General features: G+C 38.5%; 1 protein-coding gene across 2 annotated transcripts; it reads right to left on the reverse strand.

The window, feature by feature from the left end:
* Positions 1 to 19,461: 19,461 nt before the first annotated feature.
* Positions 19,462 to 49,861, reverse strand: C4H21orf91 (chromosome 4 C21orf91 homolog). 2 transcript variants are annotated; one of them, XM_032631236.1, is made up of 5 exons: positions 49,778 to 49,861; positions 48,427 to 48,560; positions 25,428 to 25,964; positions 24,340 to 24,402; positions 19,462 to 22,556 (listed from the first exon to the last, which is right to left on the reverse strand). In XM_032631236.1, exons 2-5 carry the CDS (start codon positions 48,551 to 48,553, stop codon positions 22,390 to 22,392), a joined length of 894 nt encoding a protein of 297 aa, XP_032487127.1. In that variant the 5' UTR covers positions 48,554 to 48,560; positions 49,778 to 49,861; the 3' UTR covers positions 19,462 to 22,389. The 2 variants fall into 2 exon arrangements, with proteins under 2 accessions (XP_032487127.1, XP_032487126.1); XM_032631235.1 differs by lacking the exon at positions 49,778 to 49,861 and adding an exon at positions 49,499 to 49,584 and having other exon boundaries at positions 22,215 to 22,556.
* Between the last annotated feature and the right edge of the window lie 22,228 nt (positions 49,862 to 72,089).

The following is a 72,089-nucleotide window of genomic DNA, read 5'->3' on the forward strand; positions in this document are numbered from 1 at the left end:
TGCGCGTCTGGAGCCTGTGCTCCGCAACAAGAGAGGCCGCGATAGTGAGAGGCGCTGCGCACTGCAATGAAGAGTGGCCCCTGCTCGCTGCAACTAGAGAAAGCCCTCGCACAGAAACAAAGACCCAACACAGCTAAAAAAAAATAAATAAATTTATTAAAAAAAAAAAAACTTTGATCTCCGTGAGCAAAATATGTTGCTGCCAACACTCAGCAGTTCAAGGAAAGCTGAGAAGGTTGAAATATTTGAGTTTGATCTTCTCCCGTGTGTTTGTCCACAGATTCAAAAGCAAAATCCTAAGAGTTGCTGAAACAGGGTTACTTAGAAACCGTCAAAACTGCTAGGGCACCAGTATCCTCTCAGCTCACCTTCACCCATGTGGAAACTGTTTCTTTCAAATATTGCTTCTGTTGCTAAAGACAAAATAAGGATGGAGTATGATAACAAATTCCTAAGAAACGTTGTACTATTTGCTCATTCAGACTAAGGTAAATTCGTCCACTTAAAAAACAAACAAAAAAACCCATCCTGCTCGGCAGAATTTGCTTTTGTTTTCCTCCCTGTAATTTACTGCCTGGTTATGGTTTAATAACACAATATAGTCTATTTCACTGCCCCCATAAAACTGGCGGGCTGAGAAACAGCCATGGTCAGATATGTTCCTGCTCTGGGTAAAGAAATAAAATCCTGAAGTTTAATCTTGGTGGAAGTGGAGTTGGGAAATTATAAGGCAAGTTGAGTTTATCAGACATTTTTGCTGAGATCAGGTTGCTAGCCACTCAAGCACTGCAGACCTCCCAGGTGCCTATCTCATCCAGGACACTCAAATGCTCTCACTTGGTTTAATTTCTGAACACTAATTGGTGTTGTTAGTATCAGGTGATACAATATTGCCAGAGTTAGTATTGAGTTGAATAGTGCTTCTAGAGGTTTTCCAGAGAAAACACTCTTGGGTACCAGAAGGGTTAAATCTACAGTGATTTCGATGTGGTTTTTACTTTCTGTTTTTTAAAAGAAGCATTTTTGTCTTTGTGGGATTGAAGTGGATGCAGGAGGTGATGGGGTATAAAATCACTGAATTATAGGAGGCGTCTGTTTATGTGCCTGTTACAAAATGGGAGTTTTTACGACCTAAGGATAAATTTATGAATAGGCAGGTGAATGATGGCTGAAGAAGCAGCATCCTTTATTAGTTGTCTCCTACTTTGTAAACTAAAAGGTCACCTATGATATAGTCCATTTAATTAATATTGCATGACTATTTGAATGTATAATTTCTCCTCTCATATAGATACTCTTTAGCATAAGGGCTGTTTGGAGACAAATCTCCCGATGCTTAGAAACCCAAACAAGTGGGAAAACTCATGAGTGATAAGAGCAGTATATTTTGTAAATAGATACTAGAATGTTGGAGCTAGTGGCTACAAGCCCAGACACAGTTAACCAGAGTGCCTGCTCTCATATCCCAGCATCACTATGTACAACTGTATGATGTGGCCAGCTAAATCTTGTTGTGCCTCAGTTTCCTACCTGTAAAGTAAAAGTCCCCTCCTCTTAGGTTTATTAAGAGGACTAACTCATTTAATATATGGAAATCATTAGTGATTATTATATCACTTTTTGTGATCATTATTTGTTATTATCATTTATTCCAAGTTCCTCTGGTCAGATATCCTGATTTTTAGTCTAGTGTTCTTTCTTTTATACTACTGCTACCCAGAAAAGAGTATAATCTGTAGGTTCAAACGTGCTGGTAAACACAGACACTGAAAGTGTGTGTGCGCATGTGTGTCTCTAGATATGGCAGTCTATACTTCAAATAATAGTACATCAGAGTACTTCAAAGAAATGTCTTTGTCTCCTTCCATCTAGGCTATTGCAGGTGCCTCCTAAGTGATCTCTCCTTAGCCATCCATCTCACCACCCTACCCCAGAATGACCTTTCATGTAAATGTTAGGCCTTTCCTTCCAGTGGAAGTTTTAAGGTCACCAGTGATAGTTAGCAGTTAAAAGGTTTTGGCTGAATAGCTTGTTACAGGCTCTGTTTGCACAAGTCATCTGTGCGGGACTTTGGAATTTGGTAGCTCATCAGTGTTGATAATGGTCACAAATACCAGCTCAAGACCAGGAACGTGCCTCCAAAAAACTATATTTTTATAAGTGGTTTTCATTGCTAGCCACAATCAGCACTGAATTTACTGTTTTAGGCTTCAAGACTCTTCCTCTGTTCAGAAAACAGAAAAGTGCTTTTACCTTAAGGCCAAAATATAAATGTGTGACGTGTACTTTTCCCCAGGCAAGTGACTCACTGCAGATGTAATGACAAGCTATCCTTCAGTTTGATAGTTGATCAGTGAACTGGATGTGGAACTGCAGGAAATTTGCAATGTTAGGAAATTAGATAAGCAAGATTATCTCTAACCTTAACCTCTACTTGTTAAAATTATCTACTATTCTGGCCAAAGTTAATGGCCATCAAAATTTGGAAGGAGTATACTCTTAGATTCAATTCATTCCCTCAACATTAATTTAATGAGAGTCTACTAAGGGATGAGGATACAAAGACAAGGAGATTCTGTCCTTGCCCATAGGGCATTTTCAGTCTTTGGTGGAGACCGACCCTAAATAAATGCTTGCCAAAATAGAGCTATAAGCAAAGTATTATGGGAGCACAGAGATTTGGAGAAATCTTTTCAGAAGATTGGACTCTTAGAGTGTATCTTAAAAGGTAAAAAGAAGTCTCTGGAGAGAGAATAGGGGCACGGCATTCCAGAAACGGCCAGAGAGCATATATAAAGGCAGAGAGATATAGGATGTATATCCAAACATTTGTTTGGATGTGTTTGGGGAACTGGCTGGAGGGAACATTTCATAGAAAAGTGTAGTGAGAAATAAAGTTAGTAAAAGTATATGTCAATCCCAATCTCCCAATTGACATATATACACTAATATGTATAAAATGGATAACTAATAAGAACCTGCTGTATAAAAAACTAAATAAAATAAAATTCAAAAATAAATAAAAATTTAAAAAAGAAAAAAGTTAGTAAAACTAACTGAGTCCAATGGTACAAAGCTTCGAATACCCTCCTGATGGATTTGAACCCTCCCTCAGGCACCATACCCTCACATATTTTTAAGTAGGAGTGTGACATGGATAAATCTGTCTTTGAAAGCTTACTTGGGGGATAGCCTTGAGTATGGACCAGTATGGAGACAGTCTGTATAGCAGTATGTATAGGGAGAGTATATTAGCTCGGGCTGCTATAACAAATACTATAGACTGGGTGGCTTAAACAACAGATATTTATTTCTCATAGTGCTGGAGGCTGGAAAGGCCAAAAGCAGTTGCTGGCCATTCAGTTCCTGGTGAGGGCTCTCTTCCTGGCTTACAGACGACTGCTTTCTCCCTGTGTCCTCACAAGGCAGAGAGAGAGAGAGAGAGAGAGAGAGAGAGAGAGAATCCCATCATGGGCCCCACCCTCTTGACCTTATACAAAACCTAAGTACATCTCAAAGGCCCCACACCATCACATTGAGGGCTAGAGCCTCAACATGTGACATTTGGGCGGACACAAACATTCAGTGCATAACAGTGAGGAATTAGAAGTCTTCTTAGTAATCAAGGAATTAAATAGCAGGGTTAGAATTAAGGTTGAGATAGTCATGGTGGCAGAGATAGCTCTTAGAGATGTTTTGAGGGGCAACATTACTAGATCTTAGCTGACTGATTAAACTTGAGGAGGAATAGAACTAAAGAATTAAAACTGTCAGTGTAATGATTAAATACATAGGCGCTAGAGTGACACTCTCTGAGTTCACCCCTCTGTGTGATGTGGGGCTAGGTTCTTAAAGTCTCTGTACATCAGTTTCCTCATCTGTAGAATGGGAATATTAACTGTACCTACATCATAGAGAAATTGTGAAAGTTAAACATGATAACGGGTATAAAGCACTAAGAACGGTTGTTGCCCTTCAGTAAGACTCTACAAATGTTAGCTAGAGAGTATTTATTACCAACCATAACTCACAATAGTATTCACTAAACTTTTTGAATTGCTTCATTCAACTTGGTAACATTTCAAACCCTAAAGATCAGGATTTGTGTTAAAAGACATTAAATGATTTTCTCCTTTGTGAAAACTTTTTCATGTATTTTTTTATTTCACATACTATGTTATCATTGAATAGTCTTAATTTATAATATTTGTTGTTTATCTTCTAGGCTTCAGTGAATAAGACCTAAGAATAACAGATACGAATTTTTATTAAATTTTTTCCAATTTAATATTTTTATCATAGTTACACATTTATATTATTAAAAAAGGTCAATTGTATTTTCTTATAAGAAATAGCAGTCTCATGCCTCTTCCCACCCCATCCTTACCCTCACTCCCTGATACAACTTTTTTTTTTTTTAACATCTTTATTGGAGTATAATTGCTTTACTGTGTTGTGTTCATTTCTGCTGTATAACAAAGTGGATCAGCCATATGTATACATATATCCCCATACCCCCTCCCTCTTAAGCCTCCCTCCCACCATCCCTATCCCACCCCTCTAGGTGGTCACAGAGCACTGAGTTGATCTCCCTGTGCTATGCGGCTGCTTCCCACTAGCTATCTATTTTACTTTTGGTAGTGTATATATGTCCATGCCACTCTCTCACTTCGTCCCAGCTTCCCCTTCCCCCCCCGCCCCCGCCCCTGTGTCCTCAAGTCCATTCTCTATGTCTGTGTCTTTATTCCTGTCCTGCCACTAGATTCATCAAAACGTTTTTTTTTTTTTTTTTTTTTTTTTTTGCGGTACATGGGCCTCTCACTGTTGTGGCCTCTCCCGTTGCGGAGCACAGGCTGCAGACGCGCAGGCTCAGCGGCCATGGCTCACGGGCCCAGCCGCTCCACGGCATGCGGGATCCTCCCAGACTGGGGCACGAACCTGTGTCCCCTGCATTGGCAGGCGGACTCTCAACCACTGCACCACCAGGGAAGTCCCAAAACGATTTTTTTTTTAGATTCCATATATATGTGTTAGCATATGGTATTTGTTTTTCTTTTTCTGACTTACTTCACTCTGTATGACAGACTCTAGGTCCATCCACCTCACTATAAATAACTCAAATTTGTTTCTTTTTATGGCTGAGTAATATTCCATTGTATATATGTGCCACATCTTTATCTATTCATCTGTTGATGGACATTTAGGTTGCTTCCATGTCCTGGCTGTTGTAAATGAGCTGCAATGAACATTGTGGTACATGTCTCTTTTTAAATTATGGTTTTCTCAGGGCATATGCCCAGTAGTGGGATTGCTGGGTCATATGGTAGCTCTATTTCTAGTTTTTTAAGGAACCTCCATACTGTTCTCCATAGTGGCTGTATCAATTTACATTTCCACCAATAGTGCAAGAGGGTTCCCTTTTCTCCACACCCTCTCCAGCATTTATTGTTTTGTAGATTTCTTGATGATGACAATTCTGACTGGTGGGAGGTGGTACCTCATTGTGGTTTTGATTTGCATTTCTCTAATGATTAATGATGTTGAGCATTCTTTCATGTGTTTGTTGGCAATCTGTGTATCTTCTTCGGAGAAATGTGTATTTAGGTCTTCCACCTGTTTTTGGATTGTGTTGTTTGTGTTTTTGATATTGAGCTGCTTGTATATTTTGGAGATTAATCCTTTGTCAGTTGCTTCATCTGCAAATATTTTCTCCCATTCTGAGGGCTGTCTTTTCATCTTGTTGACGGTTTCCTTTGTAGTGCAAAAGCTTTTAAATTTCATTAGGTCCCATTTGTTTAATTTTGTTTTTATTTCCATTTCTCTAGGAGGTGGGTCAAAAAGGATCTTGCTGTGACTTATGTCATAAAGTGTTCTGCCTATGTTTTCCTCTAAGAGTTTAATAGTGCCTGGCCTTACATTTAGGTCTTTAATGCATTTTGAGTTTACTTTTGTGTGTGGTGTTAGGGAGTGTTCTAATTTCATTCTTTTACGTGTAGCTGTCCAGTTTACCCAGCACCACTTATTGAAGAAGCTGTCTTTTCTCCATTGTGTGTTCTTGCCTCCTTTCCTGACATTGCTTTATCACTTGATTAAGGTGGAGCCTTAAAGTTTTTCTTCTTTGTAAATAATAATTATTTAGAGGGAGATTATTTATTTATTTTTTCTGTGTTGGGTCTTCGTTTCTGTGTGAGGGCTTTCTCTAGTTGTGGCAAGCAGGGGCCACTCTTCATCACGGTGCGTGGGCCTCTCACTATCGTGGCCTCTCTTGTTGGCGGAGCACAAGCTCCAGACGCGCAGGCTCAGTAGTTGTGGCTCACGGGCCCAGTTGCTCTGCGGCATGTGGGATCTTCCCAGACCAGGACTCAAACCAGTGTACCCTGCACTGGCAGGCGGATTCCCAACCACTGCGCCACCAGGGAAGCCCCCTAGGAGGAGATAATTTGAGATGAGGTAATGAAACTGAGCAGGACACTGTGGGGCTCCGGGGCACAGAAACCTTTCTCTGTCCTCCATTCTTTGTTTGTAGGGAACAGACTCTAGCCTCCGTGACCTTCCCTGAGTCCCAAAGGGCAGGTTCGAACAGTTGCTAATCAGGGAAGGGAGGGGGATGCAAGACAAGGGAGGAGCAGCAAACAAACAATAGTGCATTCTTGGGGCAAGTTCCTGGTTCTGCCTCAAGGTATACACATAACAATATCTTTGAGCTCTTTACAGAACTAAAACTCCCCAGCAAATGGAGTTAGCATTCTTCATTCCAGAGAAGACCACCTGAGGCCAGATTAAAGGAACCAGAGAAGCTCATCAAGAGATTACCTGAGGGCTTCCCTGGTGGCACAGTGGTTGAGAGTCCACCTGCCGATGCAGGGGACACAGGTTCGTGCCTGGTCCGGGAAGATCCCACATGCTGCAGAGTGGCTGGGCCCGTGAGCCATGGCCGCTGAGCCTGCGCATCCGGAGCCTGTGCTCCGCAACGGGAGAGGCCGCAACAGTGAGGCCCGCTTACAGCAAAAAAAAAAAAAAAAAAAATAGAGATTACCTGAGACCAGATTAAAGGCGTACAGGCCCTGCACACACTCAAATCTTATCAGCAACCCTGCCCTTGAACCATTGCTATAAAACTCCTCACCAAATCCTCCCAGGTTGGGACATGCAGTTTTCCAGTCATGAGCCCTCTGTGCCCCGCTTTGCCTGGCAAAGCAATAAAGCTATTCTTTTCTACTTCACCCAAAACTCTGTCTCCGAGATTCAATTTGGCACTGGTTCACAGGAGCTGAGATTTTGGCATTAATAACTCTCCCACCTCTCATGACAAACTCTCCATTTATTCATTTTTAAAAATCAGTATGGACACATATTTTAAAATTTTATTCAACTAATTCACTATTTTGATACTTAAATTGTCTCCCATTTGGTCAATGGAGCCCCTTCAACATAGCTTCTGTGTTCTTTTGACATGTCCACATCATGTTTTGAGGACTTTTTGGGGACAAAAAGACTCATATTCTTCTTTCCCTGCCTTAGCACTAAAATCAATCATTTCCCTAAAGGGTGCTGATGTAGTGGAGAATGGTTTTAGAAACTAAGATTTGAGTTCTATGTGTACCCACTGCTTTTGTTGGAGGTCACTCTCCCAGACTCTCTCAGTGGACAAGCACACATGGTATGTTTGATTGTGCATGTATGTATATATATATATATATATGTATGCATCTATCTATTTGAAAATGATGAGTTTACCTCATTATCTTCAATTCTAGTCAAACCCACAGGGATCCTTCTAGTTTTTTCCCTTTCCAACTTGTAACTCCTTCAGGAATGAGAAACCAGGCTCCCATTATCCTTTATATATATATATATATATATATATATATATATATATATATTTTTTTTTTTTTTCGGTACGTGGGCCTCTCACTGTTGTGGCCTCTCCCGTCACGGAGCACAGGCTCCAGACGCGCAGGCTCAGCGGCCATGGCTCACGGGCCCAGCCACTCTGTGGCATGTGGGATCCTCCCGGACCAGGGCACAAACCCGTGTCCCCTGCATCAGCAGGCGGACTCTCAACCACTGCACCACCAGGGAAGCCCTATCCATAATATATTTACTTATCTGATCAATCTCTGTGTGTGTTACCAATTTTCCATTGCCACTCTTCCCCCTGCAGGTGCCGTCTTCAGCCCACTGGGGCTCCGACACCCCACATCCAGGCTCTTATCTCTGCTGATGCCCCCATGGGTGCCCTCCTCACCCCTCTGGCGGCCTGAGAGCCTGCACGAGCACCCCCCCACCTGCTCCAACTCTAACACCCCATACCAGTGGCCCTACCCCTCTACACCCCTGTGGACACCACCCTTGTTTGTCCCATCTAATAGCTCTTAGACTGAATTGTTCCAGAAGGAAAGGAAAAAGGGCAACATAAACTTTGTGCATTTTCTTAGGTCATTTTGCTGGTGCTACTTCTAGTATCTCCAGTCATGAGATTTTACCTAAGTTGACTGGTCAGAAGAACTTGGCGGCACACCCAGACGTGTGGCCAAGCTGCAGGCTGCAGCAGACAGGGATTCTTGCTTTCCAGCAGTCCCGGGCAGTGAGTAATTGGATAGGTCCTCTTTTTACTTCTAATGAGCAGTAAGTTACTGGTAATGAGTAAGAAGAAGGTTATTTAACTAACAGTTTCAGATCTTGTTCTAAAGTTTCTTTGTAGCTAACTAGGTTTCCATTTCAAATTCACTTAGGTATGAGATTGGAATTAGGCTTCATAATGAGCTTCCTTGCTGGTCCCATGTTAGCCTTCTTCTCAATGGTTCTAGGGTATGGTACAGAAATATGTCATTTCTACAAGAGATTAATATAATGTAATGTAATGTAATGTAATATATAATGTAATGTAATGTAATATAATGTAATGTAATATACTATAATATAATAAAATTAATATAGGACATTTGGGGTTTTGCACACACTATTGCTATTTCCTTCTGTTGACAGAGGAAATTCCATCCACACTGTGCACAGTCCCTTGAATATATATGACTGTGATCATATTTGACTTTTTCACCTCTGTTTTGAAGAAACAGTCAGGAGCTGTGGAGTATGTTTTTCCCTTTATTTTCTAGGTAAAGCAGTGGGCATTTATAAGCTTTGACATTTCATAGCAATGTTTGCTAAAACTGCCTTTTTGATATAAGAAAGGTACTTGCTGTCTTCAGGTTCTGATGGGAACTATTCTTGTAGCCTATCCTGGTTGCCTTCCAGAATGAGGACAGATAAGGCACCCTCTGGATTCACTAGCAGTTGTCCCGGTTCAGACTAAATCTTGCATTGCCTAGCAGGAGAAACTTACCCTGGCTTTTCTTTTCCCTCTGTTTTCCTCTCCTGGCTGTTTCTGTGTTCCCTCAGAGTATGGATAAATGTCCTACAATTCCTTTAGACAGAGAAATAAAAACTAGGAGTCCAGACAGAGGTGGTATCATATCATGGGAGCTCTGGAAATGAAATCAGGAGATTTGCGGTTCAGTCTGCCTCTGTGGCTAAAAAGTTCTGTAGAGGGTCTCCCTGGTGGCACAGTGGTTGAGAGCCTGCCGATGCAGGGGACATGGGTTCGTGCCCCGGTCCAGGAAGATCCCACATGCCACGGAGCGGCTGGGCCTGTGAGCCATGGCTGCTGAGCCTGCGCGTCCAGAGCCTGTGCTCCGCAACGGGAGAGGCCACAACAGTGAGAGGCCCGCGTACCACAAAAATAAAAGTTCTGTAGAATGTTTGGAAGCTTCTTAAGCAATTTAGGCCAGCTAAGGGGATGAGACTAGATCAGCAGTTTCTAATTGGCACTTTGTAGATACCCAGGGCCTGTAGGTCACTCAGAGCTGCTTTCAGGGTTCATGGTAGCAGTTTTGGGGAACTGGGGTGATAGTCATTGAGAAGGATGTAAAGTGGGCTGTGCTGTGATAATCTCCATTGTCTTTCACTTAGAGCAGCAGCAGCTCAACTTTCATATATATTACACCTTAGTTGTACTTGAAGGATTTTTTTTTTTTGAAGAAAGCATTCTCGTAAAATAAAACAAGAGCAAATCAAATAAAACTTATGAGACTCTTAAAGTCCCCTTTAGCACCACATATTTAGTGGTCTCCTATGACGTTTATGTATCTTACATGCTGGTTCACTTGTTCTCCGAGATGAGCCCCATCTGTATCGATCTGGGAGAGAAATTCCATCTGTACTCTGATGAAGGGCAGCAGAGCCCTGCAGGACATGAAATCTGCTGGCTTGGACTTTGTTCGAACAGGTATGAGGATGAGAAGAGGTGGAAGAAGCAAAGGAAATGGGGTTTTGCATGTCACTAGTTCAACTCCTCCAGCCTTTTCTGTTAAGTGAGGGAAGCTCCCTGATCTCTGTAGGGCAGCAGCAGTGCCCAGGACCCCACATTTTTTGGGGTGCGTTTGTGAGAAGTAGTGTGGCAGCAACAGTGGGGAGAAACTCAGCAGGGGGCCCAGATGCTGCCCTTCCTAGTCTCTGAGCTATCTGATCAGGACAAAGGGAGCCAACTCCCCGAAACGAGCTAGCCAGCAATTTAGTTATTTACCTGGTTAGTCGTGGGGCACTCCTGAGCTCTTCTCCCACCCAGCACTGTGTACATTTACCTCAAGAATGTGCTCTTTGGGCTGGTGGTGGTTGAGACTGAGTGATATCTTTCTCTGATGCAGAATAACTGTCTGGAGAGTTATTTGTAGGGTGGAGGTAGGAGAGAGCAAGGAGAATAAGAGCGGTACACCAAACATTCAATGTTATAAAACCTTCAGTGATTTATCTAAAATTACTGCGTATTGAATCTACTCGGGGCCATATACATCTTTTACTTTTTGTATAAAACTCGGTCTTCAAATAATTTAAGACCAACACCATGTTAAGAGAAAAAAAGAGAATTAGATAACTGTCTTTCTTACACAAAGGATTATTTAAAAAATAATGAAAAGCTGTTCCTCTAAGCCCTCTTAGAACACATGGAAAAATTCAGAATAGTATAAGAACCTCTCGAGTACACTTCCTTCTCTGGAAATCAGAGACCTGAGCTGAGGGGTTTGAGGTAGTGCTGCTTAGAGGCAGCTGCCTGGATGAGGTAACGCCGGATCCATGGTTTCCAGACTTATTAAATTCATGGAATATTAAAAGAAACATGTGAATCAATTGTGATGATTAATTTTATGTGCTAACTGGCCTTGGCTTTTGTGCCCAGTTGTTTCAACACCAGTCTAGATGTTGCTGTGAAAATATTTTTTAGATATGACTAATATTTGAGTCAGTAGACTTTGTACAAAGCAGATTATGCTCCATAACTCCCTAATGTGGGTGGGCCTCATCCAATCAATTGAAGGCCTTAAGAAAAAAGACTAAGTTTCCCTGAAGGGGAAGGGATTCTGCCTCCAGAATGCTTTTAGGTCCAAGACTGCAACATCAACTCTTGCCAGAGTTTCCAGCCTGCAGCACCCACAACTGAGTAAGCCGATTCCCTAAAATCAATCAACCCCTTCCCCACCCCATCTCTCTGTCCACCTACCTACCTACCAACCTACCTATCTACCTATCCGTATTGGTTTTGTTTCTTTGCAGAGCTCTGAATAATGCACCAACATAAGATTGTGGTTTTAATTTTTACCAATAAGGACTCAAAACCAAATAAATGAAAATGAAAACCAATCATCTACTGTTATCACTTCATGAAGGAAAGAACAATTTTCTGCTCCCATAATAGGAAAGAAGTAATCTCAGAATAAAGGAGTTCTATTAATTGAAGAAATCATGTCCTACCAAACAGCTTACTGCACCGACTTTACATTTTTCATTTTCCATTCACAGGTGGAAATGTCTGAGCCAGTCTTTAGGAGTTGTGCTCGGGGTGACCCAGCTTCTGATTGTGTGGGAGAACAGCCCCACTGTCACTCCTAAGAGAACAGTCTCCCCAACTACTTCTCCCTGATAAGAGAATGTGGGAAAGTGATGAGGTGTCAAGACTTACTGTCCTTTTTTCCGTTCCACAAACAGTACCTAGAGAATTGTAGAGTTGTTTATGAGCCATGTTCATTCTGCCGTCTCTTCTCTTTTTTTTCAGATGGTCATAGAAATATCTTGTTGTAAAAGCACCTCACTGTTTCTTCTTAATGAAACCACACTTCCTTTATGTCCTTTCAGCTCAGTTCTGCTGTTCATGCAGAGACTGAGGAAATTTTCCCTTGCAAGTTTCTTAAAATTCATTATCCTTACAGAGTGTAAGAGCTGGAAGTTCCCCTAAAGATCACAATGTTCAAGTCTACTTTTGACAGGCGAGATAACAGAGGCTAAGAGAGGTGGAGTGGAGACCAGGAGTAGCAGAGGAGGGTTAGACCCCAAGTTCCCGACTCTCAGTAGAGCAATGGCCTTGCTCATTAAAACTTCCTCTTCTGCCGTCATCACTTTCATTTTAGTTGACTCTTTCCCCCAGAAGAGCCCTTCTCCTTTTACCTCTCCTTTTCTTTGCTTTGAAGTTACAGATCTGAAACTCAGTGTTTAGCTATGCCCTGGCTTTCTTCCACGTTCTGTGTACGGATGGCCTCTCATAAACCTCCTTTTATCTAGGTTTCGCATTTCCCCACCTTCCTCTGCTGAAGCTTGATACCAACTGACCTATAAGGGCTTGCCCTTCAAAACAGCCTTAGTCAACTCTTGCCTGTAAGACCAATTACCGAGAGGACAAGTGAAAATAATTGCTTGGAAATTATTGCTTAAATTAAAGCTACAGAATTCATTTTGTTTCCTACATGCTATTTATAGGATCTTTTCAAATTTCTCATTTTCCACACACTTGAAATTTTATCTATTGGGTAGGGTTTTGTGAATTTTTTTTTTTGGTACGCGGGCCTCTCACTGTTGTGGCCTCTCCCGTTGCGGAGCACAGGCTCTGGACGCACAGGCTCAGCGGCCATGGCCCACGGGCCCAGCCGCTCTGCGGCACGTGGGATCCTCCCAGACCGGGGCACGAACCCGTGTCCCCTGAATCGGCAGGCAGACTCTCAACCATTGCGCCACCAGGGAAGCCCAGTTTTGTGAATTTTTGAGCCACAAATTTATCTGAGTTTCAGATTCTGATTTATTTTCAGTAGTGCTCTCAGTTTAGTTTACTCCAATTGCAAAAATACTCCATCTCTGTAGGTATTTACAGTTAACAAAATCTGAATGCAAATTTAGAGAAATTCAATCAATGGTGAGTCATGGGTGCCAATCTCCACCTCATTTAAACAGTCTGGCAACCCTTCCAGTTGTAGCCAAGACTTTTCTCATTCCTCAAGAAGTAGCTATTCACCCCTTCCCTTGAGCTTCTGACCCCATCATCTTTTCCTTTTCTTTCATAGAGAATAGAAACAGCCAGGTAGGCACTTTCTCAACTTAGCCTCCAACGAATCTCCTTCAAATACTTTCATCTGCAGTTTTACCTTCTGTCCAATATCAAAGCCTGAGATGATCCTTGGCCTCTTCAAAGACAATTCATTCTAGGTGTGCCACATTGTTCTGCCTCTTCAGTACTTTACTCCTTTGATTACTGCAGCCTCTCCATCTTTAGCCTTTCCACTAGATCTGTCTTCTCAGTATTTACTCATGTTTAAGTATTGATACTCCCCAACTTGAAACAAAACAAAAACCTTGGACCCACCATCGTGACTTCCTCAACTTTATTTTATGGTTAGACTTTTTAGAGCTCATACCCCAAATCCACTATCCTACTTGCCCACACACACTTCAAATCATTATGATCTACTTTTGCTCCCATAGTTCCCGTAAAACTATTCTCATTGAATTCCTAGTTGCTAAATCCAGTGGACCTTTTTCAATCCTTATTTAATTGCTGGGCAGAATCCTTTTCAGTTGGCCAATATAGCTCTGTTGGCTTTTATATCTCTTAGACCCAAAGCCTACAGGGTTTGTTAAGAGTTCCTGCAACACAATCTCAATTTGATGAAATAATTAAAATGGAAAATAGGTGGGAACCCAATGGTGAAGTCTTTTAATGCTGAGCTGTGAGGATTGATTTTTATTCTCTAGGCAGTGGTAATCTATAAAAGGCTGAGGAAGGAAGTACAATAGTAATATCACATCTTTTGGGAAGTAAACTCTGGGGCAGCGGATGGTTTGGAGCAGTGGTTTGCAAAGTGCTGTGTAAAACAGCAGGATCAGTGGCACCTGGGACTTCGTTAGATGAAATTCTTGGGTCCCACCCTGATCTAGTGATTCAGAAACTCTGGATGTGCAGCCACGTGACGTATGTTTCATGAAGCTCAAAGTTAGAGAACTACTGGTTTGGAGGAGAAACAGAGACAGAATAAGTACTAGTCATCAAAGGCCTAAAATAGAGTCACAATGTTGTGGAGAGTGGGGTATGTGAAAAGAATGTGCAGTATTCAGTCACTGGATGAGGGCCTTAGACATTTTTTTTTTGTAACTACTGACATAGAGAACACGCAATCCTGGTGCTGCCTCTGAAGTCTTGTTCACTCCTTCATTCAACATATGCTTACTGTGCTGGGGTCATTTCATATGACCAGGGAGAACACAGGCCAAGCTCAGAGCTAAAGTTATAATCATCACTGGTTTGTATTAGATCACTTCCTGCAAGATCCTGGTAGATACAAACTGTGAGCACTTACAGTAATTCGTGGAGGACAGAGAGAAGTGCTCCAAAGTCACCCCACCTATGAACAATGAACACTTTTAACAGGAAAACAGGGCTTCCCTGGTGGCGCAGTGCTTGAGAATCTGCCTGCCGATGCAGGGGACATGGGTTCGAGCCCTGGTCTGGGAAGATCCCACATGCCGTGGAGCAACTAGCCCCGTGAGCCACGATTACTGAGCCTGCGCGTCTGGAGCCTGTGCTCCACAACAAGAGAGGCCGCGATAGTGAGAGGCCCGCGCACCGCGATGAAGAGTGGCCCCCGCTTGCCGCAACTAGAGAAAGCCCTCGCACAGAGACAGAGACCCAGCACAGCCAAAAATAAAATAAATAAATTAAAAAAAAAAAAAAGAATCCACCCGCCAATGCAGGGGACACGGATTTGAGCCCTGGTCCAGGAAGATCCCACATGCCGCGGAGCAACTAAGCCCGTGCGCCACAACTACTGAACCTGTGCTCTAGAGGCTGCGAGCCACAACCACTGAAGCCCACGCGCCTAGAGCCTGTGATCCGCAACAAGAGAAGCCACTGCAATGAGAAGCCCGTGCACCACACAACGAAGAGTAGCCCCCACTTGCCGCAACTAGAGAAAGCCCTCGCACAGAAACGAAGAGCCAACACAGCCATAAATAAATAAATAAATAAATAAAAGGCAAAATTCCTTTAAAAAAAACAAAACAGGAAAACAGACATCTACATTACCAAAAGATTTAATTTCTCTTTAGAACCTTCGCATCAGTTTCAGCTGACCCAAGGCAGACCATGTGGTCCTGAGGGATAGTTCAGCTATGTGGTGGCTCTCAGCAGTTCACTTTTATAAACCAATTCTGTAAGATCTCAGAGCGGGAGAGCACTGAAATGAGGTGTAACAGGGTTCTCAGTTGCAAGCCAGAGAAGGCAACTGGTTGATTTAGGCTGAAAAGGAATTTATTCAATGGGTAGAGATTGCCCAGGAAGCTTGGAAACCAGGCAGCAACAAAGGTGATTCATCAGCTACTAGGTTCATGGCCAAATTCTCAGAGCAATGGCTACTCAACACCAGATGCTAGGAGCTTACTGTTGTCCCCATTGGATATACCAGATGTTTCCCCTAGTGATAGACGCTGCTGCTCTCAGCGTGGATCCTCTCCTACCCAGTTTCTTTGCTTCGCCAATTAGGGTGCGGTGTCCCAGTTGCAAGGGAGGTTGGGTGAAGTTTTTGCTTCCACAGGTAAAAGTCGTCTGTGCCATTTGAACACTGGAATGGGATTCAGATGCAGAGCACATGTCGCCCCTCCCCACCCCAAAGAAAAATACACTGATGTAAACTTGCAAGTCATGTGGAACTTTACAAGGGACCTAAGACATCATCTAGACCAGATTCCAAAGATAAAACCTTTTAAAACCTTTTAATTAATAATTTAGAACACCAATATATAAATGATTTAAAAGGTGTTCTGCCTGCAGCTCCCCCTCCTTTCTATTCATCATACTCACACCTACTTACCAGTCTCTAAGATACCTACAAAGAATTCTGGGTCCTGTAATGACATTTAAAAATGAGGGCGAACAAATCATTTTACAAGTACTTTGAAAATTCTTGAGAAGGCTCAGAACCTGTGCAGGAACAAAGATGATGAAGCAGAGGCTTATATTTTACCAACTGTTGGCTCTAGCTTAGTGAATTCAGGCTTAGAAAAGTTTAAGCGATTAATTTCCCTTAACGTCACAAAGCAGTTAAAGCTAAATAGGAGAACAACTTCATTTGTGGTCTGGCGCTCTTTCCAGTACTTTCTCCAAACCAGACTCTCTTGGTCTTCATTGCCTCTTCTGGAAAACAAAGTGGTCTTAGACTGTTAGACTTTGCAGAGACCTCCAAGGACGATCAGTATTCTTTGCAACCCATTAAATGTTTCAATTCTCAAACATCCCTTATTTTGTAATCTTCCTCTTATCTCTTGAACAACTGTTTCCTAGTTTCAAATTATTACCACAAGGTATATAAATTACTTTAAAAATCATTTGTGGGAAAAAATGATAATTAAAAACAAAATTCAGATTCATAGTGCTAACCATGAGTAATTTTGAATACTTTATTATTTTAATACCCTTTTAAAGGCCAACTTAAAAATATTCACAACAGCTTTATTCATATAACCTTAAACTGGAAACAACTCAAAAGTCCATCAACAGGATGAATGGATAAACAAATTATAATACACACAAAAGACTAGTCAGCTAAAAAAGAGGGAATGAACTACTGAACCCTGCATTAATATAGATGAATTTCAGAGCAGCTGGCTGAGTGAAAAAAGCCAGAAGCAAATGAGCACATCCTGTAGAATAATATTTATGTCAAGTTCTAAGGCAGGCAAATGCAAATTACGGTGATAGAGATCAGAACAGTGGAAAGGAAATGGAGAGTGAAGAGATTAGAAAGGGGCCCAAAGAGGGGATGGTTACACAGTTGTATACACTTATTAAAACTCAAACAACACACTTAAAATCTGTGTATTTATTGTATGTAAAAAGTACACTCCAAATTAAAAAGTTGTATAGACATCTAGAAAGCCACAGGAATCTTATTTTCTGCTTCTGAACTCTTGGGACAGAGGGAATATTAAGTATCAAAGAAAGATTCTCACAAAAAATTAAGAAACTGTTAGATAACAATTCTAAGTATAGACTCCCTAATCGTGAAAAACAAAACTTTTCATTTGGGTCAATAATTTAAAGAAAATATACGGACACAAAAATATCCACTGAAGCTAGCAGATAATAAAATATTTATTTTATTGTTGTAAAATTAAAAATAGTAGACAAGCATATGTAGTTACAGTTCCAAAGCAGAGCAATACAAATATATAAATTATTGCAGTTTTAAAAGGAAAATATAACAGCCAAGTAATGTCTAAATAAACTTTTTTGAAACCAACTTGGTTTTCATCACTGCAGCTTCATTTTCTTTTCTCAAAGGTCTTAGACAATTTTGTATGAATTTCTACTCAAGTTTAAAGCAACATTAACACACACACGAATTGTAAAAGTATGAATGGCATTTAACAGAAGTCACTACTGAACACTTTCTAAAATGCCTCTTTTGGAGGCAGTAGAATGGAAGTAAACATTCTACACGTTTGAAAGAAGAAACACACATTTACTAAAATTCCCTTTGTTTTCTGTGCAGTTGAGGGAAGTTCAACTAACACTTTTTCTGAAGGGAGGGTGGAGGGCAATACTCATCTTCATGATTTTTAAACTTTTTAATTTGGTAGGATTAAAATTGTGGACTAATTCAACATCACTGAAATGCATTAGTAATCTGGATTATTTTAAACTAAAAAGAATAGGAAAAGCATATATTACAAACTAGGTGCTCAAGAAATCTCAACGCTAGAGACTTGCTATGATATGGTTCATAGCAAGGTGACCAAGCTGCTTAATAGGTTAGACTACATTATCATAAGGGGAGTTATGAAAGGATGAAGTGAATGAAAATACTTAAGACGCTGGACAGAACCTTGTTATTCCAAGCACAGTATTACAGCCCCCCTCCAAGATACCTTTACTTGTGCCAGAGACTTATTACCTTATTATTTTGGTAACAAACTCTCTCCCACCCCACTATCACAAATTTCCTCAAATAATTATTTCCACCAACCTAAAGTTAAAAACGCAATTGAACACTGAAATGAAATCAATTATCTTTGCTTTACAGCCACATCTGAACAAAAGATATTTAAAAAAAATCTATTTGTAGAGTACTAAACTTTTTATTAAGTACTTAAAATTACATATCTTACTTTAGCATAAAAATAACACTACAAGAACTATACACTGTACCATTTGAAAATTTTTTATGTCACGTAACTTTATTTTATGGTCACTAAACTGAACCTCCTACTAAGCTACACAAATGATTTCTTTAAAAGTTCCTACTGAGGTTTTGAGCATATACATTTTGTATTACATTTTACAACATTAATAACACTAGCAGATTTCTTCCAAAACAAAACAAAATAAAGCCAAAACTGGTAAACATTAACAGACATTCATCCCAAAATATTAAAAAAAAAACCAAAATGTGGCAAAAACTGACCAAAAGCCTCAACATTGTAAACACCTAGGTAAAAAAAATATATAAACAAAAAAGAATGAACTTTAAACCATTTTCAGCAGTAAAGAATACAGTAAAATAAAAAACCCGAGAAATCTCAAGATGCTTGTCAAGATGCCAACAACAAAACAATATATTTTGACTATATTTCTGAAATCACTTTCCAACATGAATTTATTTTAAAAACAATCCTCAAATGCATATAAAAATGGGCACTTTGTGGTGAAATGAACATATAATTTGAAAAACTAACATTTCTCTGCTCCAACACTGTGTGTAAGCAACTACATAATGGAAAGAAACACTATCCTGCTGCCTGCATGCATCATCTATTATTGGTCTCTTACGTGCATGCCTTTAAGAAAAAAAAAGACTAATTTGGATACTAAATACTAGGATCAAAGGATAATAATCGCAAAGTAAATAGGTTTTTAGCTTAAATAAAAGGCTGGGGTCTTCCCTGGTGGCGCACTGGTTGAGAGTCCGCCTGCAGTTGCGGGGGACACGGGTTCGTGCCCCGGTCCGGGAGGATTCCACGTGCTGCGGAGCGGCTAGGCCCGTGGGCCATGGCCGCTGGGCCTGCGCGTCCGGAGCCTGTGCCCCGCAACGGGAGAGGCCACGGCAGTGAGAGGCCCGCGTACCCCAAAAAAAAAAAAAAAAAAAAAAAAGGCTGCAAGCATTTTAAATCTTTAAAGAGAACAATCTTGTGTGGTCAAAATAACTTTAAACAACTGATGTTTTAAACTTAATTCAACTTGTCTAATTATGAAATCTAAAGTGAAAAAAATGTTAGTCTTATTTCACTCCGTTTAATCATATAAGCTGTGAAGATGTCAATAATGGCTGATTAGCAATCTCTTTTTTTTACCATTTTTGAAACTAAAGGTATATGTGAGGTTTTCTTCTAAACTTCCTCAAAAAGTACCAACAACTCTGCAGAAAAATAGCCAAGCATGGTAACCAATATTTGCGGTATTTCATGTTCTCTGAAAACTCAACTCTATCCCTTACCCTTATTTTAGCATATACAATAATTGAATATTCAAGAAAACTAACATAGGAATATAAAATAAGTTTACCAAATATTTGGATAAACTGCTGTGCAAAATACTTTTTTCAAAAATTGTTTTTAACTAGGATATCCTTCCAAATTAAGTACTAGTGCGAGTACCAGCACCGCAGGTATTTTTTAAGAGCACCTTGCCTTTGAAGGACTTAAGTAAGAAATATCTAAATGGAATAAATTAGAGTCCTCAATTAACACCTTGGTATATACGCCCCCATCCAATTGTGCCAAACTCATTAGTAATGCTATAAATTTGCCAGAAACTCTAAGAAATAAGCAAACACTTTCTTTGGATAACACTGTTATATTTGGGACTGCACCATATGGCTCATGTTCTGGCGACAAGCTACTACTTACATCAAAGGCAACACATCCCAAACTTTTATGACTGTCCCTAAGTGACCTAAATAGAACCACAAATGTGTAGAAGCACCCTGGCTGGGAAGATTCTTAATGAATTATGCCAAAAAAGAGTAAAGTCAAATTTGAAAATCTGACCATAACAACGAAGCACTGAGATACTTATCGGCTTCATCAGGAAATGTTTTATTCAACTTATAGTTTATAGATTTTGATATTGCACACATTCAATTAAAGCTTATCACAACTAAGGCAATGCATTCCCACTCCCTGGATTTTTTTTTTTTTTTTTTTTTTTGTGGTACGCAGGCCTCTCACCGCTGTGGTCTCTCCCACTGCGGAGCACAGGCTCCGGACGCGCAGGCTCAGCGGCCATGGCTCACGGGCCCAGCTGCTCCGCGGCATGTGGGATCTTCCCGGACCGGGGCACGAACCCGTGCCCCCTGCATTGGTAGGCGGACTCTCAACCACTGTGCCACCAGGGAAGCCCCCACTCCCTGGATTTTAAATTCATTCTGGGTGACTCAAAGGATTGAGAGAAGTTGAAAACATCTTTCAAAAGCTCCCTCCGAAAAGCAGTTATGTCATATTTCAAAGAAAACAAAATCAGTGAGATATCAATTGATATCCTCAGGCAAATTTAACACATTTTAGCGTTACAAAAAGTTGTTTTCTACTAGATTGAGGTGTTTCTTTGCTTAGTCAAATACTCTTTGTGTTCAAGACTAAAATCTGACCCAAACCAGGGCAGGCTGCCAAATTTAAGGCAGAAGTTATTCATATCTTTATGCGTGAAACTGCCAAGTTAATGGGCTTTTATGTGGATTCTTTCAAGCAAAGGATCTTACCTCATAAATACATTCTAAGTACCAGTTGAAAACAGAATTTAGAGCCCATTTTAATTCTGCATTGGTTATAGCTTTTACTATATTATTTGAAAACTTATCTAGCTGTTTGAGACAAACTGTTCAGAATTCTTTGGAAACATGATAGGCAATAAGAGTATCCTCTTAAAAACGGACTTTTTTTTTGAATTAGAGTTCTGTTTTTCTGTGACGAGCAATCTTCTCTTTTCCTTTAGATTGTAAAGTTTAGAAAATGCTTTCTTTGGGCACTACTTTTCAGTGATGTTGATAACAGAATTTGGACAGTTGAAGGATTCTTGAACTTTTATCTTAAGTGGTACACAAAATGATTTTAATTTTTTTCAAAGATAGGACAACAATTTCATGACATATTATATTTGAAGATAGACATTACATTTGACTTGGAAGTGAGACTTTATACTTAAATTCTGTCCAAATCTAACACATCAAAGTCATTAGAATGAAAGTAATAATGACGTAGAATAGGCTTTTACTTCTATGGAGACAAGCTGACATACAGAAACTAGATTAGCATTTTCTTCTTGGACTCATAACTGTTTCTGTTAGAAAAAAATAATGTCTTTTATTTTCCTGTATACTTGCTTTAAAAAGTTATTAATTCCTCTTTCATAAGAGTTATTAGAAGTCAAAACAATTCAACTAGATAGATTTCTATGCCAAAATACATTTATCTTTGGAAAATAAGATAACAGCTGTAAAAACATTATTAGAGAATAAAATGCAGTGATCTGAAATATGGGTAACATTCACACATGAAAGTGTAAATATAATATACAGAGCCATTCAAATACACATTTATAAACAGAATGAAGAGGTACCTAAAATACTATTTTTATATATAAAATTTTCATATTAAAATATTGCTCAATAAATAAGAGGTGATATTATGAATTCCATTTACCTCTTAAATGTTATCTTTAGTAGTTTAGACTAACCTAAGAACTTTAACCTTCTGTTGTTCTGACAGGTGAATTACATTAAACCATGTTTAACAAAGTCACACTCTAACAGTATATTTAAGTAGTCACATGTGGTAAAAGTTAGGGAGGGCTGTTTAGTAATTATGGGAAAAAAGATTTCCCAAATGAACCAAAATGATTAACCCTAGAAGACTAGAGTGTAATGATCTGCTTTATTTGACAAAGATGTTAAACACTGCCTTAAGTTTTGCAAATTTAATGACCATAAAATAATTGACCATAACTTTCTTCAACTTCTTCAAAGTGTGCATGCCCGGCAGGCCAAAAAAATGGCAGGCCATAGGAAGGACGTGTAAGTTTAGAGTTCAGTTGTTTATGGGTAGGTGTGACTTCATTCCCGTTCGTCCCATTTGCAGACACGGTAACTTGGAATAGTTCTTGAGAAGCTGTTCGATGGCAATGTGGCGGACATGGAGCTCTGAGGCCAAAGAATCTTTTTCTTGCACTTGGTGGGCTAACTCTTCAAAAACTTCTGTAAAGATTTAAAAAGTAGTTCCATTTTTAGTACACAGAAAGCTAATCTATGATTTATATTTCAAGTACTTTAATTAAAATGAATGCACTGGGCAAATGTTTGCAATGAAAGTAGTTTGAAACCAAGGAAACGGTTGTTTTGATCATCCTAGGAAGCTGTATGCTTTGCATAGCCAACTGGAATACTGTTTTTCTTTTCTCCATCAAATGAAACTTGAGAGTCAAGCAATGACTTAGAGATGCATAGCAGAAATGGCAGTTACAACTACCTCTGAGATACTTTTCTCAATCTGAACAGATAAACAGGTTCAATCAATTTCTAATATGACTTATGGACAGTAAAGTGCCCATTAATACCCAGGTCTGGAACCCCCCAAGAGGCTTTGGAATCAGACTACCGGAGTTTTGAATCCTTGTTCCGACTCTCACGAGTCTCAGGCAAGTAACTTAAACTATGTTTTGGTTTTTTTTTTTATAAATTTATTTATTTGTTTTTGGGTCTTCATTGCTGTGCGCAGGCTTTCTCTAGTTGCGGTGAGCGCTTCATTGCAGTGTTCGGGCTTCTCATTGCAGTGGCTTCTCGTTGCGGAGTGCGGCTCTAGGCGCACGGGCTTCAGTAGTTGTGGCTTGTGGGCTCAGTAGTTGTGGCTTGCGGGCTCTAGAGTGCAGGCTCAGTAGTTGTGGCGCACGGGCTTAGCTGCTCTGCGGCATGTGGGATCTTTCCGGACCAGGGCTCGAACCCATGTCCCCTGCAATGGCAGGTGGATTCTTAACCACTGCGCCACCAGGGAAGTCCTAAACTATGTTTTAATTTCTTCTTATATATAACCTCGATAATGAAAGTAAGCACTTCACAGGGTTATTGTTGAGTATTAAATAAGATCATACTTGTAAAGTACTTACCTCAGAATAAGTACTTGATAAATATAAGGTGCTATTATTATTATCTTATTATTCTGAGAGGGTGTGTGGTCAAGAAAGACTACTAGCTTTGGAGTTTAAGACGGGTTATAATCCTTAATCTGTTACTGACTGAAAGCATGATCTCTCTAAGCAACTAAAGCAACTGCAAGCAACTTAATGTCTTTGAAGCACAGTTAGTTTCCTCACCTAAATGGAAATCAATTGTAGGAAAAAAAAAAAAAAAGAAACAGTTGGGGAATTTGAACACTGTTTCAGCATCCTATTTGATGATGTTAACAAATTACTAGCCATTCTTTTTTAAAGATATGATAGCCTAAAAAATGTTATTTTTTTGAGAAAATTCTACACTATTTACAGACAAAACAAAATGTTGTCTGGGATTTGTTTTAAAATAATCCATGCTGGAGGTAGGGGTGGGTCGAGGGGAATGGGTGCACGCAGAGATGAAGGAAAATTAGTTACGCTTTTGATTATAGTTGAAACTGGGAAAGATGGGTCAACGGTTCCACTATACTATTCTGATTACTTTTGTGTTTAGAAAATTTAATAATAATTAAGAAAAAACGGGGCCAACACCACCTGCCCTAAAAGAACTGCTAAGGAGCACACATGCACAGTGCCTGGTACAACAGTAGGTAGTCAAAAACATGTTAGTAAGAGGTAGAGATTAAGTTGTCTCCGTTTTCACCTAAAAAAGAACCTATTTCACCTGCAGTTCATAAAGAATAATAAGAATTCTTTTTGCTCTGGAAACTCGAGCAGGTTCTAATCCCATAATTTAAATGCAGATGAAGCTAACAGGGGATTTTCTGTATCAAAATTTGCACATGTAAAAAGCACTGACACTGAGTCTTTACCCTGTATTTGTTGTCGGAGCTCTGCATTCAGTTGCTTTACCTCACCAAGAGTCATCGAATTCACTGAAACATGAAAACATATTCATTATTACCATGACAACCTGGGAAAAGAAGTTATCTACACCACCAACACAATATCCTATTTAAAAGAAATATTTGCACTTATCTTCCCACATAACATTCTGCAGGGCCCCAAGATTCATTCATTAACTCCTAAAGTGTTGAGTTTTCAAGTTCTGACCACAACCCACAGTAAGAAACATTTCACTCCCAGTCTACCTCCACCTGTAATAAAAGGTTCATTGAAAAACTCTTAGCATTAGGTCCAATGGATTCTGCTATTTCTCATTATGTTTCAGTTTTTAAAAAGTGCTAGTCACTACCCATCAAGTTGATTTTGCTTAAGCACTACATGCTTCATGATGTGTAGCTTGAGAAACACTAAAGTGCTATGGAAATAGTTTGAAAAATCAATTTGTCTACCTAGCTACATAACCTTAGATAATTCATATGTAGAATCAAGGAGTTTTATAAAAATATACCCAAGCGCCCTTCTAGCTCTAAGATCATTTGATTTTAAGTCAATTAAAATTATCTTAGCTCCTATGAGTTTTTGAAGAAATAATATGCAGACTGAATGAGTCACTTTTTCCAAGTACACACATTACCTTTGGCCTTTAGTGAAATGTCAGATTTCTGCTTTTGAAATGCCACCCCCAATTAGTCTTGTAGGGATTAGCAATGTGCCAGTGTGTGTTTGTCAATGGTTGAGGCTGTACTTCTAAACTATATGAACCCTGAACTTTCCAATTCACAGTTGTTGATTCCATTCCGTTAATAATTTAAAATGGCAAAACAAATGATGGGCCTGCAGAATTCCAATGGTTTAGGACCTACTAAGGAATATTCCAAAGAAATGACGAAGAGTTTTAAGACATCTCATTTTTGCTAGGGTGAACCTGTCATTTAAATACTGTATTTACCAAATCTATAATATCACAGCAAAATTCTTGACACATCACATACATAAAACATATAAAACCCCAACAAAACTCCAACCTTTACCTTTTCTCCCTATTTTTACTTACATTCTTCTCTGCTGTAATGTGGATGCTGGGTATGGACATTAGCCTCTGGATTAGAGACTGTCTCTTCTTTTTTCTGTTCCTGGTTGTGACTATGAGGCCACAATTGACTACTGTGGCATAAAGTGGCACCTGAATCTTGTAACACAGCAAGCCCAAAGTCCGTATTTTCCCTCTGTTCCAATATTCTTTGTGTACAGTTTGAGAGGCCACCTGCATTTCCATCTATCCACTTTGCAGAATACTTTGGTACTTGGGAGTCAAACTGTGGGAGTAACTTTTTATCTGGCTTATGCCTGAAATTAAACAGGTGATGCTGGGGATTTTTAGAACATTCGGAATCTGAATCCAGATCCTTATTTTGTGCATACTGTACAATCCAGTTTATCTTCTTACTCAAAATGGTTTTAACTTCTTCATAAGTACTTTTTGAAAGCTTAGATCGAGGACAATCCTGGTTTGCAATCAAATGGTATTTTTCAAAGCAGTCTTTATGGCCCCTTAATGATTTGGTGTGCAAGAGATTAGATTTTGGTATTCCTAAAGAAAAAAAAAAGAAACAGACGACTTGAGACAGTTTTGTTTTTTATAAGGTGCATTAAGAAATACAAATCTTAGTAAAACACACTGATAATTTGTAAATCAGAGGAAAAATGCTGAAGAATATTGGTATTAATATAAAATACAGCCTAAAAATTTATGCTTCAATTTATTCAGTAAATTCTGAATAGCAGAAATATTAAATTCTTATGAATAGTAAAGCCTTTCTAAGGGCTTAATGATTCAGTTTCAACCTCAGCCCAGAGGCATGTTGTTGCATAATATTAAAAAGTACTACTGAACCAGCAGTTTACATTTACAGAATCTTGGCCTTGATATTATAGTGCTTTCTTCACTAATCCTCCTGAAGTACACACTTGAAAAAAATTTCTATTATAGGCTCAATAAGAGAAATGCTTGATAATTTTTTTCTCAACAAAAAACACAGTAAATCATGAACTTATTAGTTATGTTTTTATCTGGGGAAAGATAAACCAGAACCAGAAAAATACACATTAATAAAAGCCTCAAAAAGTCGATGAACTGTTTATTTTTTTAAGAAAAGCATCTAAAATGTTTTCACGTTTGATACTTATTAAAACTTTATCAAGATAATTTTATCTCTAGAAGAAATGCATCACACACAATTATTACTCATATAGCAACACATTCAGTCTACCAAGATACAATAACCAGTATAATTCTTGAACCCACAAGTGTTCATTATGCACCATAAATAATGGAAATATTCATATTACATGTTTATGTTTCCCAACTTTTTAGTACGGCTTAAGCATACTATCTCAATTGTTTTTTAAAATACAGAATACCTTTTCAAATACACAACACACTTCCAAATATAGAATACATTCATACATTTTCATAAGTTCAAACCATTTAAGGTCAAACAGCAATGCTTTTATACTGAAGGTGAATAAGGGATGTGGAACTGAAAATTAATGCCTGCCAGAATTAAGCAGTCTAAATCTGCTTAGCTTTGAAAACAGAGTAAGTGGAGAGCCACTCAGGTGCTAGGTTAAAAAAAAAGTTTTAGCTGACTTCGTCAGAAAAAATTACATTCTGTATTCACCCCTTGTTTTAAAAATTGAAGTTGTAACAATTTTATTAACTGAACTGCAAACGCTGGCTAATACTAAGATAATGAAGTATTTGTGCTTTAATGGCATTAAATTAGGTATAAAATGGCTTGCGAATACTAATTTGTTCCAAAATGACAAAACATCAGCCAATGGTAGGTCCTGCTAAGACTGCCAAAACCAGTGCTAACTGGGCTGTCAGTTCCCTCACAAGTAAGCTATGGGGCACACCTCCTAAACACTAACAGTCTAAGCAGACGAGAGCCAACGACTCTCACCAGGTAAACTCAACTATCTCAGCCTTGTTTCTTCCACTGAGTGTAAAAACTGAACTTAAACAGAATTTCATACACGTTTTATTTACCCCTTTGGTACCTGTACTGCAACTGTGTGTGTATATTTTTTACCAGTTATTGTCTGGTTGGGTCAAATTTCCAGCAGAATTAAAATATTTAAGTGCAAAACCTCACAGCTGTATTTCAAAACCTGGTAAATTAACATAAAAAAGGAAGTTCACAAACCTTGATTAGAATAAAAATATTAAAAGTATTGTTATTATGCATGTTTCATATCATAAGACAAAAAGGTAGTTAGTATCAATTACAGACAAAATAAGAAATACCTCCATTCTGCTGTTTGATTCTAATACTTACTGCTAGGCAGAGAGAACCTGATAGCTTGCTTACTTTACTAACTTTGGAGGATTCATTAAAGAGCTTCCTTACTCTTTATAAACTCTCTTAGGGCTCACTGGCCTAAGATGAGGCAGACGGCTAGCCAATCCCTGAAACAGTAAACAGTCTCATTCTCACTCGGTCCACTGCCACAGCACTAATCATGTAGCAATGCGTTAGCTGAATCTGAACACTGTAAATTGTTTCTCCTTTACTATGTATGAAAGGAAGTCCTTCAGCATATAAAAAGGGTTCTAAACTAGGCTACAGAAAGGCATTATTTTTTGCTTTTATATATATATATATATATATCTTTGTGTGTGTGTGTGTGTGTGGGGGGGGGGGGTACGCGGGCCTCTCACTGTTGTGGCCTCTCCCGTTGCAGAGCACAGGCTCCGGACGCGCAGGCTCAGCGGCCATGGCTCACGGGCCCAGCCGCTCCGCAGCATGTGGGATCTTCCCGAACCGGGGCACGAACCCGTGTCCCCTGCAATGGCAGGTGGACTCTCAACCAATGCGCCACTAGGGAAGCCCTTGTTTTTTCGGGTTTTTAAAATTTTATTTGGAATGTTCAGAAATTGTATTAAAAAAAGATAAAAAATTATATGAAACAAATTTCCTGATTTACCACACAGCTTCAACAACAAATCAGTATGATGGATGTTTATTTGAAGACTAATGTGGGCTTTTAAAGATATTTCTACCCAACGTTGCTTCTTAGTAATTCATGTAATATAACTTTTTGTCCTCCAGAAATAGTTTTTTAACTTTTACTTAAATCCCCAAATGAATGCTTGGAACCCTGTAAGCACATGATTATATGCATATTGGTAATCTGCTGAGATAAACAGCAAGTCAGAGAACTACAATATTCAATTTAATGTGAAAATACATAAATGTAAAATAAATTTCTGATTCACTCAGGTGAAAAATCCCCTATAAAAGACATAAAAAAAGTCATGTCAGGAAGAGTTCTGAATTTGGGAAATATTTCTACTTAGATGTCCCACAGGCTTCTGAAACTCACCCTGCCTAAATGACACTCCTCTTCCTCCATTTTCACCACCCAAACCCAATCTTTTTCCTGAGTCTGGTACCACCACCTGCTCAAGGAAGAAACCTGGGTGTCCTCCTTGACAGTTCTTCCCTGCACCCCCATCCCAGATGTTTTACTGTCCATCTTAACATATTTTTTTCCCCCTGAAGTCTAGCAGTACAGCATATTAAATCCTCCTTCACTCCATTATTACTCCCACTACATTATCTGGGTCTTCCTCACCATCCCATCTAGTTCTCACTTCCTCTAAAGAAGCCTCTTCTAACCAGTAACATCTGAGTTAATCACACCAGACTGTACAGTTGCTTCTTCACTGGCCTTTATCCCCTGCTAGAAGGTAAGCTCTGTGAGAAAGGGGACCATCTGTTTTATATGCATCCTTATTGTCATAGTGCCTGGCACACAGCAAATACTCAAGGAAAATTAAATGAATAAAGGAAAATTAAAATTATATTAAAAAACAAACCTAAAACTTATTACCAGTTATTATTTGAGGTCTACTGCCATGAAGTTTTGCCCATCCTAGCAAGGTAACTAGGATGTGCAATTAGGCCAGGCTCTCAGAAGTTAATTAAAGGCATCTTCCAGTAAAGTTACTCCTATGTTTACAGTTTAACGTGCCATTAGTCCCAAGAACTAATGAGTGGCACTGATACAGAAATGGCATTCCTGTGGCATCATTCAATCTGCCATACAAAATCAGGAACTTCTATTCAATTACATATTTTCATTAGAAATGTACATACAGTGAATATACAAGAAGGCTATTTTATGTAAACTGTAGCTCATTCATCCAGATCTGTACCTGTAACTTCTTTAGCTCACTAAAAATTTAAAACTTGAATCAGTTTTAAAGTTCAATTTGGAAATGTTTGTCTTATAAACATAGCTTAAAATATGCAGTAGCAGAAGAAACAAAAAATTTAATACACGGACTACTTCGTATACTTGAACAAATTACTTTTTAACCTAGAAAAGAATGTGAGTAGCCCACTTAATTTGTATCAGCAATATAGGTGTCATTGTATAAACTCCTGAAGTGATTTTGTTTTTTCCACTTTATCAGTTCGAATATAAGAGTAACAACCACTGCTATTATCAGAGATCCCAGTGAGTTTCCCAACTGACTTTACAATTTTAATTGCATTTACAAGTGTAAACCGCTCTGAGTACCATTTATTTCTTCAGCAGCTTTTGAAAGGGAATGAATCTAAATGCAATTAAATAAGTTCATACTTTTGAGAACCTGAGTTATAAGTAATTTCCAAACCAGTTCAACAAAAATTGCACTAAAACTTCCTTACTAATAAAAATTCTGAGGGCCAATATAATTGACACCTTAACTATCATAAAATCTTTAAAACATATCACAAAGAGGTCCATGTAACTGTGTCTTGAGTTCATGATTATTAGAGAACCAAGACCTTACTTGGCAACTGTAATTGCTAATATTTTTTAGAAGTATGTACTAGTTTCTTCTGGATAGAGGCTGTTTAGAAATTTATATAGGCAGTACATTTCTTTTTTATTTATTTATTTATTTTTGGCTGTGTTGGGTCTTTGTTGCTGCGCGCAGGCTTTCTCTAGTTGCGGCGAGCGGGGGCTACTCTTCGTTGCGGTGCGAAGTCTTCTCATTGCGATGGCTTCCCTTGTTGCCGAGCACGGGCTCTAGGCACGTGGGCTTCAGTAGTTGTGGCACATGGGCTCAGCAGTTGTGGCTCATGGGCTCTAGAACACAGGCTCAGTAGTTGTGGCGCACTGGCTTAGTTGCTCCGCAGAATGTGGGATTTTCCCGTACCAGGGCTTGAACTTGTGTCTTCTGCATTGGCAGGCGGATTCTTAACCACTGTGCCACCAGGGAAGCCCCTAGGCAGTACATTTCTGTATGAACAGTGGTATTTTAAAAAGTTAAGCTGTTTCTATTCAACAGTTTTCTTTTTAAAGTCTTCCCACTTTCATTTCTGATTTTGTTACACCATTCTCACATACTTTGAAAACCCTCCCACTAACCCATCTGGCATGCTATCTCCATTTTTATTCTTTAAATTCCTCTTTAGGATCAATTTGCTTTAAGAAAACTCGGTTATACTCATAAAAGAGCAAGAGCCACTCAAATGTAGATCTTCCTGTCTACCTATCAGTGTCACCCTTTTAAAATAAAGATATTTCCATGCATATATTTAATATGCCTATTGTAGTAACATAATTTTTCCTCTCACAGGATGATACTCTCAATGGCACTAAAAAACAGCCACAAAACCCAAAACACTTAAGAGTTCTATGACGTGTCCCATTACCTTCTGCTTTTACCCCCAGCCTCTTGAAGATCTTATTTATGATTTGGTGGTAATTATGCAATCTTTCCCTGACGGTTCCCTAGCTGGTCCTGTCAAACAGTACCATCTCTCAGCCGACTCCACTGATGCTACATGCCTTTTATTTCACACGTTCTCAAATATCATATCATCTGACTGCCTTACGCATATATACTCTCTGTCAAAGAGTATTACTCTCTGTCAAATTCCTTCTGAATTTGACTACTATATTTCATTTCTCAAAGGACTGGCTTCATATAATTTGGTATTCCATAGGTAGAGCAAATATAATACAACCAATAGTTGGATGTAAAGCTGTAATACATGTTACCACATCAGTAGGAGACTGGAAAGCTCTAAAGGAGTAAGCACTTCGACTTTTACTACAAACTTAAAAGAACCAGAATTAGAGAACTGGCAGTATTAGTTTTCCAAATGGTGGGTTTGTGTGGTCTTTCTTAATTTTTAAATAAGACAAGATAATTTAGTTATGATTTAAGTTCCAGGTTGTTAACAGGCTGTGAAGAAATTTTAAGCACACTGCCTTTAGACATGACCAACACTTGTGCAACAATTCACGCAGTACTGCTTCAAAATCTTTTTTATGGAGGCTCACATTTTGCCCAGAGTAAAGACTTTTCCAAGAATTAAGGTGTTTTCTTTTTATGATGATCTTATCTTGGTTGCTAGGAAAGGGAGAACAAGCACTGCATGTTTACATGTTGCCCATATTAAGCCATGTTTATGTACTTCTTTAAGTAACTGTTAACTGTAAAGATGGAGGGAGAGCTAAACTTCGTTGTACTAAGAATGAAAGGACTGAGCTGTTACGCCTTTGTTTTTGAGGATCAGGTTCCCATTTCTGATAAAAGGACTAGAGGAAAAGTTCTGTAAGTAGAGGTGGCACATCCACAGCCTGAAGTCTGGATCCATACTGCAGCAAGTTAAGTTTAGCCTACAAGTGTTTTTTTTTTTTTTTTTTTTAAGATTCACGTACAATTTTCAATTTCTTGGTTTCTCTTAAAAACAAAATCAGAAGATCTGACAGCAACTGGCTAGTAATGAGAAGCAGCCACTGCCTGAACATTAGGTAAGTGCTCTCCAATTCAAACAGTCTTTATGCTTCCTTTCATGTGTGCAGGAACTTGTGACCTAGGAAGCTCCGCAGCCATGTTGGTTAGTGACTCTCATACTATACTCAGGCTCTGTGATGACACAGGTCTGGATTGCTTCTGTGTAAATAATGGCTGTCCCAATGACGCTTTGATACCCAAAGCGACCAGGCTACTCTGCATTTGATGATCAAGCAGCAGCCAAGCCATGATTCAAGAAGAGTTATTACCATTATACCTACTGCTAGTCACACACGCAGTGGGAGGATGCTCAGATTGTCTAGCCTGTCACTGACAAAAGGCAGATCAGCCCGAAGGTGGGAAGGCAAGGATGGATAGTTGGAGCACCTACTTCCTTCCTTAAACCCACAATAGGACAGGCTTCTACCTCTTGGAAAATTTTACCGGTTGTCCTATGTGCCTTAGTGAGTACTATGATAAACAGTGCTCCTTTCCCCACCCCCTCATGCCACCTACAGTCTGCCGTATTCAAATACCCAACATAGTGTATTACTGGCAACTGTACTAAGCCGATATACAGATGGGTTCAGCAACTTGCTTTTTCCACATTTTGAGAATCACTGCCTTAAAGAAAGACATACCAACATGTCTTTAGACAGCATATTTCTGCTTAGGAGATGTTTATGCCATTTAAAAATTTTTGTGTGAGCTAAGAGGATTAAGCAGTTGGTCAAAGCAGCTTAATCCAATAAAGGAATTATAAGGGCAAATTTCAATCAGCAAAGTGTTCAGAGATGATGTTAAAAGATAAATCTCAACCTCAAATAACCAAGGTAGCCACAGTAGAACTGAGTTCTTTTATTGATGGATGTATAAACTGCAAATGATTTGTCAAAAAGAAAACCTTTCTCAGTGAATTTTACTTTTTCATTATAATGATTGGGAAATTGGGGAAACACACCTACATAACAACTGTTTATTAGTAACAGGGTACAAAAAAATAACAATCCACACTCAATTCTGCTCTCAAACTTAGCTACCTGTTTTAACGAGAAAGGTCCAATAGAACTCTCTGTGAAGATGGACACATTCTCAATCTGTGCTATGTAATAGGATAGCCACTAGCTACATGTGGCTATTGAGCCTTTGAAATGTAGCTAGTATGACTGAGGAACTAAAGTTTTAACTTTAATTTTAATTAACTTAAATTTAAATAACCAAATTGTGGTTAGGTTACCATATGGGACAGGGCAGCTTGTCCATAGGTAACTGATGAAGTGAAAGGGTACTTGGAAAAAAATATGAATGGAAGCTATCCATGTTCAGGATACTAAGCTCACAGCAGCACAGAATATAAAAAGCTAAAATTGTTTTTCTAGCCCATTAAAATATATTTAGACTATAATTTTTAAGTGGCACAAAGAATTAAAAGTTATATTATAAAAAAATTTTAAGTCAATAATCCAGTTGACCCAAGTAACCCTCTACTTGTTCCATTTTTCTCCTAAATAAAACTTCCCTAAAAATAGTCAAGGTTAAAAATATACACATTACCTAAACAAAAGACAGTCTGGAAAAAAGGCTTTCATAGTAACACTGGATGAAAGAGGATAAACCATTAAGACAAAGGAAATTTATGGGTTCAAAAGCCAGAAATGTGATAGCCATATGCACTCTGCCCTTTATCTCCTGAACTGCGTGCCATCTGCCCAGTTAAGGTTTTGACTGATTTATTTTCTTACAAATAAGAAAAACAAAATGAAAAGCTGTCCTGCAGCTATTTATAAAACATCTGTTTTCCATCTCAACTTCTCTGCTTATATTTGAATCACTATTCCTGAAATTCTAGTTGACTATTCCCTATATAAATGCTTTATAGCAATATCTATTAATTAGAGATTTACTAGCAAGTGAATTTGAAGGCATTTATAATTCAATTATACTATAGGTAGTAAATGGTAAAAATTAAGGCTGATGGGAAACAATCACTACAATTCACCAACCATTTGATTAGAAAAACTAAAGATTAAAAAAAGGTGATAACTGATGAATCATACTGCAAAATATTAAAAAAAATATTGTGACTGTGTATTATAATTGAAGCATAGCAATTCTAGAGTAAAAAGAACTTTGATTAGAACAAAGGGTTTGGAGAACTAGTGTACAATAAAATCATTCCATGATGAAACAAAGTTTTAAAAATTATGGTCCAATGCAATGCAACCTTTTACAAAAATATCAGCGTAGTAGAATTTTACCTATTGACATGAAAAAGATATTTCTGATATATTAAAAGACTGGTTATAAATAGTATATATAGCCTGATTTCACTTTTTAAACACAATTTACCACGCACACATGCATACTCTATGCAGAAAATAATTTAGAAAAACAACATACCAAAATTATTACGAGATTATTGGTAGATAGGTGGGATTATAATCTTAAAATTCTTCTTGCTTCCTGTCTTTTGATTTTTCTGTAATAGGCATAGTTTGCTTTTTTAATGGAAAAAAAGACTATTATGGGAGAAAAAAAATCTTTTCTCATTTTAAATAGTGAAAATTTAAAACATTAAAAAAAAAATGCCCATAAGGGAACATTTCGGTTTGGGAAAGGAAATGGTGTTCCTTAGTCCGAGACAAATTAGGTTTTGTACTGTATGTTCCAATGAACTAAGTAAAACAAAAAATTTACAGCTGAAATGGTAAAGATACACATACCTAAAATATCCCAATATTCTGAATATTTTTTCAAATTGAGAATTCCCTTAGGCTAACAATGTATCTATCAAAGGATAACCTTCAAATGCAAGAAGTCCCTCCCCGCCAAAGTAAGATTATAACGACAGTATAGTTTTATCTGGCAATCCTTGTTGGAGACCTGGAAGACTTCAAAGGGAATGAGGGAAAAAGACACTGATACATGAACAGAATTCATACTGTTGAAAGAAACTGTGGGGAAAGGATTGGCTGGGCAGCTCCTACATGAAGGAAATTACGGCAGCTAGAGCAGAAAAATCTACTGAAAGCCAAATCATAAGAAGGTAAACTCAGGATAAAGTCAAACCTCCTCAATGTACATAAAACAATGAATTATTTTGGCAATGGAGGAATTGTTCAATATACAAACAAATCATAGTAATCTTTCCAGTAGAATTTCATCTTTTCAGATGAGATGAAAACAAAACCCTTCTATATTTCAATTTAAATCAACACGAACATTTGCATCACATACTATATTTACCAAAGAGCTCCTATATTCATCATCTTTCTGTGATCCTCGCAGCAGCACTGTGAACACAGGCACCATCACCTCTATTTAATACATGTACTCCAAAAGTTAAGCAGTTGCATACTTGGAGGAAAAAGTCAATGGTTCAAAACAGAGGGAACTAGATAAACAAAAGTGTGGAAGTGAGAATGAAATGGAGGAAAAGAGAGGAAGGGAGAGAGAGCGTGCACAAATGATTGGCTTGTAGAGTGCCTTTGGAAGGGTAATGAAAGATCAAGGTAGCCAGTTAAGCAGATACCTGGTCATGAAATGTCCTACGTGTCATGTTAGGGAGTTAACAGCCTAACCAGATGAAAATAGTAAGGAATCAAAGAGTTCTAAGAAAATGAACAGCATGCTCAGATTTGCATTTTAAAGACCTTTCTGGTGATACTGAGAGAGAACTAGGGGTGTGCGGTAGCGATGGGGAAAGGGGGATAAAGTCTATGAAACTGATTAAGTGGGTCTTGAAGTAGTATTGGTAAGAAGGAATAAAGGCCTGGTCAAAGGTATAGCAGTGGGAATGAAAAGTCAGGAACTTTTGGGGAGAATCAACAGGACTCGGGGACAGACTGCATGGAGAGGGTGGGTGGGAGGGAAGCAGTGAGGGAACAGCGGTGCTGCAAGGCCACAGGCCAATTTGCCTTTGAGAACTGAAAAGCCATCCCTGCCAGGGTGCATGGCTTGAAAAGCAGAGCTTAGGTAAGATTTCAGCCATAATTCCTCACTGCATCTACACAACTTTATGTGGACAGTCCTGAAGAAACTGGAACCATTCATTTGCTAAGGGCAGTTCTTCAAAGTTTGGTCCTGAAACCACCTGCATAAGAGTCAGCTGGGATTCTTATTAAAATGCAAATTCCTAGACTCAACTGTAGACCTACTGAAACAAAATATCTCAACTGCAGACCTACTGAAACAAAATTTCTGGGGTATAGGGCCTGGAATTCCATGTGAACCGAAGATGAAGGAAATAAAAATGCATGTGTATATGGAAATAAGGAGAGAAATTTAGTTTGAGAAACGTAAATTGAAGACGGCTGTAGAATATCTAAATGGAGAGGTCCAGCAGGTGGTTGGATATATATTGATAAGTCTGGTGCTTAAAAGACAGATTTGGCCTGTGATATGTTTGTGGAGTTCCATTAGCTTACAGAGGTACAGCTGAAGCCAGTGCAGTGAAAGAAATAGATGAGTGTGATATGAGAAAAAAAGAAAGACAAGGACAGAATTCAATGAAACACTAGTATTTCAGGGACCTGTAATAAGCAGTGACCCTAGGAAGAAAAAAGGGCAGAAATAAGAGGCCCGAGATATTTTATCACAGAACCCAGGGAGCTGTTTCAAAAAAGAGGGAAATGTTAAATGTCAGATTTTGAAAACGGCAGGAACATGAACCTATTTATTGTGTTGATAACTAGGAAGTCACTGATGAAAGCATAGGAAGTATGCCAGTTACAGGGGCACGGAAGATTAAGTTGGGAGGAGAGACAGAGGGAGACAATGAATGAACACTGCTCTTTCAAGAACTATGGCTTAAGGGAAAGAGAGGAAAGCTTTTTCCCTTGATTTTTTCTTTTTTTTAAACATGGGCGACATGAGCATTTCTGCCATTCTAATCATCTTTTTGGTCAATCTGCCAGGTTACGACGGAGAAGATAACTGTAGGTAGGCAGGATGATGTGTCAATATACGATAAAACAAATGAAGGAGAGGATAAATAAATGAATGAAGAGTGGGTGGTAGAAAAGAGAGACAGAATGTAAGAAGCATGAAATTAAATTGTTCTGTAATTAGTCTCTACCGAGAATTGTGATATTTTCTTTCTGCAGATACTTACGACTGCTATTTCATTTGGTTAGTAAATACACTGGTAATCTAAGGCTGAGTTTTATGGAGAACTGTCTGATTTACTATATAGGAATTATATTTTATTATATTGTATTTATTCTACTTTGTAGTAGAAATATAGCCAAAATGTTGATTGACATTGAATTGAAACTTGATTGTTGATATATTGAAATTATTCTGGTGAGATTTGGTTAAGATTATAAAAGATACTTTAATACTAAATAACAAATGTGCTCAGGGCAAATACTGCGAACAGTGTTAGTGAGGAAGTAGTAAGAATACAAAACCTTTAAAATCTTTCCCAACACTTAAAGATACTAAAGATCCTCTTTAATATTTGAAGATAAAAATATAGAAGTATGAATAAAAGAGGACTTCATGTTAATTTTTAAACAATTCCCCTCCAACAACACCAAACTTCAACATGTGAACTCTGTTTTCAAAACAGACTAGGGGGCTTCCCTGGTGGTGCAGTGGTTAAGAATCTGCCTGCCAACTCAGGGGACGTGGGTTCAGGCCCTGGTCCGGGAGGATCCCACATGCCGTGGAGCGACTGAGCCCATGAGCCATGGCTACTGAGCCTGCGCTCTAGAGCCCGCAAGCCACAACTAGAGAAAACTTGCACACAGCAACGAAGACCCAACGCAGCCAAAAATAAATAAATAAAAATTAAAAAAAAAAGACTAGGAATTATCATTCACTAAATTCATTGTAGATATTATTCCACCAGTTATCATGAGTTTTAGATATTAAAGATGTCATTTAAGTATACCTGTATAACACTTTAGAGGCTGGAAGGCGTTTTTACTGTCTATTAATTTTAATCTCCACATTATATAGGAAAAAAACACTAACTGAATTTTAAATAAGGTAATACATGGAAAAATGTATCAGCGATTGAATGTATTCTTAATAAAAGGCAAATAATCCTATATCGCCTTCCAATGTACCATATAACTTATTCTAATGTCTTTTCCGTCCTCTCTTGTAAGCTTCACAAGTTTATGTTTGTTTTGTTAACTGCCTTATCCTTAGCTACCAGAACAATTTCTGGCACACAGCAGTTGCTCAATTAATATTTACTTAATCAATGTGTATAAAAATTGCTATGAACATAGCTTTAACTCTGAGATTCAGATTTTGATGGGTACACGCAAACCATTATTTTGCCTTACTGTTTTACAGTTGCGACAGTAATGCCAAAAAGCTAACAGAAATAGATACACTAGTTTAAACTTTTTTGTAAATAAACAGACACTGTCCCCCTTTATTACAAACTATAAATCCAAGGCTCAGTGTTTAATGGGTTTATTCCCCTTATCTAAACCCTAATGTGTGCCAAACTGGATTAGAATAATTTAAATCCACTCTAACTAGAACTATAGTTGATAACATTTTGATAATTCTGCAATGTTACTTAGACACTTTGATTTCAATCATTTATACATTTTGCACGAAACACCTTATCTGAAATTCAGAATGTTAATATCCTTTATAATGTGGAGATTAAATTAAGATGCTGTAAAAGCACCTTTGAACATCTACAGTGCCTTATAAAGTTATGTTGTCTTACCACCTGTTTCTTCTCTCTCTTTCTGGAAAAGTGTTCCAGGCGACTACCGGGGCAGATGAGCAAAAGGGAGACAGCGTGCAATTCCAGGACTGGTGTTAATCTTTTCACTGTTGTTTGCACCGTCTGCCTCCACTTACTTAGAACCCTATTCCCTCTTCAGAGGAAGACTAATCAGGATAAGTATGTTAGCCTCTATTACTTGAATGGTTGGAAGGACAGAGAGCAGTGTTAGAAGAATTGCCTCATCACCAGCTGCCACCTGTATGATTCTGTAGCAAATGTCAGTGTGCAGCTCAACTTCCTTGTCCCTTCTAGGCAGGGACTAGCAAGACTGTCATGTGTGCGTCTCTTCTTCCTAGTTCTTTCCTCCTCTCTGATAATCATCAATCTAATCCAAGAGTTCTAAAATACCACATTTTCTTAACAGACTATTTAGATTATAATCTATATGGAGATTGCATCATCCCACTCTCTTAGGTCATGAGAAATGTCTATTTTTGGATATTCCACCAAATGTATATTAATCAAATAATATCATAGGTAGAAGTAACTTTTAAAAAGCAAGCATTTCTTGGGACCCAAATTTTGTTCCTTGCTTGAACATTCACATTTGTGTAATTCATCTGTAACTTTGCCTGAAAGTTACTTAATATCTCCTAGATTCTTAAGAGTTCATGTAATTTTTTTTGGAAGGAGAAATGATTTAGGCACTTGCACTTTTTGGAATCAGATACCTTAGGTTTGGACTTCCAAGCTGTGTGATTTTGGACTAGTTTCCCAGACTCTTTACTCATTTCCCTCATTCATCAAATTGGGATAAGCTAGCACCTAGCTCATATAGTTGTATTAAGAACGAAATGATGCATGTAACACAGAATACCTGACAAACTATACTATTATTTAGGTAAGTCACTTACCTAAAAGTGTAAATCCCTTAAGTATCTGACAGTTGGACTAGCTTCTCCCAACTAGAGAGTGATTATTTCACTTCTTCTAGAGTAGAGACAGAAACTTATCTTTGTCTTCTTTCTTCACAGGCATTATTTTGCATGCAACAGAAAAATTACTCTTTATTTCTGGGCAGCTAATTTCTCTTTATAAACTCTCTAGTAACAGTTATTCAAATTATTTCAACCATGAAAAGTGCATCCCTTTTCTGAGAATAGATATTAATATTTTTGACCTAAGTGTTAAAAGATTTTCAATCTAGATTTAATTTGTTTCCGTATAACTCATAAAACATTTCTTTTCATCTTTGTCAACACACTGGAAGGAATGAATTATGAATTTGAATCAGAATGTCATTTTTATCTATTTTAACAAATCCTTTATCATTATGATGTTTCTATTAATAAGATATTCTGGGTTGTATATTGTTTCTTTGTTTTCAACTTAAAATCACTGATTTAAAGAACATACTTTTATTATTACTAATTTAAAAAGTACTCTGGATCATCAAATACCTTGGGGGTCATCATTATGAGCAAACATCACTATGCTGAGGTGTTCTGAATAACAAGAGTTGTAGTGTGTAAATGAATGTAGAAACTCCCACTCTAAACACAGCTCTGTTTAAGACTTCTTGCTCTGTGTTTGGAGAAAAATACTATGTCTGTTTTCTACCTTCCTGATTGAAAAAGATAACCATATATCACTGTTAGTATTATTTGCTACATTTTTCTTTTGAATATGATACAAAGTTCTTCTATTAGTAAAATTTGTAAAACTTTTCGGAGACTCCAGAAAGGTCTCAGGCAATTCTGTGAAAGGGCAGAAAAATAGCAGAAGAGTTTCACTGTGGGCCAGTTTAAGGGAAAAATATAAAAAAAGACAGTTCTCTCAAGTCTCCTTTAGACTGATTCACTGATCAATCACATACTCATTCATAACTTCTTGCCAGTCCTTGTACTACTGTTGATTATATACTAGTAAATAAAAGACTCTAATCCACGTCTTTACGCAATTAGAAATGGGGGAGGGGTGGCGCATTAAACAAACACATAAGCAAATAGTTACAACAACAAATTATAGCAAGTGCCATGAAGGAAAGGGCGCTATGAAGACAAGCAGGTTGGGGCTGACAGCGGTGGCAGGGGCAGAGGAAGACCACTTTGAGAAGTGCCTTTCCAAGCGCCAGGGCAGGGAGGTTCTTTCTTGCGGCGCTGCCTTGCACGCATTTTCGCCAGGCATGTAAGTCCGTACCTTCTCCACAGTGCGCTTCCAACCCCAACACTTCTGATCGCAGGGGTGGAGGGGAATTCACTTATTTATTTACTCATTCATTTTGAAAGGAGATACACGTGGTACAGGAATAATAGTTTAACTTTAGACATGTAGTTGGAAGTACTTATGGGCTATACAAGTGAAGATGTCTACAAACTAGTTGCATATATAGATGTGTAGCTTGGGGGTGGGGAGAAAGAGGTAGGAGGAGATCTGCTACATGTCAGCGCATAAAAGGCCATGAAAGCCCAGACAGAGTGACGATGGAAGGTCTAGGACAGAGCATGCCAACATAAAAAACAACAACAACAAAAAAGACACTACAAAGATTATCAGGACTAATCAGAGGCATTAGGAAAACCAATAAGTGAATGCCATCAACATAGCAGGGCTGGTCTGCAATTTAAAACTTAAAATATGGCAAAGGTCAATATCCATTTCTCACAATGGTTACAACTACTCTGACACCAGAGACCTGATCTGAATCCCTTCTGTGTCAATTACTATCTATATGACTTTAGGGTAACTTTATTTGACCTCAGAACCTTCATTTTGCCACATATAATTGAGGATACTACTATTTATCTCTTAGTCCTGATGAGAGACCTCTATAAACATTAGCTGCAATAAATGCTCCATTATGCTTAAAAATCAGTTGGTAAAGTAAGGGTGTACAACCACCCTAGTCACTTCTACAAGCATTTTAGCCATATACTATATCACTAAATAGGAGCAAATAAATATTAATCATTTCCTATTTAAAACGTACATGGGCATATACCTGTAGCTGAACTGACAGAATAGTCACACACACAGTGGGAATTCCCTGGAGGTCCAGTGGTTAGGGCTCCGCGTTTCCACTGAAGGGGGCACAGGTCGATTCCTAGTCAGGGAACTAAGATCCCGCGTGCTGAGTGGCGTGCCCACCCCTACCCCCCAAAAAAAAACAAAGCCAGAAGTAACTTGCCTATGGTCTCACAGCTACTAAATGTGGATTCAAATCCAGAGAGTCAGGCTCTGGAGTGAGTGCCCCCACCAGGAGTTTTTGGACCTCAGTGGCACAGAATTAGGAACCTGTGCTCCTAATCACCATGCTACAATTGCTCTGCAGCTTCACTGTGAGTATCAAGAGCAAACAAATAAATCTGAGCGCCACTGCTTATACTGCCAAGTATTCTTGGAACAAATGGCAACAACTGGAGTTCAGCCTTTTGAATTAGATTCTGGCACAATAATTTCAAGATTAAGAAATAAAAATATAAAACTGCTCTTACTGGTAACATTTGAGAACCAGTATGACACAATAAACTTAGGTATCTCACCAAGAAAACCCAACTAGTAAGTGGCAGGGTCAAGATTCAAGGCCAGGTCTGAGCCCAAGGCCCACATGCTCAATCACTACAGCAGAAGTGGAGCAGTAGCAGATGTATCCAGCTGTAGAAAAGCAATCTTTCCTGTAAAGGTATGAGGAAGGTGGAATTACCACGTTAGTCTGTCATGAACAGAGGCTGAGAGAAAGCAGGAAGTAGTTTTCCTAAGTTTATAACATCTAACTTACCTATAATGAGCAGTAGCGTTAATCATCACATCTTATGTACCGAGATGGGTCAGAAACTTGAAAATTCTTATAAGCTTTTTGGCAACAAGTTCACATGAGATCTGGCTGCATGCCCATCCTCAGAATACAATGCCTCATTCTCTAAAAATCCCTTCCAGTTCAAACTCCTGAGTTAGAAGAATCACCAGAGCATTACTTGTTGGTCTTAGTTATAGCTCAAATAGTTTGTCTTCAATGTGGTAACCTTTAATTACTAGAAAGGCCTCTCTATGGCCGATTTTGCTAGGTGCATACTCAATGTCCTTTGTCCCTTTCTTTGGAAAACACTGATTTTATTTGGAGCAGCTTCTCTTGAAAGGGGAGTGGAATGTATAAGAAATTGTTAGGTGGGACTTTAGGAAAAGCTCCTTTTTAGATACAGGAGAGAATGCTAACATGTATCTTTTGTCAGATGTCCTTTCTTTTCTGTCTGAGAATAAGGAAGCAATGGCTGGAGTTCTAGCATCCACCCTGGCTCATGAGATGACTGACGATGGCAAATATGTGTTAAGGAAAGTGGATTAGAAAAACAGAAGCAGCTTGAGTCTTTCTGATCATGGAGCTACCATACCAACTCCAGACTCAACTTCTTTTAATATGAGACATATAAATATCCCTTCCATTTTATTTCATCATTATTATTTGGATTTTCTATTACATAGAGCCAGACCTAACTCCTAATGGAATATACCATTCCAACTGAAATTCATGTACGATCTCAATTTTAAATTCATCCTAGACTTTAAAATTAGACAGCTTAAAGTTAAAAGGAGAAAAAATTGGGGGTAACTAAAAAGAGGCCACCATTACTAGGACTGGGATAAGAATCTGGAACCTGGCTCCTCAGATATGGGTTGTTAGTTAAGTCACAAGTCTTTACCAGATGTTGTTAGCCTAGTTTTATTTTTAAAAAATATTCTATAATTTAAAGTTATCATCAATTAAACCTACATTTCACTTCTACCCTCCCTACTCCTGTCCAAATAATGAGATTTTACTATCAGAGCCATTTAAAAAGTGTTCAAATTTATTTAAAGTAGAATTAAAAGGCAGTTAAAGAAAAAATAAACCTTTCATCTGTATTTCTAAGTATATCAAAGATAGCCAAGCTAAAGTTCAAAAGGCATATTAGGCTTTATATTTAAAAGTGCTCTTTTAGTTAATAGCAAGGCATGATGTTTGTCATTACGGGAAACAAGAGAAAGAGGTTAATGCCAGATTGAATTAGCAATATACAGTCTCCTTATCACAAGTAAAGTGGTGGGCTTTTACTTAAGTGGAAAGATGCTGATGTGCCAGAAGCAAGTCAAAGGAAGAGCTGTTGACAGGCTTTAAGTAGTTAATAATCAATCTTGACTTCCAAGCTAAGTCAAGATTTAATATTGAGATTCAAACTGCTTCCTGACTACTGACCATGTGAACCATGTTTTGGTCAAAGACACAGAGAATCAAGGAAGAATGAGATTAAAAGTGAGCATTGGGTTCACCAGTGCCTTAACCAAGTGAAAACACCTATAGACTTCTCTTGCTGGAAAGATTACTAAGGATCTGCATTAGGGTCTGTTTCTAGAACAGTTCCTGGGCAGTTCAACAAATTAGAGGAGAATGAAGTCTGAGATGGATTTTACAGTCCAAGATGGACTAGTAGGCATTAAAAATGCTTACTAATCAACTAGCAAGATCAACTCACACTGAAAACTTTGGCATAAGAGGAATTGATCTTGTCTTATAAAAAAGTTTCTCTCGGGCTTCCCTGGTGGTGCAGTGGTTGAGAGTCCGCCTGCCGATGCAGGGGACACGGGTTTGTGCCCCGGTCTGGGAGGATCCCACATGCCGCGGAGCGGTTGGGCCCGTGAGCCATGGCCGCTGAGCCTGCGCGTCCGGAGCCTGTGCTCCGCAACGGGAGAGGCCACAACAGTGAGAGGCCCGTGTACAGGAAAAAAAAAAAAAAAAAAGTTTCTCTCTATAGAATAGAAAGGAAGTCAATTATTAGAGGAAGGTACAAATATTAATTATTTGCACAGTATTTTGGTACAAAATGAGAACTGACAGTATGAAGTAATAGACTGGAGCCCTGGATCTCTCTCCCATCCCCCAGCTGTAGTTTCATTTCTGACTTTCTTATATTACAGTTGAGTTTCATTACTGGCTCCTGACCACTCTGGGCTACCTTCCTCCCAGACTTAATAGCCTAGGTAACAGTAGTCGGTAAATAACTTTAGAGATTTTAGCACCATGAACCATGAGGCATATTAATGTATTTGATCATACATGCATATAGCGTCTTAGTGTCAAGGACAGGCCATCAGTATTAAGAAGTTTAAGCATCTATCTCCTAATCCTAGAAGTGGACAAGTAATTCTAATGGTGAATTATAAGTGCCCCACCCCATCAATCTCCTTAAAGTGCATTTATTTGGTCCTTGAAGTATATCACCTATGGGTTGAAAGTATATGAAATGTAGGTACTCGTTTACTTTTAAGTACTGTAAAGTCACAGAAAAAAAGGCAACTTAGAGCCAAGCTCAGAATATGAAATCTCTCCTACAAGGTTAGACTGTCTTTTGTTATTTCTTTCTTTCATCTTAATTTTATAAATACATGCATGAGCACATTTTAAAAAATTTGATTAGACTAGTTTTGATTTGACATAAGCAACACTTGATTAGCACAGTTTTGATTTGACATAAGCAACACTTGATTAGCACAGTTTTGATTTGACATAAGTAACAATCCAAAAGGTGTAAAATATTTTTGTTTACTACAAACCTGTGGACTCAAAACTACCCTAAAAATTCCAAGAAAATTTTTATCTAGCCTCTTAGCTGAAAAAAGAATAGAAGGCTTTAGAGCAAACTCAGCAATTAGAAAGCTAAGAAACCAAGTAACAGCAACATTGCCATACTACAAAAAAGTTATACCAAAAATAGTAAAGTTAAATGTCATATTTTTTTAAAGTCCCTCTTATCTATTTATTGATTGGCACTGTGCTGAGAATTTGGTAGGGGAAAGAAAACTTCAAAAACATTTAAAAAGGTTTACTGGCATAGACAAAGAATAGACTTTGTTATTTTTCAGGTATGTGATTACTTTATTATCACTTTTTACCATTGATTTTTAAAAAACCTGTATACTGGGCTTCCCTGGTGGTGCAGTGGTTGAGAGTCCGCCTGCCGATGCAGGGTACACAGGTTCGTGCCCCAGTCCGGGAAGATCCCACATACTGCGGAGCGGCTAGGCCCATGAGCCATGGACGCTAAGCCTGCGCGTCCGGAGCCTGTGCTCCGCAACAGGAGAGGCCACAAGAGTGAGAGGCCCGCGTACCGCAAAAAAAAAAAAAAAAAAAAAAAAAAAAAAAAACACCTGTATACTGATATAAAAATAGAAATTTTGAGGAATTCAGGGTTCTCATTTCCCTCTTTTTTCCTTAAAATTCCTAATACTTAGAAAAAAATCTCATGATATTAAAATGGTTATATGCACAAGCTCATCACTGTAGTAAATATAAAATGTATTGTATCTGTGAGATCTAGGAATTGACTTCAGATAAACTGAGAAGAAAATTCTAAAATAATTTTTCTTATGAAGATTTAATTGGCATTTAAAAATATAAAACCTTGAGTGTACATAGAATATAGAGTTCTAATACAAATTGAGAATAATTTTCGTCTTTTAAGTTAAAGACAACTCTTATTTCAACACATAGGGCTTATGACAAGCTTATATATTGAGATAAATATTATCAGAGATGAAATATTTATAAGATGGTACCTGAGGAATACTTGTATATTCTCTATACAATGATGAAGAACCAATTAAAAGCATTAAAAACAGGCTAGAAAAGCAAATATGAAAGTTTACATTTCTGTAGATAAATCCTATCACAGCATGAACAGCACTAATGATTTAGCAGGAAGCACTGATAAGGAAAAGTTGGCTGACCGAATATCAAGGAGCGCAATTAGGACTCAGGAAAACAGGTTTCTAATATTAGCCCCATCAACTAAAATAACTACTGACAGTAGATCAATGGAATTAAAATCACATATACTAGAACTAGATTGGCAGGCTTCAAAGCCCAGCACTGTCATTCACTGCTGGGCAACTTCAAAGTGCATTTTTTAGGTCTTGAAGGTTAGACTCCATCAACTTTAAAATGGATAATAGTAGCCATCCCAGAGCTATTTTGAGCTGAAATAGATAATCCATGTAAGGTGCTTAGTACAATGCCTGGCACATAACAACAGCTTGCCATCACTGCTAGAGCAACCTTGAACAGTCCAACTACCTGGTTGCCAGTTTTCCTCAATGTAAATACAGGTTTGGCTGAGTCATTTCTAATGCCTTTGCCCATCTAAAACTAAAATCTACAATGTAAAAGAATGTATAGGGCCAACTCTATTTCTAAAGAACATTCATTAATATCTTTCACTCTAGCATGATTAAGGACATGGTAATTTAAATGCTACAGAAGAATCATGTTTTTTAAGTCATCCCTTTGAAATTAGTTATAATGCTACATTTACTAAAGCCAAAGTTTTATGCGTTCTATGCAACCCACAGGAAATCTATGATCTTCCATCGATTATCATGTTTAGCAACTACAGTTCTGAGTACAATGGCAAAACTGTCAAAACCAATATGATCTTAAACGGAAAATGAATGTCATATAATTAACTCTACATGTTTTTAGTAGCCTACTTATGGTTATAATTTTGACTTTTACTGCAGAGTATCTATATATATTAATTTGGCGCCTACAACAATTTCTGAAAAACAAGTCTCAATAGGAATCTCAAGGTACATAATCCTATTTTTTTAATGGCAAGAACATTTGATATTTCCTATTTAATAAATAGAACAAGTAGAGACAATACAAATTAATCTAAAGATCTAACAAAATCTCTCTACTGAAATGTTACAATTCAAAATTCAAATGGCAGGCCAACTTTTTTTATTGCTAGAATATTAAGATTCTTTTTTAGTGTGACTCAAATATTAAAAAAAAAATCAGAATTTATCATGGTAACATCAAGATTAAGAAAACATATCCCACATGTTTCTCAGGGACAAACTACTGATACCCACAGACACATTAATTGTGCACCAACCCAAATACTTTAATAGAGATTTTTTTTTTAAGTATTTGGAGAACTCTTTTTCGTATACTCTTAGAGATACTACTGAGAAATTTTAAAAGCCTTTTTAGTTTAAAGGTGTGTGTGATCACTGAAAAGAGGTTATCTAAAAATTTTAAAATGTGTTGCAGATAATAAGATAGCACTGGGGAAAAAAGTTATAGCTCACCTCAATTAGGTACTAGCACGGTAGGCCAAAAGAATAAAATTACATTCGCCTATCAATGTAAATGTTTGGTTATGTTTTTTTCTTAATATTAAAACAAAACAAAACACACACACACGTGTGTTAAAATCTGACAACTTAAGCTCTCAAACCAGCAAAGTTTACTAGTCAATACTCATTCCTCATTTTTATATTAGTAAAAATGGGATTAATGCTGTGGGAGTTAAAAAAAAAAAAGTTTCTCTTAAATTCATAGCTGTGCTACCTTGTTTCATTTCCAGAAACCCTTATCTTTAACAGATCTCCACTTCATACTTGACACAATTTACAATCATTCAAGAAATTTTAGTTTTACCTTGTAACTAGTTCAGCATAAAATAGTTCTGTAAAGTTCACGCCATAAAATTAATTACACTGTGTCCTTACCATCAATATTTAGCTCAAAACAAACGTGGCAGAAGGAGAGTGTTTCTTTGTCTGTTCCCAGTTTACAAACGCTGCAGATGTTGTCATCATTCAAATCAATGCTTACAAACTGCTCCTCTTCGTTCATAGTGCCCCTGTTAAGAAACAGAAAAAGAAAGTTACACAATTTCAAGAACTTGCCATTAACGGCAATATTAGGAACTTCTAGGAAGACAGAAGGATGCTGTTCAGGTTATCTAAAGCAACAGCCCCATCAAACAAGCACTGCCATACTTGTACTTCAATATTATACTTTTATTGTGCAAAGACACAAAGCTAGTAAAACTTAAAGCCTAGCCGTAAGTGACACTACGCCTAAGCGCCTTTTTCGGTCTTGTGTTTTATTTAGTTGAGGGGGTCTGACGGAAAGCAGTTTTCGGGTATTCTAGCCCACCCCCATCCGAGTAGGTGAAGGATCTTAGCAGCGACGCCTATTCAGCTACCGGGGTCAACCTACTTAACGCTGTTAAAGGTAGGACGAACGATCTGTTCGGGACACTGCTTTGCTAACTTCATTGTGGGAACCTCAGATGCGTTTCGCTAGCTCGGCGTAGTGAGGTTTCCTATTCGAGATCCGGGGCAGGAAAATGCACATGGAAAAGTGAACACTAGGGAGGGGGCCCGGCCGCTTACAAAGCATCCTCACGGAAGGTCGGGCAGCGGCTCCGCTGTGCGGCCCGGGCACGGCCGGAGGCGGGGTGGCCAAGCAAGGCTAGGGGTCCCGGAGCCCAGCCGGCGGGAGCGCCACGTCCCCTCGCCCCGGGCTTCCTCCCACCCAGGAAGAAGGCGTTCGAGGGACACGGCAGCTGGTCCATCTGGACTCAGCGCCTCTGGGAGCCGGGTCCCCGGCGTTGGGGGCGCGCGCTTGCCCCTCAGGGTGCCGCGAACCCGTGTCATTCTCTCCGACCGTCCGTCGGGGCAGCCCGCGCGGAGCAGCGCCAGGGGCCGCGGGGCTTAGAGTGCGAAGGCGGCTGGACCGAGGGGGCGGGGACCGGGGCGCAGGCAGTCGGGGGCAGGGGAGCTGGGGCTTTACCGTCCGGTTTCGCGCGCCGCCGCCGCCGATCCGCGCGGCCCAGGCTCCTCCACTATTGTTTCCGGCCGCAGCGGAGAAGGCTGCCGTGCGCCGGCCCCGCCCCCTCCCGCCGGTGCCATCCCTCGGAGGCTCTGGGGGGGATGGGGGACGGCGCGGCTAATAGCGAAGCCGCGCGCTCTCTCGGCGGCCGCGGGCACCGCCGCTCCCCTGCTGCACCGACGCCGCGGCCTCAACTCGGATTTTCTCTTGATTCCGCGCCTCTTGGCCGGTGTCTCTTACCGTTCTGTGGAAGGTAGCTCCTCGCACGCCCCCTCCTCTAGGCAAGTAGATAGAGGAGTCCGTTACCACCTCCCCCTTCAGGGTAGTGGAAACTACTGCCCCCGGACGGGGGCCGCAGGGGCGGGGGCAGAAAAGTGACGAGTGGATGGGTGAGAGGGCCAGAGATGCGTGGGTGGAACTTCGTGTGAAATCGGTAGACTGAAGCAAAATAGTATCATTTGATCTTTGAGTTAGGTGCCAGTTGAAGTATTTAATGAGGGAAAAGTTCGTTTTCAAGTTTCATAATTTAGAGATAATCTTAAATACAGAAGCTTATTTTTTACAGATTGTCTTAGAAATGGGGCGCCCCTCCCCTGTAATATGGCGCATTCCTTACACGCCCACGAGGATAATCCCGGAGCCCCACCTCTTACTTTAGGTCCTGCCTCTTTAAAAAGCTGATCTCTTTTTGCCCACTTTGCTTGACATTTTAAGCCATTTTTTAAAGGTTGTAATTCATGTAACACTTTCACTTACATTTTCTATTGTAATCCTCAAAACAGCCAAAGAAGAGAAACGAAAAGAGTTTTCTTCTTTTGCATCCTAAAAATGACTAACCCAGATTATCTATTGGTTAGAAACAGAGCTGGGACTTGAACCCAAGGCTGCTGACGTAAAATCGCTGCTATTTTCCAGAGCATCATAAGCAGCTGTCCTGGTTACACCAACAAAGAGAAAGGGGACTAGGTTGTCAGTCTACATGTAACCGGTGGTAGGAATGGATTCCATAGATCTTGGGAACTTCTAGACCAAATTGACACTTGATATAAACCATCAGTGCCCCAGAAAAGTGGTCTGTGTTTTTGCTACTTGAAGTGTAGGAGATGAACCAGCAACATTGGCCTCACCTGCCTGGTATCTTGTTAGAAACGTAGACTATCGAGTCTCACCCAAGACTTCCTGAATCAGAACCTGTATTTTAACAAGACCCCCCAGGTGATTCCTATGCAGATGAAAGTTTGAGAAGCACTAATTGAAATAGAAAAATCTATGCGTTTTCTACTTGAATTACACATTCTAAGTAAATATGACTAAAGTGTCTTACATCTTGGATTCTACCCATCTTTTCAGTGAAAGTGCTTTCTAAAATCACTAACAAGGGACTTCCCTGGTGGTCCAGTGGGTAAGACTCTGCTCCTAAAGCAGGGGCCTGGGTTCGATCTCTGGTCAGGGAACTAGATCCCACATGCATGCCACAATGAAGATCCTGTCTGTGTGCTGCGGCTTAACGATTTTCTTGTATCGAACAAGTTCTTTTCATTTCTCAGGGTTATCTCTCTTTCTGTGGCATTTTGCCTTTTTAACTCTCAAACCTTTCACCTTGTTTTTTATTTTTAAATTATTTTTAAAAGGTTACACATTGGGGTTTAACTTACAGAAAAAATTTTTTCCCGTTTTAAAAGTACAGTTGCTGAGTCCACCACCCCAATTAAGATACAGAACATTTCCACGACCCCAGAATTCCCTATGCCCCTTCTCAGTCAAGCCTCCCACCAACATCTGATCTAATTTATGTCACTAAAGACAAGTTTTACCTGCTCTAGGACTTTATGTACATGGGAATAAATGGTATGTATTATTTTGTGATTGCTCTCATTCAGCATGTTTTTGAGATTCACAATGATGTTTTGTAATAGTAGTTCCTTTTTTTTTTTTTTTTTTTTTATGCGTTACGCGGGCCTCTCACTGTTGTGGCCTCTCCCGTTGCGGAGGACAGGCTCCGGACGCGCAGGCTCAGCGGCCATGGCTCACGGGCCCAGCCGCTCCGCGGCACGCGGGATCCTCCCAGACCGGGGCACGAACCCGTGTCCCCTGCATCGGCAGGCGGACTCTCAACCACTGCGCCACCAGGGAAGCCCAATAGTAGTTCCTTTTATTGCTGAATAATATTCCACAATTTGTTTATCCATTCACATATTGATGAATACTTGAATTGTTTCTAGTTTGGAGACTATTATAAAGCTGCTATGAGTATTAATGTAAAAGTCTCTTTGTGTGTTTATGTTTTCTTTCTCTTAGGTAAATAACTAGGAGTGGAATTGCCGAGTCGTATGTATGGTAAGTGTACACTTTTAATTTTAAAATAAATTGCCAAACTGCTTTCCCATGTGGTTATGCCATTTTACATAGTTAGGACTGTTTTGTTTTCTTGATGATTTGACCCTTTTATCATTGGTGATATTTTTATCTCTGGCAGTATTTCTTCTCCTGAAATCTACTTTATCCGATATCAATATAGCCACTCCTGCTCTCTTATGATTAGTGTTTCCATGTGTTTCTTTTCTCCTCTTTTTATTTTTAACCCCTCTATGTCTTTATATTAATGTGCTGCCTGTTTCTATTAACAGACTATTTTTTCCGCTGCTGGGTATGTCATATTTTCTTGCTTTTTATATGATATGCATTGATTGGTTGCTGAACAATGTAAAAGTGATATTGTTGAGTGTAGTAGGCAGAATAGCTCCCCAAAGATGTTCACACCCTAATCCCTGCATCCTGTGAATATGTATGTAACATAGCAAAAGAGATTTTGCAGATATAATTAAGGTTGTGGACTTTAAGAGGGAGATTATCCTGGATTACTGGGGGGTGATCCCAGTTTAATCACATGAACCCTTAAAAGCAAAGAACTTTCTCCAACTAAAGTCAAGAGATGCAGCAGAAGAGGAAGTCAAAGTGATTAGAAATTTTGAGTTAGCATTGCTCTAGGAGCAAAGACTGGATCCCAGCTGACAGCCAGCAAGGAAATGGGGACTTCAGTCCTAAAACTTGGAGAACTAAATTCAGCCAAAAAACTGAATGGATTTGGAAGTTCAATCCAGTACCTGGTCTACATCTTGATTTTAGCTTTGTGAAATTCTAAATGGAGGATTAGAAATCCATTGTACCTGGACTTCTTACCTACAGAACTGTGAGATAGTAAATGGTATTGTCTTAAGCCATTAAATTTGTGTTAATTTGTTATGGCAGCATTAAAAATCTAATACATTGAGTGTCTAGATTTTTAAAGAGTGTTGGGCTTTATTTGGGAGGCTGTTACTCTAGTAGCCTATTAAACATTTGTGGGACTCTAGACTATCCTTTTGCTATAAGAATTTCTAGTTCTCTCTTAAGGAGTGGCTTAGGCTGTCTATTGTATGTCACAGGTTTTTAATAAAGTTTCTATACTCTACTTGGAGAAAACTCAAATTATTACTTTCCCTATGAGTTCCAGTAGTTGTTCATATTGTAGTTCCTAAGTAATTCTTTTTTCCCTGGTAATTAATTTTTGCACAGCCTCTTGGAGCTTCACCCTGTACATGCACAGCTTAGTATTCAGGTGAAGACTTAAAGCGTGTTCTGAAACTCTTTCTGTGTATAGCTCTTCCTTTCTAGCATTCCTGATTACAAATTCCAGACATCTTGTACTCCCCAGACTCAATCTTTGTCTCCTCCTCCCAGCTTTGCTTGGATCTCCTCATGTGGACCATGGTTTGAAAGTACCTCCAGGCATAAAACCAGGGCAATTGTAGGGCTCACCTCATTTGTTTCCTTTCTTTCTGGGATGACATGTTTGCTCTGTGTGTGTTTCAGTGTCTGAAAATAGATATTTCATAAATTTTGCCCTGTTTTCTAACTTTGAAGAGCTATTCTGGTACTCCTTACTCCATCCTGGCTAGAATCCCTTGTTATTTTTGTCAGTGGATCCTTCATTCATCAAATAAGAGCTTCTTCCCAGGTCTCTTTGCTTCCAATCTAGTTTTTTTTCAATTCATCTTTCACAGTCCATTATGAAATAAACACAGGTGAACTCCCCTTCTCAAAAACTTGTCATGGCATCTTGCCTTTCTCCTAACAGTAATACATGTATCTATTCAGCATTTAGACAGTTACAATGGGCTTTCCAGTTTACTGTCTCATTTGATAAAACCTAACATTTACTTGGATAGTCAAGGATTTTATTTTTAATTAACTGCAATCCTTTCTAATTTAGTAACTGAGTAAAGTGTGCAAAAATGTGTTACAAACTGTAAGGGGATATATACAAACATTAGTTATATAATTTGTTCTTGACCTAAAACTGACATTACCTTGACTTCAGGCTTAAATCAGTTAGGAATCCATTCAGATGAAAGTAACAGGAAACCTGATTAACAGTGTCTGAATCAGGTAAGGTTTTATTTGTTTCACCGAACAAGATCTGAGGAGCCATCTCCGGGCAGTGGTTCATTGGCTTATTATATCAGGACTACCCTCTCTGCATCTATTCTGGCTTTCCCTTTCAAGAGCAGAATGGCTGCCCTACAGTTAAGCAACATATTGTCTTCCAGGCAAGAGGATGGAAATGGAAGATGTAGGGAGAAGTGGGAGGGAAAGCTGCCTCTTTCATTTTTGTGAGGAAGGAAAAGCTTTCCTGAGAGACCCCAGCAGATTTCTGCTTATATCAAATCACTAGAAATTATATGACAACAATGGATTCTAGGGAAGTGAGTATTTAGTTTTTTCAACCTCTATAACAGAGGCAAGGAAAAGAAGTTAGGTATATAAACCAACAATGACTGCTAGAGAGTTTACATAATTTTCTTTTCTGAATATCATTTTTATGTCTGCTTTGGTGCAAATGACCCTCGCTCATCATTCCAATGAATGTCTGCTATAAAAATTTCTCTAATCTTCTCGCTTTTCTGAATCCCCACAACTCTTGTTCATACCACTGCTATTCTTGGTATTTTTTCTGGCATGTTCCTATTTTAAAGTAAAGGATTCAGTATACTTAGTGTATCTATTCATCCATCTCTTACCTTTGCTGTCTTTGCTTCTCTTTATGTGTTAATTCATTCTCTGCTGTTGGAGATGTGCTTCATCCATTTAGCCTGGAAGATTGATGCATGCAGCCCCAGGCTTAGAGCCTTCTAGTACTATGACCCTAAAGGACCCGGAAACTCAAGATGTGTGCATAATCAATTGCATTATTATTTCCACTTCTTCATACCCTCCCTCTGCCATGTGACCTCATAACGCACTATAGTGGGCAGAATATATTTCCCCACCCTGATGGAATATTAATGAACATGACGTGAGCAGAGACCTTAAATGTGCTTGTGTGATTTAACTTGGCTTCTTGTGCCTCTGTCATATATCACTAAGAGAATTTCACCCAGATAGTTGCCAGTGCAAGGAGATTGAAAGATGTGGAGCAGACCTGCATCCAATCAGCAGCCTAAAGCTAGGGAGGCCTACCTGACCTACAAACCTGTGATAGATGCTTGTTGTTATAAGCACTGAGTTGTGGGTTGTTTTGTTATGCAACATATTGTAGTGATGGTTGTTAATACAGCAGGATTCTAAATGGCCAAGTTTAATTCATATGCTTATTTCTGAATCAATTATAGTGGCTAGTATTGGGCTGGCCAAAAAGTTCATTTGGCTTTTGCATTAAGATGTTACGGAAAAGCCGAATGAACATTTTGGCCAAACCAGTACTTTAATTGGCCAGGCTTGGATTACATTCCCACATCTCCCACCTCACCCCTCCCCAGAAAACAGGTTGGCTCAGGAATGGGGCTGCAGGGATTAAAATTTGATCTCATAATATGGGAGAAGAACTCCTCCAAAGAAAAGTGGTTGTTGTTACCAGAAGAAGGGAGTTGGTTTGAAAATATAACAAACAGGCAAAAACTATTGTTAATTCACTCTGGTGTTCTTTATACTTCAATATTCATTGCTAGAATTTAAGCCGGTTGTTTGCAAGGAACCCTGCTTTAGTCATCTTGTATTTCAACACTTACCTTACAGATTGTGCTTGTATCAGTTAGGATTAGGTTTCACTGCAGTAATATAAAAACCCTGAATACAAGTAACTTTAAAAGATAGGGCTTTATTTTTTCTCTTACATTAAAGTCTGGGGATGTGCAGTCTAGGGTAGGTGTGGTGGCTCTGACCCACAAAGTTCTCAGGAACGCATACTGCTCCTAGTTTTCTACTCTGTCATCCCTAGGACATGGGCTCATCTTTTTGTGCAAGAGATAGCCCCTTTCGTTAGAGACAAATGTTAAACAGCAGGGTGGAGGAAAATGAGAAGACAGGGCAAAGAATATATACCAGCTGCTTTTTAAGGATATTTCTGAGAAGCTGCTACAAAACATTTCTGGTTACCTCCTACCCTTTCAGTGGTAAGAGCCTGGATGAAAGGGAGACTTGGGATCAGACCTTTATTCCAGCATCCCTGTGCCCAGCTAAAAATCAGGGCTTCTAAATAGGAACAGTGTATATTAGAATAGGCAACAAGCAATCTCTGGCACAGTACTCAATAGATATTTCTTGAATGAATGTGTTAAGTGAATGAATCATGTATTAAAAATTAAAATTGGTTAATAAACTCTGAAGACTAAATTTTCAATCTTAGATTCAATGCTGGCTTAAATAACCTATTTGAGGTAAAATACCTATCCTATTTCTCATTTTTAGCAAGCAAGAAAGCAAAAATTGACTGTTTTAGAATTCTTTTTGCTTTACACTCAAATTGAGCAGTGTGGTAGGCTTATTTCAGTGTTGTTGATCCATTTTCTAAAAGTCTAATTTTTATAGGATTATAGACAAAGTTTAGTACTGCTCTATTGGAATCCTTAACTCTGAAGAAAATGTCTCTCTTAAAATTATGGGTCCTCTTAAGCTTAGACCAGCATCCTTTCGAAAGTTTGGGCTACAAATATTTGCATTAAAGGGATTTACCACTTATAGTTTCAGTAATGCTGACTTTATGGGTAAGCTGTCTGTTGATCCATTGTCCTGTTGTGCAAGCACAACAAACCAAACCTATTTCCAGTCTGTAGATGAATTCACTGTTGGCATTGCTGGGAGGAGATTGGGAGTTAACTACTAAGCTATTGATTTTTTTTTTTTTTTCCACTGTGGTTCAAATCCAGTCTTTAGTAATGTGCACCATTCCCGCTGTTAAATTCAAGGTGATAAAAGGAAAGTTTGGGATTGATGTCTGAAGTTAGAAAACAGTCTGTTTCACAATATTTTACCAGAGGTTTATTTTTATATTTCATTGTATAAATATAAGATGTCTGGGTATGGAATACTCAAGCTAGACATTGAAATCCTGACATATTTCTGAGTTAACTATTAGTGTACCAATTGAGTTAGATAGAGAATTTTAAATTTCAGAATTTTAAAATTTTCAGGATTTTCTTTAATTCAGCGAGGTTTGTGGATGGGAGATGATAGCATTAATGGTAAGTGAAAAAGAATACAACTTTTTTGTTTTTGGAATTTCTACTAAACGTGTACTTTTCCACAAAAGTTAAAACTAATTCAATTTTTAAAATACTTTTTTTCATTCATTTAATCATTCATTTATTTATTTGTTCATTTAACAATTTCTTATTAAATGCTCTTTATATATGAGATACTTTTCCAGGTATTAGTTATACAGTAGAGATCAAGAGAGTGCCTACTCTTGAGAAATTTACCACCGATGAAAGGGACAGGCATTAAGTAATTGCTTTTGGAATGGAGTTTTTAATGGCATTGAAATATATTTACATTTTAATTGCCCTAGCACTATAAAGATGTCTAAGTACCACATTGGCATATATTTTTGTATTCTGCTTTTTTTTCATTATTCTGATAAATTTTACATGTTAAGTATAGTAATGATTCACTTATCTATAATCTGTAGGAAATGAGGGGTTCCACCACAGTTTTTTTTTTCCAGAATAACTGGAAAATGATAGTTTTTAATACTTTAAAAATTTTAGCTATTTTGAAAGAAAGCTGCAATAGATTGAATGTTCTCCCCAAATTCATATGTTGAAATCCTAACCACCAGTGTGATGGTATTTAGAGGTGAGGCCTTTGGGAAGTGATTTGGTCATGAGGGTGGAACCCTCATGAATAGGATTAGTGCCCTTCTAAAAGAGACCTTAGAGGGCTCTCTTTCCCTTCTGCCACATGGGACTCAGTGAAAAGTGGTTGTTTATGAACCAGGAAGTAGGATCTCTCCAGACACTGAATCTGCCAGCACCTGAATTTTGGAGTTCCAGCCTCCAGAACTGTGAGAAATAAATTTGTGTTGCTTATAAGCCACCTAGTCTATGGTGTTCTATGGTAGGGGTAATAGCAGTCCAAACTAAGACAAAGGTTTTCAAAAATGTATCAACATTATGTTCTTTTTTGCCATCTTAAAATATATAGAAGATAATTTCTACATTAGCTGGGGAGTTAAATTTCTGTGTTAGAGTAGACTAAGTTGTAGTAAAAATAGACTTAGAAAATCAGTGACAATGAACCAGAAGGTTATTTCTCCCTCATGGAATAATCGAGGGTGTTCCAGGTTGGTAGCAACTCTCTTCCACATGGTGATTCAGGGACCCAGATTCTCCCATCTTGTCATCTTGTGACTCTTTTATCCTCTGGCACCTTGTCATGATGTCAAGGCTTGTTCACCACCTCAGGTTCAGCCAGTGGAGAGGGGAACAGTGTGGATGAGGCACACCTCTCTTAAAGGCTGGAGTCCTGAAGAGATAGGTGCGTATCACAGCTACTCACATATCATAGCTGAGATTTTAGTCACATGGTTACATCAGTCTGCAAGGGAAACTGGGAAATGTAACCTAATTATGTGCCAGGAATAAGGAGTGGATGAATATTGATGGGAAGCTAGCTGTCTCTCACATAACCTGCAATTATGGCTGCCAAATGTTGTGTATGTCCTTCTCACATTCATCCTTTCTCCATGCAAGACACATAGAGCACACTCACCCCTTTCCCAAGGGAGACAGCTCAAAGTTCCATCTACTTACTGTATCCAGCTCAAATCCAAGGATTTCTGAGTGATGTTTAGTCTTTTCACTCAGGTCCAGATGTAACTCAGGTGATCAGGGTGGCCCAAAAAATTAAAACCCCTATTCAGGTAAGAAAACAATGAGAGACACAGCAGTCATTGGTCCATAGCACTGATGGAGACCAGCTGGGCAGGGGTCTCAAAGACCCCTGGAGGCACAGTGGTTGAGAGTCCACCTGCCGATGCAGGGGACATGGGTCCGTGCCCCGGTCCAGGAGGATGCCACATGCCACGGAGCGGCTGGGCCCGTGAGCCATGGCCGCTGAGCCTGTGCGTCCGGAGCCTGTGCTCCGCAATGGGAGAGGCCACAGCAGTGAGAGGCCCGCGTACCGCAAAAAAAAAAAAAAAAAGAAAAAGACCTCTGCTCTGGCAGTGGCAGAAGTGCCTTGATTGCATCCTATTTTTACTCTCTGGGAGGGAATTCTTATCCATTGCTCTCTGTAGCCCCTTGCGCTACCTTCTGGAAGAACCTTCCTCATCTATTATTCTTCTTGGCCACATCTGAAATGTGTTGTGGGAATATGTTCCCCTTAGGGGCTGTGTGTATTTTGCAGCTTTTTGTAAGCCTGTAGGTTGTTTTAAGGCTCAGAGTCAGATGGATCTTTGGTTCTCAGGCTCATAGATTCTTTACCAACACAATTTCCTCAATCTTAGTAAGCTTGTAGTTTATTTGCTTCCAATATGTCTGTAAGCACAACCAAAATTTTTTCTGCATATATTCTATACAGTACTTCAGTTTTTGCTTTCTTCTTCTTCCTCTGACATGTTCTTTTATTTTAGTTGCAGTTATCTTGAGGCCATCTGAAAAATTAGGGTGGACTGGGAAGGTAACAGTCTGACCTTTTGCTGTTTAATCATTATCACTCCCTTAGGAGGCCTTCTCCAATCACCCTACTTAAAGCTTCCACTCAGTCCCACCTTACCCCAATCTTTAAAAAAAAATCATTACTTTCATGTATATATGAAATATGTATATATGAGATACATTTATCTTATTTATCATACTTACTGTTTATTGTCTGTCTTCTTCCTCTAGCATGTAAATTCCATGAGATTTGGAAGTTATATTTTCTTCTCTCATATATCTCAGGGACAGAGAATAGTGCCTGCCAAATATTTGTTGAATGAATAAATGAATGAATGAATGATTTGAGAGTGTGCTGACTTTTCAGGATCTGCTATATACTATTTTATTAATGAGCTATGCAAATACTGCTGGTTATAGCCATTTCCTCCTCTTCCATGTAAACAACCCTCATTTTCTTCATTGGTAGAGTAGGGCAGGGAGGATCCATCTTTGTTCTCTGTTCTCTAGTCATAGAGAACTCTTCTATGCCAGTTATGGAAATTACATTCTTCTTCATCTAGACTAACAATGGACAAGTTTCAGTCTTGGCAAGTGAGAGGTAAGCAAAAATGTGGTAGAATGGAAAAACCCCTGGAAATAAAAAAAAAAAATTCTGCTCGCCCCCTTCTTTTTGCTTTGGCGATTCTTTACTCTTGTGTTGATGTGATGTTGAAGCTTTACCTGCCATCTTGTGACCATGAAGGCAGACATTGCTAACATACTGAGGTTAGAAGAGTGGAAAGATAGAAAGGACCTGGACCCATGTGACATAATTGAATCACTGCAGCAACCTTGGATTCACCTTTTTAAAAATAAGATAATAATGTCTACTTCATTTAATCCATTTTTGGTCTGCTATTCTGTTACTTGTTGATTGTAGCTGAAAACATCCTAACTGATAGAGTAGCAGTATCTTCAGTAGCTGCTGAGACCAAATGACCACTATTCTGTTCATGCATATCCTTGAGGAATTGACAATAAGGGTGCAAATGAATAATCACAGAGTCATCTATCTAACACACTGTTATCACAGAGCAAGTGCTAATTAGCATTCAAATTCAGTATAACTAGTGGAACTAGTTAGTCTTTTAGGCACTCCTAGCTGGTACCTCCTAGAGGTAGTCTATCCTGTCATCTCTGCAATGGCCCCACGTGGATTCTACTATAAGGCACCATTTGAGAGAGGCTCTTTTCTATTGCCATAGAAGGAGTGACACCAGTGTAGACAATTTTGGCCATATTGTTTATTTCTTATCCACTTAGACATAAACTCATTGGTGGAGATTATAGGGTTAAGGAGTTGGGTGGGTTAGTTTTCCTTTTTCTCCTCCATCTCTACCCCTAGGTACTTCTTAAACACCCAGGAGAATGGAACTGACTCTGGCTAGAATGTGTCGATCAATTTGTGGCAGCTTAAGTATTTTGCTACAGGCTATTGGTAAAATTTGCATGTATGCCTAGAAAATAAATTAGAATTGCAGATTGTTAAATATTTCAGTTTAATCATCTGGAAAACTGTAGTGGTTTTATGTCCTCAAAAATAAAACAAAACAAAAAAAGCCCTGCAGCTTTATCCGCCCAAAGTAGCTATCTAGTCATTGATATGTTGAAACTTTTTTTTTGCAAAGTCATTCAATATGTGCAAATGATAATGTTAGCTGACAACTGAGGATGTGGGCTTTCTATCTGGAACTCAGTAAGAGAAGATGACCATATCCAGCTCTTTTTTCATAATTAAAGTTCAAATGACAAATTCATGTATTATCAGGATGAGTCTCAGTCTCTCTACAGTGCATCATAATATTAGGTTCATTGGCTTACTTTTTACGTTGAGAACATTAAAAGTTTCTGTAGGAAAAAGGTTTATATAGCAAAACTCAAAAAAAGGTAGTGACTTAGAGTATTATACTGATTTCTGATAGACTTAACAGATAGATTAATTTATATGCTCATGGGAGACTGTTCAGGAGCTACTCTTAGTTTATCTATTTAAAGTTTGTATCAAGTGCCTTTAAGTCTAAATATCCTTAATTTTTTTCTCTCTGCTTTAGAATGGTTTGGGGATTTCCATTTTTTGTTTCTGTCTACTCTCTTGTCACTAACTTCTCTAATGGTATTTGACTCTTCCCTTTGCTTCTGGTTTGTGATATTTAATGGCTAGTTTCAGTTAACCAGATGTAGGGGCGAGATTATAATTTTCATCTTTGATACACATAAACTTAGTATTTTAAAAAGAGGAACTGCTTATGTATATATCTGAGAGGAAAACAAAAAATAGAATATTGTCAAAAACGTCCAGGGACGTAAGGCTAGCAGCTGTGCCTGTACCAAAACATTTTTTTTTTTTTTTTTTTTTTTTTTTTGTGGTGCGCGGGCCTCTCACTGCCGTGGCCTCTCCCGTTGCGGAGCACAGGCTCCGGACATGTAGGCTCAGCGGCCATGGCTCATGGGCCCAGCCGCTCCGCGGCATGTGGGATCCTCCCCGACCAGGGCACGAACGCGTGTCCCCTGCATCGGCAGGCAGACTCTCAACCACTGCGCCACCAGGGAAGCCCCAAAACATGTTTTGATTTTCTTCTGAGGAGGTCAAAGTATTTCATATATTATTTTATGTTCATGACATTCCTACTGTTGTACAGGAGCAGATGCTATCTCCACTTTATGTTGTGGCATTGAAGAGTGACTTATCCGTGGGACAGAGATGACAATGAGTCTAACAGCAGTGAATTTCCCAATCATAAATTCTAGAGCCTGCCTCGTTATTAGAGTCATCACATGCAGGGAGCCCAAACTGTGGTTTCCCACCAGGTATTTATAGTTCATGTATAGGTTCTCTCCTGCCAGATGCAATTTGTAATTTTTTTATCATGAGAAATATTGCCTAGTAGCACCACTTCCATTCTACCTTTTTTAGGTTTCCAGGGAAACAGTGCTGTAAAGTTAACCAGGGTCAAGTTTGTTCATAAAGGACAAAAGGTTTTGTTAATGCTTTACCTGCAGTTATGTAGTCTCTTTTGTACTATTAAGACTGAGTTGGAGTCTTAGCAGATCTCGGTCACTGATCAAGTGTACACTCACCCTGGTTCGAGTGGGTTACATGTAATTTTATAGCTAACAAAAATATTTTCCAACCTTGTTATTTTATAAATAAAACCCTGTTATTCCATGTTTTGTATTTACAACTTTCGGTAGAGATTGAGTTAACTCTTGGCACTTACCCAGTAGTACAGAGCAAACATAGTGGAGAACACAGCCCCACTGTTGGGAATTCCCACTGAGCTAAAATGTTGTAATCCAGAGTGAAACAACCTTCAGCACATAATCTGACTCTCTACTTAATACATCTAAAAGGGCGTAGGCAAAGACAGATCTTCCCAGGCATGTAGGAAATACAGGCATACCCCAACAGGATTTCTCCTAGTTTAACATTTTTCTAGTAGAATGCCTGTGACTTTTAATATGTCATAAAGTGTACATATCTCAGCTGTAGGAAAAATTTATACTTGTGCTTCTAAAATTTAATATGCTCTATATTTTTTAGGTATAATTTACATGTGGTGAAATGCACAAATTTCAAGTATACAAGCCAATAATAAATCAATACACCCAGGCAATCCACACCATTGTCAAAATATAAAACATTTTCACCACCTTAGAAAGTTCCCTTGTATCCCATCCTGTTCAATCCCCTATCTTTCCCTCTACCCCAAGGCAATCACTATTCTAATTTCTATCAATGTCAATTATTTTACCTGTTTTGAAATTCATATAAGTGGAACCATAAAGTATGAACTCTTTTGTGTCTGGCTTCTTTTGCTCATCATATTTTTGAGATTCATCTATATTATTGTTGGTAGCAGTAGTTCATTTATCATTATATGAATATACAGTACTGCAGTATGTTTTTCTGCTACCTCTTTTTGGACAATTGTGTGGCCTCCAGTTCTAAGCGGTTATGAATATGGTCGCTGTAAGTATTTTTGTATAAACTTTTGATGGACTTGTTTTCACTTCTCTTGAATAAATACCTAGAATTGCTGGGTCATAGAGTAGGTATACGTTTAACAGTTTCACAGCTTAAGAACCTGCCAAGCAATTTTCCAAAGTACTTGTTCCATTTTGCAGTCTCAGCAGCAGTTTATGAAAGATCTGGTTGTTCCACATCCTTGCCTATATTAGGTGTTGTCAACCTTTATTTTCAGCCATTCTAGTATGTATAAAGCTTCTGGGAAAAAGAAACATGAGAATATCTTTGTGACCTAGAAGTAGGTAAAAATTTCTTATAGAAACCACTAACCATAAAAGTAAAAATTAAATAATTGGATTCATTAAAATTAAAAGCTTCTGCTCTTTGAAAGATACTTAAGAAATGAAAAGCCAGCTGTAAACTGGACAAAAATATTCAAAGTAATATATTTGACAAAGGACTTGTAAAAATACATACAATTAAATAAAATAAATAGCTAAAATACTTGAACAGAGTTTAACAAAGGAAGATATACAAATACCCTGTAAGCACATGAAAAAGTACATAGCACTGTTAATTGTCAGTGAAATGAAAAATCAACAAAATATGTCCAATGAAACAATGTATAGGAGTGTTTTTGAGTTATTTCAGCCGCAACATCAGACCCACATGTTGATATTTGAAAAGCTCTTGAGTCTTCAGAGAGGAGATGTTCAGTATATTGCTAAGTTATTAGCTATATTGATTTATTGGGAAGTAATGTTTAAACATTTTATGTTCTAACATGATAGTTCGTTAATTATTTAGGGGTGTTTTACTGCATTTTAGGAAATTGGCTGTGGGTTTGTGGTTGACATATACATTATAATTTTTCCCATTAAAATCATGGTAATTAGGTTCACAGTAAGTATTTTTTACTGAACTATTCAAGAACAGATTGCTGAAATTAAGAGGGAGGCAATGTATTTATTTATTGATGAATTGAATTCTACAATCAAAGGAGGAAAGGAAAGTATTTAAAGACTATTTTTATTTAGAATTTAAAATATTTCTTAAAACAATCTAATGACCATTTTAAAATTTGAAGTTTATATTTTTCAAAGCTAATATTACTAAATGCCCTAGTTATTCATTCCCCAGTATAATAGAAATGATAATATTGAGCTTCTTTCTCTTACAGGCTTCTTCCTTTCCCTCTTTTCTGTCCTTCCCCTGATAACTATATTTAAGTGCCCAGAATATAGAATCCAAAATAGAGAGATGAGTACATTGTTATCTGGGTCTTTCTTGCTCCAAACTATGACTAGAACTAAGTTCACCTGAATTTTATCATTATCATCATCAAGAGCCCTTTAAAAGAAAAAGTATTTTTTGTAAAAATTCTAGAAGTTCTGTCCAAGCTCTTCCCAGAACAAAAGATCCGGTGAACAATAACTTTTTTATATTAACAATTCAAAGTGATAGGTCAACTTTATGAAGCTGCCAGGATCCTCAGCGTGGTTAGGCTTCTCACTCACCTCTAGAGCAGGTCTCTCAACCTTGACATTATTGACATTTTGACTATTGATTGTTGTGGGGACTGTCTATGCATTGTAGGATGTTTAGCAGCATCTCTGGCCTCTGCCTACTAGATGCTCGTCGCACCACCCTAAGTTATGACAACCAAAACTATCTCTAGACATCGCCAACTGTCCCATGGGGTGCCACCCCCTTCCTCCTTCTCCCCTCCCCCACCAACTACCTGCTACCTCTCCCCCATCTTCTCCATTAAGAACCACTTCTCTAGAGTTTATCTTAACTATCAGGTTACCTTCAATACCTAATGCTTTTTTTTTTGGAGTCCTTTAGACTTTGACCCAAGAATGGCCTGGAAATCTTTGGAATACCCTGTACTGAAGAATACTGGTTAGTGACCCTTATCACCTTAGTTATTCAAACTCAGCACTAAATTAGAATCAGACCATGCCTCAGAGGGAAGGCCAGGGATGAGGAAAATAGCAGTTCACTTTGTTAATTTCAATTTAGTGTCACAGCATTTCAGTCAATGATTTATTATGTTTTTTTTTTTTTTTTTACAAAATATGTTATAGTTCCCCAAAGAGAGTTCTTAATCCTCTTAAGAATGCAGTAAATTCCTTTATACCTGCTGTAAGTATAATTTTCGTGGGCCCTGAAATCATATATGCAAAACAGGTAACATTTTATTTTCCCATTTTTACATTTAGTTTCTATTATATGCCTGATTTCTCCTGATGCTATAAAACTGTATCTAGTCATTTCCAGGTGAACTCAGTCTTTGTCATACTTTTTCAGTCAAGCTTAAAATTGTGTCAGTCCTGGATTTTACCTTCCTCTCCTTCTCTTTAGGGTGGCACTCCTGTTCCAAGGAGTATTTATGATAATGACAGGATTGAAGTTGAGGTGGGAGGTCAGGGAGAGAGAATATCTGATCTTTGGTGGTCATAGTATTTGTTACTCTTCCTAAGGTCACCTTCTGAAATCTCTGCACTTGTAAAAACCTCAGTTCCATGATTCACACTGGCATTTGGGTTACAAATTTAAGCCCCTTTGGCCCTCAGCTGTCTCCTTCAACAAACATCTGAGCCCTTCTTGGGGAAGTGGGGAAAGTTTATTTGTCCACTTCTTGGTGGCGAGTTTAAGGTAGAATCAGAGCCTCATTATTCCCTTGTGTCATACCTAGCCGTGTGTAATTGTTGGCTCGATGTTATTATGGTGTAGAGAGACCCACACCATCATTTTGTGTCCTGGGGTACCAAATTGAAGTGGTAAAATCTAGAACACCACACTTTTCTCCAACCTTCTGTCTCCCTAAGCTACACACTTGTGAGAGAAGATCCTGTTCCAATCCTCCTCATGTGTGCGTTTAACCCCTTTGCTTCTCCTTCATGACTTCTTTTCATCCTAATCAGAAGGCTCTTATCTTCTGGGTGTGGAAGGTTCAGTGGAGAGGAATGAGGTAGTCTCTTTCTGCAGGTACTTTTGCAATGTCTTTGTTGTCCTGGAACACTGCTTTTGAAGCTAAAGGAAAGAATCTGACATCCTTTTCTGCTGTTCTGCAGTAATTTTTCTTATCCTGAGTTAGAAAATGCCTTAGAATGGAATAGAGGTGAGGGAAAGTTCTTGGGGCAACTTTTTTTTTTCTTACAATAATAATTATAGAGCATGGATTTTTTAATGGATTTCATACTGCAATGAAGCACATGAAAACATTCCTTCCTCTCTTCTTTCTCCACCAAGAACCAATCAGGTTCTAGCATTTTCTTAATTTTATCTTATGATCTGATTCTCTTCCATTGCCATGGCTACTCCCTTCTAGTGACCTCCCCAGCATTTTGCAATAGCCTTCCAGCTAGGCTTTAGTCTCACTCTGACTTTTGCATCCTACATACTGATTCCACAGTGAATCTTTCTAATAAATAGTACCAAAACCTTTAAGGATGTTATATTGCCTCTGAAATAAATTACATTGACATCCTGTGTAGTCCAACACCAACCTATTTTATAAAATTTACCTCCTATTTCTTCTTGTAATGAAATCTCTAATTTATTTGTGCAGAAGAAAACACTGAATACTTATTATGTTCTGGACACTGGGAAATGGGCAAAAGATTTCACTCAGACTGAAAGATTCTTAATGCTAAGAACTGTGACCAATAAGAAACTAAGGAAACAGTGAGAGTGCTTATTACTTTGATAGGTTTCATGCCTCTATGCATTTTTCTAATTCAGCCAGGCTGAATTACTAATGTGATTAAAAACTTTTGGTAATGTGGCTACATTATAAAAAGTAAAAACAAATGTGAAATTAATGTTAATAATACATTTTATTTAACTCAGTGTGTGTAAAATACTATGATTTCAACTAATCAACATACAATTATTAATAAGATAGTTTACATTCTTTTTTTATTCTAAGTTTTCAAAATCTGTTGTGTAGCGTATACTGTCAGCACCTCTTAATTTGGACTACCCACGTTTTAAGTCCTCAATAGCCATGTGTCACTAGTGGTTACCATATTGGATAGTTGTATCTAGAGCATTATTTTGCCAAGAGTAAGTCCTTGATAAAGACTGGAAAACTGACTCATCAGTAGAGTAAATGCATTTAAGAAGAGATGCAGGGAAGGGAACCATCATGTACCAACCACATATTATGTACTTGCACTGTTAAAAGCCTTTAGTTCGTTTTTTTTTCCCCTCAAAACGGAGTCTGAGATAAGCATTTGGGAGAAGGTAATCTATTAGAGAGATGACTCCAGGAAGCTAATTAAGGGTACATTATTGAGCCAGTTTTGCTATGGGCAGCTTGTGCTCAATTCCACTGCGGACCCTCCAAACAACTGTATAGAATGGGCTTCAGAATTGTCCCTTCAAAAACGGAAGACTGAGGAATTTATCCACTGACTCCCGTTCCTCATTGGTTGAGGGTTGCCCCTCTGGTTGTTAACTTCTGGAATGTTCTCAGAAGGATGAAAAATTTTACATCTTCAGAACAAGTCCTGAGGCAGAAAAGTTGAGAAATAAGACAGACACTTGGGGTAGAGTTTGCCATCAGCATGGGAATTATCTACCACCAGTTGGAATCAGTGATGGACCAGGCACATGGCAAAGCCTCTGCTATGCATACATTATATAATACTTGCGAAATAGACATTATTATTTCCAGTTTAAAAATGGGGAAACCAAGAATCAGACAAATTCTCATTCCTGTTCAAGATGACATAGCTTTTAAGTGATAAAGTGTGTTTCTATACACATATGACTCATGACAAGGTCCACAAAGGACATATTTTAGGAGATTTTTCTTTTTTAGGGAAAAAATCCAGAGATTTTTTTTCTTTTATTACATCTAATTTATTATTCCAGAAATTTAGACAAATCTACAAAGTAGGTGTTGATTGAAGTCCCTTTAACCAGTTTTTTTAAAATTAATTTATTTATCTTGGCTGTACCAGGTCTTAGTTGCGGCATGTCGGATCTTCGTTGCAGCGTGTGAGATCTTTAGTTGCAGCATGCGGGATCTAGTTCCCTGACCAGGGATCGAACCTGGGCCCCCTGTATTGGGAGCCCAGGTCCCACTGGACCACCAGGGAAATCCCTAACCAGTTTTTTTGAAAGGGAAGTACAATAAGCTTTATAGCAGAGTTTCATAAGAATATGATATACTATTAAAAATGCACATTTGCTGTTGTGCTTGATATGTTCTCTGACCTTCAGAAAGAAATTTCCAATAAATTTTGTAAGCTCACTTATTTCCGTTATTCACTGCTGAATTTCTAGTGCAGAGCTCATTTTCAAGTCGATTATTTGTACAACAGATCCTCCCTAAATGGAAGAGACTGAACACATCACACACTGGACAGCTCCCAATATCTGAAATAGCCATAAGCTGCTGTAATGTTAGAGATTTGGTTTAAAGGATTGTCCTCTTGGAAGACTGGCTGTGGTTATTTGTGAGGCAGAACAAATTATAAAACTATTATGGCTTCAGAGATGTATGTCTCTAATGACTGCTCTTCACCAGTCCATAAAATGTCTGCTTTAAAAAAAACAGGTGAAATATTAGAGCCTTAAAAGATTAGATCATTGGGATATTATTAAAAATGTCTTTATGGAACCTGGATGCAAGGCCACTGGGTATATAACTTACCAGGAATACTGACAGGAAGTCATCTGCATAAAGAAAGAAAGGCAAGTTTAAAAATGAAAAAGAAAAGGCTTAATAACAAAACAATAATAAAACTAACCTAGAAAAACAGTTGAAAGAATACTGTTACCTGTGTTTTCCTCTGCAAAGGGCTATGGAATTGGGGTTACTCAGGGGTGAGAGAGGGAAGACAAAGAAGCCTTTTCTTTGTCTCTATATGCTTCTGTATTTACTTGAATTTTATATACACAAACATGTATCGTGTATAATTTGTGCAACTAAAAATAACTAAATATACATAAAAATATCTAAAAATAACCTTAGACTAGAAAGCCACAAATAGACTTACATTTCAGTTTTATTCTGCTATTTTTACCTCCAATGTAGCATTCAAATCTAATAACTGCAGGAAAATAATGATGAAGGGAGGGAATCTTCAGAATATTTGATGTTATCAACAGTTCCATTTTGTAGTTAGGGATGCATTCCAGGTTCTCAATGTTTTCTTCAGAAATTAAATTTTACTGTTAAATATGATTTTATGCCTGTCAGACTCATTCTATGCAGTGGAGGACATGGTGCCTTGTGCTAATAAGCACTCAATAGAAGCTTTTTGGACGTTACAATGATGAAAAACCTACCTGAAACAGAGAAGGAATATTTGACAAAAAAAGGGGAAACTAAGTGTTTAATACTTAATATCTCCTTTTGATCTCTTCTTTAGAAGTATTTATTTTAAAGTATTTGTTCTTATTAAAGTCACATGTGCTTTCTTAGAGATATATTTGGGGTCCTGCTTGGCCTCTTTCATTGGAGTTACCTCTGTTCCTGACATTTGGAAGAAAGGGGTTGGGTGCCCATCATATTTTGAACAGCTGACTTCCCATTCCTGGTCCCAGCTGATTGAACCAATCATGGAGCCCTAATTCAAGCTGAGCCAATTAGCTTGCCTATTGTGTATCTGAGGAAGACAAACAGTCAGGTGATGGTGGTCTCTGGAACTACGGGCTGAGACAAAAGCAGCCACATTGGGATCCTGTGCATTGATCCACAAGCAGAGGAAATCAGAGGAATGATTCAGATTCCCAGAGGAAGCATAAGAGAGTAAGAGGTGATGTGCTCAGTGAGAGCAGGGACAAAAAGAATTGTTGTCTTGTTTTATTGCTTTCAGATTTAAATTTCTTGTGAGACCTGGCCCTGCTTTCTGTCTTTGGTTATATGGGATGGTCCCGAATACTAGCTTGTTTAAGATAGATTGAGTGAGCTTTGATTTTTGCAAAAAAATTTAGAGAATATGTAAGAAATTCAAATTGCCTGTAAAATCATACCCAATGTAAACATTTCATTTCAGTCTGTTTTGTTCCTATGGAAGTGCTATAATCATACTCTCTATAAAATCTCCTGTTTTTCTTTTTTACAAACTTGTGAGCATTTTCCTATTTTGTTAATGCCAATGCTGGTTGAAGCCAACTCTCATTTATTAGGACCTACCATCATAAGACTGAACAGGTCTGGAGAAAAACATCACCTTGCTGACTGGTCTCACTCTTAACTCATTAGTATTAACCACAAATGGTTGCTTAATAACTGTCTGGCAACAATACTGCATTTCTCTAGTTCTCCACTTGCCATTGCCCAAAGACTGTTTTCTTCTTTCTTCTCTCTCCTCAGTGTTTCCTTCTCCATCCTCACTCTTTGCTGAGATCCTGTTTCCTATTTTACTGGGATGATAAAAGCCACCAGAACAGTTATAGTATGCCCCTACCACCATGTCCACCCACCCGAATGCTCTGTGACCATATATTCTGTCTTTCATTACTACAGGTGAACTTGCCACACTCTTGGCTAAGGCCAGTCCCTTCCACTGGCTCACCAATTTCCATCCCCTGTCACACGTTTAAAGACCACACATCAGCAGTTGGCTTTTCTGTTCTGTAAAATCATGTTTTCTCTGCTGCCTGATCATTTTCACGAGCTTATAAAATGCTACTATTTCTCCTATCTTAGGGGGAAAAAATTCTAGACTCTATTTCACTTTATTTACTGGGTCATTTTTCTGCTTCTGTGAAAAGCACATCTTCTCAATGGTTCTCTCTACTTGTTATCTGCGGTTTGCTCATCTCCTATTTTCTAATCAGGCATTCATTCTCATGACTCCTACAAAACAGCTCTCATAAAATTGCCATTGACTTTCGCATAGCTAAAACCAGTGCTTGCTCTTAGTTTTCATCTTACTTGAGCTGTTGTCAGTATTTGACAGATGATCACTCTTCCCTTAAATATTTTCTTCACTTAACTTTTAGGATACTGTACTCTTGGTTCTGTTCTTACTTTACTGGCTCCTCCTTTTCAGGATCATTTGCTCCATGCCCTGTGCTCTGGTCCCTCTGTATATTCCCAGTCTCTAACATTGGTGTGCCCCAGACTCAGCCTCAGATCTCTACGTTTTCTACACTCACTGTCTAGGTGATCTCACTTAATACAAAGGTTTTAAATACTACCTATATACTAAGGGCTTTCAGATTTACTTTTCAAGCCCAGACCTTTCTCCTCATCTCCAAATTCACATACCCAACCGCCTACTCAAAACTTCCTCTCGGATGTCTAATAAGCATCATCAATCCCCAAATGTCTGATGGCCTCAGGACTCGAACCTTGGAACTCTTCTTTATTTTTTTCTTTCCTTTCCTTCTTTCTTTCTTTATTTTTTGGATAGTATTATTGAGAGATAATTCACATAGCATACAATTCAACCATTTGAAGTGTACAATTCAAAGTGTACAACCAGTGTACAAAATGGTTTTTAGTATATTTAGAGTTGTGCAATGTTTACCATAATCAATTTTAGAACATTGTCATCACTGTCAAAAGAAACCCCCTGCCCCTTAGTTTCTACCCCCTACTTAGCTTTCCTTCCCGCCATTCCCAGCCCTAGGCAACCACTGCCTCTATAGATTTGCT

This window comes from Phocoena sinus, chromosome 4 (assembly GCF_008692025.1).
Source record: "Phocoena sinus isolate mPhoSin1 chromosome 4, mPhoSin1.pri, whole genome shotgun sequence".
NCBI classification, from domain to species: Eukaryota; Metazoa; Chordata; class Mammalia; order Artiodactyla; family Phocoenidae; genus Phocoena; species Phocoena sinus.

Bases quoted from the DNA above. Each gene is read 5' to 3' on its own strand.
- C4H21orf91 (XM_032631236.1), bottom strand. From the start codon at position 48,553: ATGAACGAAGAGGAGCAGTTTGTAAGCATTGATTTGAATGATGACAAC. The intron at 25,965-48,426 runs GTAAGGACACAG...TTTTTTCTTTAG, and splicing joins TTTTGAGCTAAATATTGATG to GAATACCAAAATCTAATCTC. The intron at 24,403-25,427 runs GTAAGTAAAAAT...TTCATGTTTCAG, and splicing joins ACATTACAGCAGAGAAGAAT to TGAATTCGATGACTCTTGGT.